The 72,089-nt window shown below is 34.0% G+C and overlaps 2 protein-coding genes across 4 annotated transcripts; both read right to left on the bottom strand.

Moving 5' to 3' along the window:
* Positions 1–53,762: 53,762 nt before the first annotated feature.
* Positions 53,763–64,524, bottom strand: LOC120091267 (WD repeat-containing protein 55). Of its 3 annotated transcripts, XM_039049221.1 has the most exons (17): positions 64,349–64,524; positions 64,138–64,159; positions 63,847–63,984; positions 63,730–63,762; positions 63,461–63,525; positions 63,256–63,343; positions 63,086–63,158; positions 60,641–60,747; positions 59,807–59,849; positions 59,560–59,616; positions 58,349–58,425; positions 58,130–58,178; positions 57,989–58,035; positions 57,804–57,877; positions 57,590–57,645; positions 55,152–55,246; positions 53,763–54,104 (listed from the first exon to the last, which is right to left on the bottom strand). In XM_039049221.1, exons 3-17 carry the CDS (start codon positions 63,939–63,941, stop codon positions 54,098–54,100), a joined length of 966 nt encoding a protein of 321 aa, XP_038905149.1. In that variant the 5' UTR covers positions 63,942–63,984; positions 64,138–64,159; positions 64,349–64,524; the 3' UTR covers positions 53,763–54,097. The 3 variants fall into 3 exon arrangements, with proteins under 3 accessions (XP_038905149.1, XP_038905148.1, XP_038905147.1); XM_039049220.1 differs by lacking the exon at positions 64,138–64,159; XM_039049219.1 differs by lacking the exon at positions 64,138–64,159 and having other exon boundaries at positions 63,847–64,093; positions 64,349–64,522.
* A 4,144-nt stretch (positions 64,525–68,668) lies between these two features.
* On the bottom strand, positions 68,669–72,009 carry LOC120090429 (tubulin alpha-5 chain-like). Its single transcript, XM_039048089.1, has 5 exons — positions 71,718–72,009; positions 70,725–70,939; positions 70,431–70,630; positions 69,671–70,179; positions 68,669–69,318 (listed from the first exon to the last, which is right to left on the bottom strand). The coding sequence occupies exons 1-5, from the start codon at positions 71,828–71,830 to the stop codon at positions 69,006–69,008; spliced, it is 1,350 nt and encodes a 449-aa protein (XP_038904017.1). The 5' UTR covers positions 71,831–72,009; the 3' UTR covers positions 68,669–69,005.
* Between the last annotated feature and the right edge of the window lie 80 nt (positions 72,010–72,089).

The raw sequence follows: 72,089 nt of genomic DNA, 5'->3' as shown, positions 1-72,089 counted from the left end.
GTTATTTTAGTTTATTATGTGAAATTAATTACCACATTTATTCTTGAAATCAATTGCTTATATTTGTTTATTTTGATGGATAGTTTTTAACTTCTACATACATTACCAATCTTGTTATGAAAATTAAATTGGGTACTTAAAAATATTATTTTTAATTTCTTGATTATTTTGAAGTAAATTTATTTGCATGAAATTTTTATTTAAATCTCTTCTTAGCAAAAGTGTATTGATTTATTTAATTGGGCCCACATTAGGAAAAAAATTTCATTAGTTTTAATAAACTTTATTTAACCCTCTAGAGTTGTCAATACTACAAGAGACCGCTTGAAAGGAAGAGTGTAAAAAATAGAGAATTTCTTCAACTTCCTTAAAATACAACAAAACATATTTAAAAGGTAGAGGGAGTTGTAACTCCCTCTCCTCCACTCCCCTACTCCCATTAATTAAGAGGGTGTTTTAATTTAATTTAATCTAAATTAAATTAAAATAAATAAATAAATAATTAATTATCTTATATTTAATTAAAAATTTTGAGTCATATTCAAATATAATTTTAATATGAATCTCACTTATATTAACTTTTAACATATAGTCTTAAGACGAATATCATTCATATCAATTTAATATTTGAATCATATTCAAATATCAAATCTCTCATATTATATTGTTTAATATAAAATTAACTATATATTATAATGTATCTATTGGGATTTGTATCATAAACCTCTTAGGTTCTCATAGTTTGTAAAGTTGTAAATATACATTATTTATTCAATAAAATAATAAGTTATTTTATTCGACCTTTTGTTTGCATTAACTCAATACAATAAACTAAGATTCATGGTTATTTTATATAAATTTGAACACGCATGTGGTTAGCATATAAGGTTGGGTCATGTTTGAGTAATAACCAAAAAGGTCTATAAATAATGTTGGGTGTTTTATCCTGCTGACATTATGAATACGACCTTCCTTGTAATTATCACAAAATTTGTAAAGTGTTATACATGATGTGTATAGATGTCCATTTAACCCGCATGGTCCTGTGGACCCCATTCCGAATGGGATGGGGAATCCCCGACTAGACAGGGAATGGGGGAGGGAGCGGGGAGAAAATCTTTCTCGTTGGCTAAATGGGAACGAGGACGGGGAATATCTGCCCCACCCCGATTATACATGCCTAATATATATATTTTCATATAAAGTAACATATATAAAACTCACTGTTCACAATGAGTTTTAAATATAAAAGAGCTATATATATATATAAACTATTTTTATAATAATGTATATATGTAATTATATATAAAGTTAATTAATTATATATATTTTTTTACTTCATATACATATGTCTTATTAAGTGGAGATTAGGATATGTTGTTGTAATATTTAAATTTTAATTTTTAGAAATAATAAAATTAAACATTTTAATCATATATTTTTCACATATGAGTGAGATATTTAACTATTTAAGTAAACAATTCTGATATAAGGATTTAAGTTAATTATTATTTTTCTTTTTTGTATAAAAATTTGAATGGGAAAAAATTCCCCATGGGGAATTCCCACCCTGATCCCTACGGAGAATTTCACGAGGATAGGGAATGAAATGGGTAGCAGGGATGGGGGACGGGGAAGCCATCCTCATCCCTGTCCCGCCTCGTGGACATCTCTAATGATGTGATTCTAATTGTTCATGTGGAGACATGTGAGTAGGATTCCTATGCAAAGAGTTTGTATAAGACTGAACCGCGAGATGTTTAATTTCTCTTTATAACGCCGTTAATTAAAGAAATTAACATTTCATAGGATGACTATAGGTGACATAACCTTAATCCTGAGTGAGTTGTGAACTCCTGTCTATAAGAACAATTGTAAATCCTAGAACTTGAGTTCCTAAGCATCTTTAATTTGAAGTTAACTTTGATGCTTGAATGTCTTAATATACTTAGTAAATTTAACAATTGTTGTGTAGGTGTAAAAAGTTTAGTAAAGTAAAGAAATAAGAAGGAACTTTCTAAGTATTGAGCTTGAAAAGCCTAAGTGAAACTAAGATACTCTCGAAGATTAAATGTTTAAAACCTTTAGTGAAGTTTTAAGAATGATTTGAAGAAAAAGAGCTAGGCGTGGAACTTGATAGGAGTAGGGGAAGGTGTAGCATAAGTATGAGACTAGATGATGGTTATAAGATCATGTGAGAGGGATGAGTATGGCTAGAAGAAGTAGGCGAGAAAGCCATGGGAGTCTTTGGACGAGAGGCTAGATGAGCTAGTAGGAGGAAATGAGGCACTAGGTGATGAGAAAGTGAGAATGAGGTGATAAAGTGTGATTAACCTTGGGCGGTGATAAGGGTCCTATGGCCAAGAGAGGCATATAAGTGAAGGCCATTTTCCTTATGTTTTATTTGAGAGAAAATTAGTAACATAATTTCTTAACTATAACTGGTGGGCTAAGTGACATAATTTAAGAATTAAGATAATGGTTAATGGCATGAGGTTTCACATTATTATGCAAAGAAAGCATGCAAGGGGTAGTATAAATAAGGGTTGTGAAGAGGAAGTCAGTTTAGCCATTTTACTCCTGTAAAGAAGGAGATTTTGCAGCTATCTTGAAGCTTGATTGGAGAAGAAGAATATTAAGGGCTGATGTGGAGGAATTCAACAGCATTGATGCTGAAAACTTAAAAAATTTGAGGTTGGTCAAAATTCTGGACTTAGCCGAGCAATCTATGAAATTTGGTGAATTTTGAGCCAACTAGGATGAATTAGAAGCTCCAATTTTGAGGTAAGTAAGGAGGTTTATGGGAAGAAAATTTGAATTAGAATGGCTGAAATTGGTGTTGTGAGTACTATAAGCAAGGTCTGGAAATCAGGTGTTGAAGAAACAAGCAGATGGCCGAAGGTTGAAGAAGGCACACAAGGAGTTGGGTTGTCGGTGAGGTGTCTTTTGTGCACCGATCGCACGTAACACCCCTATTGTGTAGGCAACAATGACCAACTAGGCGACGAAGGTTGCACTTGCTCACCCACGCTCAACATCCAATTACTCGGCCGCTCATCCCCCAGCCATCCAGCACATGTTCATCACCCTATTAGTGCACCCTGGACGCCTTGCATGCGAGTGCTAATGTTGTTCAGCTGCTTACCAGGGCACCAGTGAGTGTGGTTTGCCACTCACGAGAGGTTTTCTGTGATGGAATACAAAAACAGGCAACGGAAGAAAACAAAATCATTAAACATTCTAATTCCTTCATTTTGACATCAATATAAGCATATTCATAAGGTATTAAGATGGTTTCAAGAAACACATACCTTTAAAGAATTCCTCCAATCCAAGCTGCTCCTCACGAATTCTTAGCTCCAAATCTTCAATGAACCATCAAGAGACCTTCTCTACTGTTCTTAACCTTAAATTTGAGTGGTGGGACTAAAGATTGAAGTGAATTTGTGAAGGGAATAGATGGGTTTTTAGGTGAAGAGGAAATTTTTAGCAGAAACAAATTTCCAACAATTTCAGCACCTCTATTATGCCAAATTGTAGTGTTTTTATTCTTCAACTACATGCAAACATGATTGAATTTAGTCAAAGATACCTCCAACTTGAAGATTGAGTGGGATAGATGTGTGAGTTGTAGAGTTCCACCTACTTAGTTGGTGAATCATTGGATTTTTTCCTCAAGTGAAAAATTTCAATTTTCAAATACAAATTAAAAATTAATTTAAATTAAAATTTCATAATTAAATTTCTCAAATTGAATTAGATTTTAAAATTAATTTGATTTTAATAATTAAACAAATTTAATTAATTTAATATCAAATATTAAATTAATCACACACCTAATTTTAAACATGAATCCTATTCATGTAATTAATATTTAAATCAATATTTAAATATTATAAACTCTCCATTTTTTTTAATTTCGATAAATTAAACGTTAATTAATTATATCAAATATAATTATACAAACGAGTTCAAATTCAAACCCTAAATTCAATATGAACATTTCAAATTGAAATTCAATTTGAACACTTCAAACTGATATCATTCCAAATTCATTCAATTTACTAATCCAAGGTGTTCATGTTTTACAAGCTAGTAGAGGAACCTTATGGACCTACAGATCATGAGCTCCAACGATTTGAGATTAATTGGCTAAAACTCTTTGGATCGAATTAATCAATATTCGTTAACTATCGAGTCACACCACTATAGCTCGATAGTTGCACTCTCCTCACTATAGATATATTTGTGTCCACTTGATTCAACCATAATCAGTAATTCGACCCTTCACAGGTCACGTAATAAGGCTGGATCAAATGCTGTTTTATATCGAAATTACGTCTTGCTTCTTAAGTTCCACTGATCATTGATGACATGTAGAAATGCATGTTATCTTATGCCTTTTACTTAGAATTATGAAGGTTGTTAAGCGGAATATGCGGCAATTGTGCTAGGAATCCATGAGAAAAGTGAGCTTGCATCGTTCAACATGATGAATCTAGGCTAACCCATTATTATGCGTTATTATGCGCTCAATGTTCTATTTTTGTAGCTAATACAGGAAGTGGACGCAAACGCGAAAATCGGACCACTGCATATACGACCACATGCGGAGAAACACTCCATCACAAAGGCGAATGTGTTCGATCAACGCATGGATGTTGCAATAATTAGCCGCATGCGTCCATCACATGGGAGTTGTGCTCGTCAAGCGATTACGATCATCGTGTAGAGTTGCGGTNCGCATGCGTCCATCACATGGGAGTTGTGCTCGTCAAGCGATTACGATCATCGTGTAGAGTTGCGGTATTAAGTGAATGCGGACACTGAATGATTGCGGCTACACGATAACACATGGTAAAGGGATCAACGCAGGGTTGGTGGAATGAACGCATCAACGCATCTACCTTGGGAAAATTAAAAGATGATGTTGACATTTCACCTATCACGCCGTTAGCTGTAGAGGTTTAAAAAAGGACTAACGCACCGAATTTCAAAATCAGAACAGTCCATTAATGTTGTCGGCAATCCAAGCTCTATATATAGAAGCCAATGAGTAGAATTCCAACTTATCCGGGGACTACCCCTGCAACCCAAGGTTTTCCCTGCAATCTAGACAAATGCGTGAGAAGACGCTTGAGAGTTCTTCACCTCTATCATCCATTTCGAGTGACGATCGGACTTAGATCTCGGGAGAGTCAGCTCTACCGCCCATCCATAGCAGCACCGGCAGCCTTGACGCACATCCACTGGAAGCAAGTCTTTGCTTCCAGCCGGTCATTTCATTTTCCTTTCTTTTTTTATATTGTATTGTATGACATTTTGTGATTAAGAAATTAATACAATTTGTTTTCAATGCATTTCTCTGTTTCCTTTGACTCCATCTCCATCTTCTTTGCTTAGCATCTTTAGTTTCATTGCAACACTTAGTGAGATTGCTTGGGTATCGCATACTCAGTCATGTGGATTAGGGATATGAAGCATGTAGCATCCCACCGAGAGGTGTGCATTGTGTGAGTCTATAAGTAACCTTATTTGCTTAGTGTGAAGCTGCGACAACGCCTGTCTATATGCTAACATAATGCTTATCTATGAGTAAAGTCAGCAACAACCAACTGCCCAGGAGGGTAAGTGGTTGGTCGCATTAAGCAATGTATGCATTGTTCACTAGAGATAGGAACAATCTTAGGTCAGCAGAGTTCATGCGGTTACCTTGTCCTATGAGCGCTTCATTCATCATTTAGGCATACTTGGGAGAGTAGTCTAAAATCCAAATCTAAGACTCGAGAGAGCGGATTGGAACACATAGGCAAGAATGGGGAACTTAGGGATAAGCTCCGTTTGCTATCACACAGCGTATGCGCCCTACAGATAGGATATTGCATGAGTCTAGGAAGTAGGATAAGGTGGTATGCGGCACGCTCATGTGGCGAGAGCTAGTGAGCGGGTTATGGAGGTCTAGGCAGGCATAGGCTTCTCGGCATTATCCTAGATCCACCGCATACGTCCTAGAGTTAGGTTCACGTGTGTGTGGCATGATTACATGGCTTGTGTTGACTAGGGTTGCCCTTGCGATCACTCTTAAGGGTTGCAATGAAGATATCTCCGCATTTTATCGTATTTCCCATTCATTGTTTTCATGTCAAGATTTGCATGTCTCTACTCGTCTCAGCACTATTCTCAATTGCATTTGTTGTTAGCTGAGGAGTGGGAGTAGGATAGCGATAGTTTAGGCAAACCCTCCAACATTTTTTATTAACGCCGCATGCACCATTCCACATTCAAGTCAGCTACAAGTCCTCGTGTTCGACCTTTGGATCACCCGAGAAACTTGCGTTCGCGTTATACTTGGTGTGAGAACAAGAAATTTGTGAAGATGCATGGTCCATCACATACGTTTATTAACACATATTCATTCCAACAACATGACCATCGACGCATGACTATCAACGCATACACTTAGAACAAGCATTGCATATTGTGTCCAAAGATTTTAGTTGTTGAGTAATTTGACATCTAATTTCCCCGTCATCAATCATCTAATAAACAATTGGTTTGTGATTCAATTCTAAACCAGATCCCTCTTGAGCCAATGAGAGGATGGGCCCTTGTTCAAGACCTAGATTCAAGCACTTAAGAGAACAATGCTTTCTCTTATCCCTTAAATCGGGTAGGTGTGAGTTCCATCTTGCAGAATTATGTCCTCAGCTATCTATCCGATTTTTATCCCCAAATATGGGGAGGCTTATTGAGCAGTGATGTTGGACTACTCTCACATATATAGTCCAAAGGATAATTCCCGAATAAACAGGAGTTCATAGTTTCGCTTAGAATTAAGATCAAGTTACCTAGGTCATCTAGCGAAATAGTCAGTCTTAACAGTAAACGGACATCTATAAAAAGTAAAAGTGACTTGTTTCTTGGTCCGATCTTATGAAAACTCATTGCATAGGACGCCCCCACTCCTCATGTCAATACATGAACGAATCAGGATCACTTCGTTTGTAACACCTTACAACAAATTGTAATACCTACAAAGTAGGACGCATCCGATAGTGTTACCAAAATAATGCACCAAACCTTATTTACTCGAACCTAATCAACTTTTATGTCTCCACATAAAATTCAAGTATTAATATAATAACTATGGTTCTTTGTTTATTAGATTTAGTCTTTACAAGTGCAATTTACAAATTCAATAACAATTTTATTGAAGAAATGTTAAATAATATCTTTATTAATAATAGAAAATGTTTAACTCTACAAACTGCGAGTTTTAGGACATACAACTCAACAGTCTGTGACTTATATGCACGCCTAATAGTGAACTTAGTTGCCTTGAGCGTGACATTGGCCTAATTTTTAGAACTTGAAGTTGGTGAGCAATTGTTAAGTCCTTTAAGAAGTGTTATGGGTTTTAAGCTATAAAGATACTTAAAAGTGTTAAGGTTAATACCCTAAATCTCATGGGTCATGTAGTTTTTAGCCCACAAAATCAATAAACAAATATTCAAGGTTATCTTTTGTACCTTAAACATTTATGTGGAGTGGATCATGTTTAAGTGATAACCTGAACGTCTATAGTAGATGAATAAGACTGGGTACCTTTTCCTTTTGACATTACGAATATGACCACTTTGTAGATGTTATAATTATTGTAAATTTCTACAAATGATCTGATCCTGATCATTCATGTGGAGATATATGAGCGGAGGTGTTCTATATAAAAAGGCTTGTATAAGACCAGACTATGAAATGAATAGTCCCACTATATAACACTGTTAAGAGTAGATACTTACATTCACCAAGTGACCATAGGTGACATGACCTAAATTCTGAGTGAGTTGTGAACTTTTGCCCATGAAGACAGTGCTTTGATCTGCATGGTTTAGAGTAGCCAGTTCGTTGACTCAATATGTCTACCATTTTGGGGATTCGTCTGATTGGGGAGTTGAGAATACAACTATACAAGAAGGAATTCACTCATTCCTTTACGTTGAGGAAAGTAGATAAATTGCTCCTTTAAGGGCTGATTCCGAGGTTTGAACAATGTGGCACCACACCCTCTCTTGTCCCGAGAGCGGTTTGGTCATAATTGGACTATGACTTATTGTTCATTAGAGAGATCAGTGGTACTTAAGGGTTTAGATGTAACTATAGGGGCAAAATAGTCATTTTGGCCCAGCTGTACTTACAAGCAATTTGTGAAGGGTCATCGCGCTGTTGACTAGTTATATCCAATGGACACAAAAATATATATGTAGTGCGAAGAACGCAACTGCTAGTCTTTAGTGGAGTGATCGACAGTTAATGGATGTTGTGTAATTTAATTGAAGGTGTTTAATTAATTAATCAAGTACCATTGGAGCTTCAATCTATAGGTCCATAAACCCCCTCGGTAGCTTAGCTGGGATTATTGAGAATCAGATTGATTTTGAATTCATTTGAACTGTTCAAATTAATTGAGGGAATTAATTATATATGATATAATTATTATAATGTATTTGATACATTATAATATAAAGTTTATTTGAGAGGTAATAAATATTTGTATATGATTCAAATATTAATTATATGAATTGGATTCATATAATTATATTTAATATAAATTAGATTGTTGAGAGAATTACAAACTATAGGTCATATTATATTAGATATAACATAAACTATATGTAATGCGTTTTATTTGATATAACATGTAGTGATATATAATATGATTAATTAGTTATTATTATTATTATTTAAATTAAAATTTATTTTAAATTAAAAGGGTGGGAGTTATTAAAATAAATTCCTTCCCCAATATCTCTCTAATTTTGATCGTGGGATCAGGGTGGTTGCAGAGGAAGTGATCGCCTTATTCTTTCCAAAAATGCAGATAGTTTGTGTGAATCGATAGGTCTTATTAGTGCTAATTCCCTTAGTTATACTTCAATTATTTGCTTAAAATGTCTATTTTGATAGGTAAATTCCAATAAACTTGAAGAATTTGGAGCTAAATCGAGTCAAACGATACCAAAGAATCATTTAAGAAGAAGAGCCAATACAAACTACCACATTGCCCCTCAAAAGGAACAAGTCAACATACTTTAGCAATGCTTGCAGTGTTGCAACGCTCCCAACAACACCAAGTCTGACTCTAGCTTGACGCTTAAAGACAGAATTCACCCATTTGCTGCAAAACAGGGCAACGTCATGATGCTTTACGCAGCGTTGCAACGCTCCAGAAATTGACGGAAAAATAAAAACGCATGCGCCTGCGCAACGCAGAGTTGAACTTCTTTAGGGTAGTGTTGCAACGCTGCGACCTTCTTCAGAACGAAAAGTGCTTCAATTCATACTTCAAAGAAAGGAGAAAATTCATTTTTTTTTAGTTGATAGAGAAAGCTTAGATCGAAATTAGAGAGAAAACTGCACAGTTTTATGTTTGTATTGAGAGATTTCTTGCAATTTTGACAATTCCCTAGTGAATTGCTTTATGGATTTCATCATATTTTCAAGGATTTCTTCAAGACTACTCAAACTCTATGACTAGATAATTCTATTTCTTGGGAAATCTTAATTCTAGATCTAATTTCTTGAGTTCTTTTGTATATTGCTTTGAATTGCCAGCATTCTTGAATGTTCTTGGGCAAAATTTGAATAGAAGTTAATGGAGGATAATTGGCGCTTTGATTATATTAAATTCTTGTATGTAATTCTTGCTTGACACAATTGCGTAATGGTGAGATAGGTTACAAAATTAAGTTTTCTTGTGTTAATTAGGACTTTTTTCGAATTTAACACTTGAATTTCTTAATTAGAACATTCATTCAACCATTCTTGAAATCTACTCTAATGTGTTTCTTGAATGTCATAATCATGATAAAGTCGTGCCTTTAAAGCAATCTAGGAAAAGAACATGATAAATGCTATAAGAAAGTGTTTTTGACTTTGACTAAGGCTAATTGATGTGATTCATGTTAATTGGATATATGGCTCTTTAAGGGTTTTTCCTTATTGGATTATGGGATGTCGAGTTTTCAAGTAATTGTTCAAGAACAATAACAGGATTAAACCTAGTAACAAGATTTCCCAAGAATCTTTTTCTATCAATTCTCTTCTAAGAAAAATAATAAGATTAAATTATGAATTTGCCTTTATCTTTATTTTAGTTAGCTTTTTAGTTTCTTTACAAACCCCTCCCCCCTCCCCCCAATTACTATCTTTTTGAATTTAAAGGTTATTTTGGGCCAATTAATAGAGGTTCCCATGGGATTGACCTCCTACTTCTCTTTTTAATTACATGTTAGTTTTAGTAGTTGTTGAGCATTATAAATTTCATTTGCTTGAGTAAGATAGAATTAATGACACCTATTTTGCACCGATCATGAATCAATAACGCTCTTCCAAGTTCTTTCTTGTAAAATATATATATATATTATTCTCTCAAATTTTCTGACTCTCCCTCTTCCCAAAATTATCATAGAGCCCTACACACTCCTGTGATTCTCAAACCCTAAGGAGAATATTGAGGTCTCACTTTTGCTGGCATTCCAAATTGGAAATGGATTTGGATTTTGAAGTTGATTCATAGGAGGAAGATTTGTTCGTGACCGATCAAGAGGAAATTCGTGAAGAATTATTGGGCTTCAAAGATAAGTGTGACTAATCTTAAATTTTTTCTCTTTACTACATATTGAAAAAGTATGCTGTAAATTCTTTCTAGAATGCATATTTAGGTCTTTGTAATTTTAATTTTTGTAAAAATTGAAAATTGGGACCGATCCTTGCTTCCACATTGGACCTTATAGTCCTTCAAAAAGTGGACTCTAAGAAGAATGTGAAAACTAAGTAAAGTTAAGACAAAGGACATAAAAGGTTAGGTTTATTTGAAGCTAATAAAATCAAGAGTTAGATAGAAAATTAACCAAAGGTTACCAATCTATTTTACAGGCAAAATATAGGTTGGAAGAGCCTATAAATCCTTGGAAGCTAACCAATAATAGTGAGTGACACATGATTTAAGATGTTTTCCTTAAATATTTTCAATGCAGAATTTTATTTCAAATAAGTTAACTCTTTGAAAAATGTGATTGTTAGCCATATGTTCTAATGTTTTAAAGTACGTAAGCATGAATTTCTATTATATGAGTTATGTGCTTCAAAGTTTCTAATGTTATGTTAAGGCAAGAATTTCTTTTAAATGAGCTTTAAATGATAGTTTTCCCATGATATGTTTTAAGCATGATTTTAATGATGATAAGCATTCCTAATATGTTTCTTAAGACATCATGTTTATGGTTACCTATTTAAAACACAACTCTGTATGGAATGTTAAATAAATGAGCTTTAAATGATAGTTTTCCCATGATATGTTTTAAGATGGGTTTTAATGATGACAAGCATTCCTCATATGTTTCTTAAGACATCATGTTTATAGTTACCTATTTAAAACACAACTCTGTATGGAATGTTAAATAAATCATATTCAAGCATGATTTGTAAAGGAATGTTTCCTGTACCATAATTCCCAATATTCAAGGAGATGAAGGTATTCGGGACCTTGATACTCAAGGAGATGAAGGTATTCAGTGAGCTCATTATTTATATACATATGAAGATCTTTGGGGCCCGCTTTAGCACACACATAAGCTTTGTGCAGTGTGCTAAGGTGTTTATCCTTTTGGGGGCATTTCTACATGCACATGTGAGAGTTCTTGACGTTCAAATTATTGAGCATGCCCTATCTCAACTAAGGTGTAAGGGTACAATTTATAAATTGAAAACTTGATGGGGTTTGAATAAGCTATACTATGTTTTTAGGGATTTCTGATACATTTATGAAATGATTTTCTCTTACTAATGTTATTCATTTTAAGCATGACTATAACTCTGAAAATTTGAAAGTCTACATGATTTAAAATAAAGTTTCTCCTATACTTAAAGTACGTTTAATTATTTAAATAGTACTTGTTGGGCTTCTCAGCTCACGTTTTAAAATGCTTTCATTTCCCAAGTAGCGATTGAGTTCCGCATGCCTAACTTACAAACACCAGTCTGCCACACAGCTTCTAGAAGATCCCTGTTAATCCAAGAAGCTTCCTAAGTCTATATCAAGTTTTGATTGTTTTGTAATCATGTACATACTAGTTGAGAAAGGGTAGAAACCAAGTCTGTAATTATGTCTGTGTATCCTGTTATGTGAAACTTGGTCTGTAAATATGTATGTAAAGTCTGTTATATGATAAACCTAGTTATATAATTATCTTATGTCTTGTTGCCTCAAAGGTTTAAGTTTGAGAGGTCTAAGTATATATATATATATATATATACTCACTTATCAAGTTGCAGAAAGACGATGAGACAGGTTAAAGGTACTAGATAGATAGTGGCCGTCATAAGTGGGTTGACATCTGTTGTCTTCACACCTCTTTCAACGTTAAGAGGGTAACCTGGGAGGGGTTGTGACAACAAACCTTTGACTTGTATGAGTGAGAATGGCCAGATCGCTATCTCAATAAGCCTACCATTTTGTGGGTTTATCTAAGTAAAGAGCTGGGAATATATCTTCACAAGATGAAATTCACTTATTTGCATCTTAAGGGTAAGTAAATAAATTGCTCCCTTAAAGGTTGATTCTAGGTCTTGAACAATGAGGCCTCACCTTCTCACTGGCCCGAGAGGGGTTCATTTATAGTTGGATTATAAATTGTTTTGTTCATTAGAAGGATCAATGGTACTTAAGGAGTTAGATGTAACTATAGGAGTAAAACGGTAATTTGATTCAGCTATAGTTAAGGACAATTGTAAAGGATCGACTTACTGTTGATTGGTCATATTTATGGACACATAAATATATCTACAGTGAGAAGAGTGCAACTGAGGGTCTTTAGTTGAGTAACTTGCAGTTAATGAATATTGATTAATTTAATTAAAGAGTTTAATTAATTAACCTCATATCATTGAAGTTTCTAATTTGTTGGTCCACAAAGTCCCATTGCTAGCTCATTAAAGGTTAAATAAGAATCAGTTAATTTTGGATTAATTTCAATTGTTCAAATTAAATAAAGGAATTAATTGTATATGATACAATTGATTTAATGTATATAGATACATTATAAAGTTAATTTTGAATAAGATTGAAAACATACGTTGCTTGGACATGGTTCAGTCGATGATGAGCTACACATCCTTACCGAACTCATTTTGAGGTTTTACAATGGAGACTGCAGTGTATATACTCAACTGTGTTCCTTCCAAGAGTATTGCGAGAACAATTTGGAGTTGTGGAACGGCCGTAAAGCTAGTTTGCATCACTTCTGCATATGGGGTTGCCCAACACATGTACTTAAGGTTAATCCAAAGAAATTGGAACCACGGTCGAGGTTGTGCCTCTTCGTAGGCTACCCTAAAGGTACACGAGGGGGTTACTTTTATGATCCTATGGAAAACAGTGTTTGTGTCTATGAACACTACCTTCCTTGAGGAGGATCATATTAGGGAGCACAGTCCACGTAGTAAGATCTGTTACGTGACCTTTCCAACGAAACTACTAAAACTTCAACAAGAGTTGTTGAAGGGTCTACTTCATTAGTAAGAGTTGTTGATGATAGTTCATCTGATAGGTCAGTTCCACCTCAAGAGTTGAGGAAACCTCGACGTAGTGAGAGGGTTGTGAACCCACTTGTTCACTATCTGGGTTTCATGGAAATCCTGGCTATGGTAGATCAAAAAGTTGAGGATCCGTTGTCTTATCATAAGGCAATGGAGGATGTTGACCGGGATAAATAGGTCAAAGCCATAGATCTCGAGATGGAGTCGTTGTACTTCAACTCAGTGCGGGAGCTTGTAGATCAGCCTGATGGGGTGAGACCTATAGGTTGCAAATGGATCTACAAGAGGAAACGGGGTGCTGATGGGAAGTCTATCTGCATCCTTCTGTCCATTGTCGCTTATTATAACTATGAGATATGGCAAATGGACGTCAAGACTGCCTTTCTGAATGGTAATCTTGAGGAAACCATTTATATGGTGCAGCCTGAGGGATTCATAGATCAAGGTCAAGAGCAAAAAGTTTGCAAACGGAATCAGTCCATTTATGGGCTAAAACAGGCGTCTCGACTTGGAACATTCGGTTTGATATTGTGATCAAATCGTACGACTTTGGCCAAAACGTTGATGAGCCTTGTGTCTACAAGCAAATCATCAACAGTTCAGTGGTTTTCCTAGTGTCGTATGTAGACGATATCCTACTCATTGGGAATAATGTAGGACTACTGACTGCAATTAAGAACTGGCTAGCAATCCAATTCCAAATGAAAGATTTAAGAGAGGCTCAGTTTGTTTTTGGTATACAAATCTTTCGGGATTGGAAGAACAAAGTGCTAGTGCTATCTCAGGCATCGTATATTGACAAGATGTTGCTCAAGTACTCGATGCAAAACTTCAAAAAGGGCCTACTACCTTTCAAGCATGGAGTTACTTTGTCTAAGGAAATGTGTCCTAAGACGCCTCAAGAAGTTGAGGAGATGAGACAGGTCCCATATGCATCTGTCATTGGCAGTTTGATGTAAGCGATGCTCTATACTAAGCCAGACATCTGTTATGCATTGGGAGTAATCAGTAGTGCATTGCCGACTCCACGATGAAGGCCGAGTATGTAGCGGCTTGTGAAGCTGCTAAGGAGGCCGTTTAGCTCAGAAAGTTCCTGACATATCTGGNATATGCATCTGTCATTGGCAGTTTGATGTAAGCGATGCTCTATACTAAGCCAGACATCTGTTATGCATTGGGAGTAATCAGTAGGTATCAGTCTAATCCAGGACAAGGTCACTAGACCGTAGTCAAGAACATCCTCAAGTATCTTCGGAGAACGAGGGACTATATGCTCGTGTATGGAACTAAGGATTTGATCTGTATTGGATACATGGATTCTGACTTTCAGACTATTAAGGATTCTCAAAAATCCACTTCAGGGTCAGTTTTCACTCTTAACGGAGGAGCAGTAGTTTGGCGAAGCACTAAGCAGGGGTGCATTGCCGACTCCACGATGAAGGCCGAGTATGTAGCGGCTTGTGAAGCTGCTAAGGAGGCCGTTTAGCTCAGAAAGTTCCTGACATATCTGGAAGTTGTTCCAGACATGTCTAAGCCCATCACCCTCTATTGTGACAATAGTGGTGCTACAGTGAAATTCAGGGAGCTCAGGAGTCACAAGCGCACAAACATATAGACCAGAAGTATCATCTGTCACACCCCCGTCCCAAACTACTATCTGAGCCTAGGAAAGGACATGACTACAACAGTTATCAACCCTTTTGTTGACACTTACTGCCTAATAACTCTTGCGAAAATAACTCTGATACCAATGTACAAATTCATATACAGCAGATGCCTCTTAGGCCAAAATTTATTAATTCAAAAAACACAACATATTTAGAGTGATTACATTACTAGTTTCACAAGTCCCGATGCCCAAAACCTTAGTCCCTAAATGAACAACTGTAACATGTGTACAATATTTATAGTAACCACCTAATAGACGGGTTACAATATCTTTGTCCTTTAGTGGCAGAGTAGATGCAGAGCTATCTTCTAAGGATTTGACTGCCACTCGGGGGAAAGGAAAACATTCTAAAACGAGGTGAGCTTGCTAGCCCAGTGAGTGACTTAAAAAAGAAAACCGATTCTCATGCAAAAATCTCAATAAGGAGATTAAACTGAAATATAAACTTCTACAGTAACCTTGTACTGCAACATAAATATTTTCCAAGCATATAAAGCTGTTTTTATCAGAAAATATAACACTATTCCTTAGTTGAGAATAACCCTGATGTGGTTAAATCCCAACGTCAACTGCTAGTCAAGATAGAACTTTTTTGCTCCATCTCTGATTGCTAGTCAAGAGAGAACCCTTTTGCTCAATCTCTGACTTTACCTACCTACATGCACGTGGCCATACTAAGTACCATCATATCCTAGGTACTTCTACTCAGATACCTTCACTAAACTTGTCCTTCAGTATTGAGCTGCTCGGATACCTTCTCAACTGTCCTTCGGTATCACGTTTCAAATAGAACTAGTCATAAATTACTTTCTCTTTAAAGTATGTAAAGCAAAAAACATCTTTAAAGGAACTAACGCATGCTTGGTGTATTTAAACACACATAAATAGTTTTCAATAAACCTTCATACATGGCATGCATTTGAAACATAACTCATGGTTTGCTTGGAAATTACTTTGTAAAACTAGCTAGCATGAGAAGAATGTTTCTTTAAAACACGGTTTCTTTAAAACATTGTAAATATTTAGTCAAATATTTTAGTCACCCACCTTGATCGTTTAGGAATCTTTCTCTCTAGAAGTTCCTTGTTTACCTCGGGCTCCCTTTTGAACCCTAATATCAAGATTAAATTTAAAGCTCAGATTACTTATAGTTCTATGACTTATCTTGTGATACTTTCTTCTATAAACATGCTCTAAAATGTCTTCGGAAGCTTACCTTAAAATCTTAGCTCAGAACTTCTTGTGTTTTGGTCAGAATCATAAAATATTCAAGACTGGCCCAAGCTTACCTAACAGCTTGACCCTTCTACCTTTTTCTCAGTTTCCAGCCCGATCCCTTGGAGCTTCTTCTTCTTCAGAAGCACTACCCTGAAAACTAGACTCGCGGAGATTTCAGGTGACTTTAGAATCACTCTAAATGCACGAGTATACTGGGAGAACTCCTCGTCCCAAGTTGATGCTATTTCCAGACCTTCCTGTCCGATAGCATCTACCCTTCTTGGAACTTCTTGACCAACGCATGCGTTCCTTCATCAACGCATAGTTCCTCCTACTCGACCCTCGTACACTCTTCCTAATGTCCTTTGAAGAGAATTTGAGTTATCTTTTGAAGTCCTTGGCCCTATTTATAGGCGTCCAGAATCTCTCCAAGGTCGACACCTCCTACTTGGTCGCATGTCCAAGTGTCCTTCCCTTACACTATTACCGCAATCTAAGGTGTCTTCTTCCCCTTTTACCAACACATAGCCCTCAAGTTTGCATGTCTTCTTGTGCATCCACCTCATTTACTTAAGGCCTAAGATTTCTCCTCAACAAGCCACATGTCTGGATGATGACCTTGAATGCGTTCAACCAACATCCTATGCGTCCATCTAACTTCATATGCGTTCATCCAACCTTACCTTGTGCATCCCATTGACGCAACTTGGTCGTATATGCTAGATAATCGCAAGGCTCCTCCTTGGCCGCATGCCCTCTAATGCATGGCTTACCCTTGCCCTATTCACTCAACTAGGATTATGACCAACCCTTTTCCACTGCATACCATTTGCTCAAGCATTGTCCTATGCGCCCACATGCCCTCGGATGTCCTTGGCACATAGCACATCACCAGCGTATAACAACCTTTGGGTCAACCTAGTTCTCAACTTAACACCTCATGGTATAGCTTACCATCGCCTAGGCTCTTGCTAACGCATCCCTTATGACCAACGCATATATGTCCTTGTTGCTTGTCAACGTCCATAGTCTCTCGCTCAAGACCAAAGCAACTAACCTCATAAACCTTATTACCGCAAGCCTTAGCAACGCAAAGACAGTTCACCATGCGTCCACCATAGCTTGTTTCATCGCCTAGCTCATCCCTTAGCAAGGCCGCCGCATAGCACCATCGCATAGTGTCGTCGCATACCATCACATAGCATCGCCGCATCCATCGTATAGCATCGCCGCATCCATCGTGTTAGCATCGCCGCAATACACGATCCAACCCCACGCACGCATCTCCAGCGCCTTGCGTCTATGTACGCACAAATTGAGGCTACCGCATGCTCTACTAATCTCTCAAACATAGGCTATCGCATGCTTGTCCCCGCATAGCCTTTCCTCTCGGCCATACTTCAGCTTCTTTCAATACCCAAATAACTTCTCAAATTCTAATGGCCAACGCATTACACAACACCAACGCTTAGCGCAAGGCCAACGCATAGTTCTTTTTGAATTCATACTTAACCAAATTTTTACTAGTTAAGGCTTATCCCAAAGCTACTAAACAATCTTATTTAAACACTTAGAATTCCTTCTCTTTAACATAGGCCACTTAGTTAATTCCTTAATCACCTGCTTAAGTAGGAAAATGGAAATCTGGGTTTCATATCATCTCATCTGCGAGATAGTGCATCGAGTGGACGTGATAGTCACAAAGATCACTTCAAAGCACAACGTTGCTGACCCGTTTACGAAGGCTCTCACGACTACAGTTTTTTAGGGTCACCTTCAGAGCATAGGTCTACGGGACAACTCGCGGCTGGACTTGGCAAGTGGGAGATTTTTGTACTGGGCCTTAGTGCCTTAGTTTATTGTTTTGTACTTGTTGTATTGTACACTCCACTCGCTTTAGGACAAGTAAGAGATTGTTGGGGTTGATGCCCTAAACTCTCGTTGGGTCCTGTAGTTTGTAAACACTATTTTGAACAAATGCTTGTGATGTAATAATATATGATATTTTCTGTTGGGTTTTATGTCCTAAAACTCGTGGTATGTAAACAATGGAATTTATTCTTAAAATTCAATAAAGGTGTTATTAAATAGATTTATTTGTTTGATAGAATTCCAATAAACCTGAAAGTCCCTTGACAATTGGAGGAGTACTTGAACTTTATGTGGAGACATAAAGGTGGATCAAATTCGAGTAAATAGTCAAAATGATCTATAGTATATGAATAAGATTAGGTACCTTATTCTGGTAACACGGATGCGACCCACTCTGTAGTTGTTACAAGGAGTTGTAAAGTGCTACAAACGAAGTAATCCTAATTCGTTCATGTTGGACATGAGAAGTAGGGGTGTCTTTGTGTAAAAGGGTTTGTACAAGATCGGACCACGAAATGAGTCACTCTTACTTTATAACGTTGTTTACTGTTTAAGACTGACTATTTCAAAGTGATGACCTAGATAACTTGACCTTAAACCTGAGCTAACTATGAACTCCTGTTTATTCGGGATTACGCTTAGATATGCATAGGTGAGGGTTGGCTTAACAGCGCCGGCTCAATAAGACTCCCATTTCAAGGGTAAGATCGAATAGATAGCTGGGGACTTAGGGTGCAAGAGGGAATTCATTCCTACTTGCTTTAGGGATAGTAGAGAGGTTGTTCCCTTAAGTGCTGATTATAGGTCTTGAACAAGGGTTCCCGCCCTCTTATTTGACATGAGAGGGACTCGATTTTGTGATTGGATCACAAAATAATTGTTCATTAGGGGATCAGTGGGGACTTAAGGAACAAGAGTTAATTTCGGGGGTAAAATAGAGATTGGACCCAGCCGTTATTGCAAACAACCTGTGAAGGGTTAACTTACTAATCATGGTTATATCAAGTGGACATAGTATATCTACAGTGAGGGGAGTTTCAACTATGGGCTTTAGTAGATTGACCCATTAGTTAATGAATGGGGGTTAGATCGGTCTAATGAGTTTAACCAATTAATCTCGGATCGTTGGAGCCCATGAACTGTAGGTCCACAAGGTCCCTACCTAGCTAAAAAATGGATTAGCTCTAGAGTAACGTGATAAGTTAATTTGAAAACGTTCAAATTAAAATCAAACGGAATTGGATAATATATATTTAAATATGATTTAAATATATGAAGATGTTGTATAAAAATTAATTTATTTTGATATTAAATTAATTAGAATTATTTAAATTGTTTAAATAATTATTTATTATTTTTATTAGAAAATTAATTTATGAAATTAATTCGTAAAATTAATAAATTTTGATTTTAGAAATAAAATATGATTTTAAAATCAAAATGGATTTTGGAAATAGAAATTACACAAAAAAGGAAAAAATAGATTTTTCCATCTTCTTCTTCAACTTGCTCACAATGAAACCCACCTCTTCCTTGATTTACTCCAAGCATGAGCTGCATACCATGGAACAAATCTCTTTGCATGATAGTCTGCAATATATTGAAGAGATTGGAGTGAAATTGAGGTTGAGCAACCGATAGAATCTTAGCTGAAAATTATTGAGAAGAAGGTATTCTTCAATGGGTTGATGCAATGAGCTTTCTCCAAATTCCCTTTGATTCCAGCTTATTTTGAGTCCCACAACTCAATCTAGAGCACCAAGAGAATAGTAGGGAAGATCTTGTGGTGGTCTACACAAAGATTTGGAGGATTTAGCAGCTGAAAATAGAGATTTCAACGGTTCGGCCAAGATATGTTATTGAAACCCATTAAACTCTGTTTAGCATGTTTCTTTTCTGCCAAAATTAATGAATTAGAGTATTTATGGATCCTAATGTCTTCCACTGCGTGCTAGTATCGATCCAACATTTTCTTCACTGTTGTCTATTTAATATGGGATGTTTTATTTGCTTTACAACAAACCAATAAACTAAGATCCTTGGTTGTCGTTGTAACTTAAGCATGTATGTGGAGACATACAGGTCAATCATGCCTTAAGTGATAACCAAAATGATTTGTAGTATATAGATATAGGAGGAAAACCTTATCCTAGTGACGCTACAGATGTGGCCCACTTTGTAGAATAGTTACAAGTGTTGTGACTTGCTACAGATGGTCTGATCCTGATCATTCATATAGAGACATGTGAGCGGTGGCGTCTATACAAAGGAGTTTGTATAAGACCGGCCACGAAGTGTTATAGTCTCATTATATAACGTTGTTCATGACAGAGACTTCACTTCACTGGGATGATCATAGGTAACATGACTTTAATCCTGAGTGAGTTGGGAACTCCTGCCTTTGAAGGTGGTCCTTAGATTTGAATGGGTGCGAGTAGCCAGATTTCCGACTCAAACCTACCACTTTGGGGATTCATCTGATTTGGGAGTTGATAACTCAACTACATAAGATGGAATTCACTCATTCCCCGAAGTAGGAGTAAGTAGATACATTACTCCCTTAAGGGCTGATTCTAGGGTTGATTCTACACAAGATGGACTATGTTGTATTGTTCATTAGAGGGATTAGTGGTACTTAAGAAGTTAAATGTAACTAAAGGGGAAAAACAGTAAATTGGTCCAACTGTACTTACGAGCATCTGTGAAGGGTTATCGTACTGTTGATTGGTTATATCCGATAATCATAGAAATATATCTATGGTGAGAAGAGTGCAGCTATCGGTCTTTAATGGAATGCCTGGCAGTTAACAGATAGTCGATCTTGTGGCTAAAGAGTTTAGTCAGCTATTCACGTACCGTTGAAGCTTCAAGCCACAGGTCCATAAGGTCCATAAGGTCCCCTTTGTTGCTCAATGGATTCAAGTTGAGAATCAGTTTTTGAGTTAGTTTAAAGTGTTCAAATTGACAAGAGGGAGTTTGATTATATATGATAAGATTAAACTGGTCGATTATATATGATATAGTTGACATAATTTATGAGATACATTAATTGGAGGAAAATGATATAAATATGATTTATATCTAGTAGAGGAGAAAAAGGCTATGGTTTATATGTTGCATATGATGTGATATTAAACTATAGGTTATAGATATAATGTGATTATATTTATTTTTAATTAAACAATTATGAGATATTATGGTGGTTTTTCTCCATAATCGAAGGAGATAGTGGGAGGTTACATTTAGTTTTCTTAACTGAAGGATAAAATGAAAATAGTTTTCATTTTGCAAAGAGATCGGATAATTGCTTCACGATTAGTACACTGCCCATCGTCTAGTAAACGAGAGCATACATAATAGCTCAAGTTGTCCTAAACGATCGTATACACACGCGACTTACCTAAACGATCGCATAGTCTTTTATATATGATCGCGTGCGCGAGCAATTTACCTAAACGATCATCTAAACAATCAGTCCCAATTTACTAAATAATCGTGCACCTTTTTCTAAACGATCAAGCACCCGTCTACACGATAGACACTAAATCTCTCCCACTTGCTTGGTCGTTGTAAACAATCATAATTTCCTCCTCTCCTCTACCAAATCCAACAGAGCCCACATCTTCTGGATTCTCACTCCGAGAATACTGAGGTTATTGAGTGGTAGTGTTCTCCTTGCTGCCTATTCGTGTAGAAGACGGTTCTGTGGTGAGCGACAACAAGATTTGGAGGATGACTGACTTGACGATCTCAGCGACAGCGAGAGTTGCTGTTCCGTGACAAGAGCAAGATTTAAAAAGAAGAAGAGTTCTTCAAGAGGTATGTCTCTCACTCCTTTGTTGTTTAAGTTTGAAAAGCATGTTGTAATTCATTATTAGATGCATAACTTGTTGTTTGTTTGCGAATGCGGTGCTTCTATCGCAATGAATTTGGAATGATCTTGCTTCTACTCATAGGTACTATTTGATAAGAGTTCCTTCACCACTAACATTTTCTTAAATGATGCATAAGTCATGCCTTCATGCGATAAACTCTTAACGTAATAACTTCACCTTTCGGTGTTTCGAGCCATAATTTCCTATCACTAGGATGCATGGGATGAGTTTTGGTTGTGATAGGTAAGTTTTATCTCTAAAGTTACTTCTATCTTTGTTTAACGAGTTCTACAATCTCTTACTCTTTCAAATAACAGATTGTTTCTTACACAGACCAATCGCAAACCTTTTTGCACACGTTAAACAAGATGAACACCTACTTATGAACAATTTAATGAAAATGTTTGTTTATCTTTCTCAACCTATGAAGAATTTAGTTACTCATGCTTATGAAAATAGTCATAGATGGATAAAATATGGAAATAATTGCGTTCATATTAAGAAAATGAGGATTTGTTCAATCTCTAAAAACTCAATACAAAAGAGGATGACAAGAAGAATGTAAAACAAAATTAAAATAGGAAGTGTCAAGTCGCCGATCACAATATCTTGCTCCCTTTTGGCTCCAATGGTGGTTGCTTCACTTTGGTTGTAATGGTGTGAAGGTCTCTCTCCTTTTTCAAAGAAGAACTCTAAGCTCTCACTTAGAATTCTTCAAAAATAAGCTCAAAGAAGTGGTGGTTATGGCGGATTTGGGACGGAAGTTTGACAGAGTTTGAGCATCTTTGATGGTGACAATCTCCAAACCTTGTCGATTCTTCAAAAGGCTATTTATAGGCATCGATAAGAAGATTCCTCGCCTCTTTCCAATGATTATGCTGACACCTCGCATTAAATTCCATGCCCTACTGCACTGCCTGTTTTGCGTCAGAGATCCATTGGCCTACAACGTCTCACATTAGCTACCAACTTTACAATGCAAAGTAACACGCGATGGGATGAAACACGACAAATAGAAAATGACAAACACATATAATTGCAAGATATGATTATTTACATGAATTCCTTTTCAAGTTAATGAGGTTTCCTCTAAATTTTCCTAATTGTTCTCAATCAAAAAAAGTAAAATAACTTGTATTTATACAAGTTATCAATTACAAAAGAAGATTAATGATTTCACGGTCCAGTTGTATAAAAATCTTTGTATAGGCTATCTCCACTCGCATATCTCCACATGAACTATTTGAATCACATCGTTGTAGCACTTACAAAGTGAGTTGTGTCCATAGTGTCACCAAGATAAAGCACCTAACCTTATCCATATATTATAGTACGTTTGGGTTATTACTTGAACATGATCTACCTGTATGTCAACTACATACTGTTCAAGTTTCATGTAATAACGTTGGATTTTTACTGCTAAATTAAATAGTATATTAAATAATTAATTATCTATAGGGCTTTAGGACAAAAATTTCAAAAATTGAAACACTTTTGGTATAGAAACACATTTGAGAAAAATTTGCCTAAAACATGAGCCTTTTTTTTATTATTTTTTATTTTATTTTATCAAAAATGTTTAAATGAAAATGAATTTTTGGAACATATTTTTTCCCAAGTCAATCAACATAAGCCATTAGACGTTAGATAACAATTGTCATTTTGTAAATGTTAGGAGTCAAACAAAGTTTCACATTTGCTAAAGAAATGAGAGATCTATAGTATATTAATGAAGAATTTTATTTCCATTAGTATATTTAAGTTAAATAAAAAATAAAGTCCTAACGTTTATGCTTAAAATGAACAATATTATACTATTGTTGAGATCATGTTGTCATTATCAAATGGTAGCATAGCTTGTATCAAAGAAAAAATAGCAACATGTTTTGGTTAAAAAAAGGCTCTAAATTGATTCACTGAAAGATTGGGGTTCAAATTATATAATAATTAGTTTGGAATATTATTTGATACAATTACTAAAATTTAGGAGTAAACATATATCAAATACATGAAAACATATTCAAATACATGGAAATCAACCATATGGAAAGAATGAAAGGGTGTCATATATTGGGTTGTATGTTCTAAAACTCGCAGTTTATAATCTTTAAACTTATTCTATTTACAACGAAGTTGTTATTGAAATTTATTCAATAAAGTTGTTATTGAACATGTAAATTGCACTCGTAAAGCCTAAATCCAATAAACTAATGAACCCCTGGCCATAGCATGAATACTTAAACTTCATATAGAGACATAAAAGAGGATCAAGTAAGAGTATATAACCAAAACAGTCTATAAGTACAAGGATAAGGTTGGGTACCTTATCCCAAGGTCACTATGGATGCGACCCGCTTTGTATTTGATACAAATGATGTGATCCCAAAATCATTCATGTGGAGACATGCGAGTAGGGCATCCTATGCAAAAAAATGTTTGCATAACACTTGACTACGAAATAGTCACTTTTTCTTTATAACACCGTTTACTATTAAAACTAACTATTTCAACTCAATGACCTAAGGTAACTCGATCTCAATCCTAAGCTAACTATGAACTCTTTTTTATTCGAAATTATCCTTTAATCTGTATTGGTGAGAATGGCTCAACATCGCTGCTCAATAAGCCTCCCATTTTAGGGGTAAGACTGGGTAGATAGTTGAGAACATAGTCCTACAAGATGGAACTCACTCCTACCCATTTTAGGATTAGCACATAGATTGCTCCCTTAAGTACTGATTCCTAGTTTTGAACAAAGGGTCACACCCTCTCTATGACTGAGAGGGACTCGATTTATTGGTTGGACTATAAATCAATCGTTAATTAGTGGTTCAGTGGGGACTTACGAAGCAACATGTATTAATTTTGACCCAGCTGTTAATACAAACAACCTGTGAAGGTTTGACTTACTGATCATGGTTAAATCAAGTGGACAAAAATATATCTATAATGAGAAGAGTGCAACTATTGGGCTTTAGTGAAGTGACTCGGTAGTTAAGGAATATTGGTGAATTTGGTTAAAAGGGTTTAGCCAATTAATCTCAGATCGTTGGAGCTCATGATCGAAAGAAAATCAGACATGAGGATTTCTATGAGTAGCAGAATGATCGTTCCAAATTCCATTCGAAATTGAACACTGACAATTACAGTTAAAAAACGGAAACTTACAGGTCATGTACAATACGAAATTACAGCATGCTTTACAATGAGATCAAGGGGTAAAGTATACATACCTTTGAAGACTCATTCTTCAAACTCCCTCGATCACGAACTCCAAGCATCCAAGATAGCAATACACAAATGCTCGAACACAACGATCGCAACACAGCACGATCAACAGCGAACACCATACGAGCAATGCGAACACACGACGAACGGCCTCCAAAACTTCAAACTCAATCGAGTTGAGTGAGGACACCACCACAATGGTTACCCTGGTATTCTTAGTGTGAGAATCCAGAAGTGTGGGATTTGTATGGACTTGGTTAGAGGCAGAGACCGGAAGAATAACAATCGTGTAGACGATTGAGCAAGTGGGAGATGAGAAGTGTCTATCGTATAAACAAATGCTCAATTGTGTAGAAGAAGGCAGCCTATCGTATAGATAATGCCCTGTGATCGTTTAGCTACGACCAGCTGAGTGATCTCATAGTAACACACCACGATCGTTTAGTCTCTCTGTGAGCTATCGTTTAGTGAAACTATTTCACTTGATAGTCTTTCCATAAGTTCCTTTTCGAATTAAGCAACTCTTCTAAATTTAGGAAAACATTTTTCCTTTTATCTCACGGTTATCATAAAACCACCAATAACCTCCCACTTAATTGGTTTTAGAGAAAAAGAGATAATTATCTAATAATTAATATTATTATAAATATATATGTGATTACCAACTTACCATATTATATTTATAACCTATAGTTTTAATATTTCATCTCATGAAACATATGAAACCATAGTTTTTTTTCTCTATTTTATGGTACTTAATGTAAATCATATTTACATTAATCCTCCACTTGATGTATCTCATAAATCAACCGATTATATCATATATAATCAAATTTCCTCTTGTCAATTTGAATATTTCAAATCAACCCGAAGAACTGATTCTCAACTTGAATCCATTGAGCTACCAAGGGGACCTTATGGACCTATAGCTCGAAGCTTCAACGGTATGTGAATAATTGACTAAACTCTTTAGTCACGGGATCCACCATTCGTTAACTGTCAGACACTCCACTAAAGATCGATAGTTGCACTCTCCTTACTACAGATATATTTTGTGTCCATGTCAACCAATCAACAATGCGATAACCCTTCACTGATCGCTCGTAAGTATAGTTGGACCAATTTACCGTTATGCCCTTATAGTTACATCTAACTCTTTAAGTACCACTGATCCCTCTAATGAACATAAATCATAGTCCTACAATGACTGAGTCCTCTCTTCCAAAGAGAAGCTATGGCCACTATGTTCAAGACTCAGAATCAACCCTTAAGGGAGTAATCTATTTACTTACCCTTGCTTTGGGAAAGAAGTGAATTCCATCTTGTGTAACTGAGTTCCCAGCTTCCAAATTAGACAAATCCCTAAAAAGGTAGGCAAGGCAATATGGCCACTCTCACCCATACTAATCAAAGGACTGCCCTCAAAGGCAGGAGTTCTCAAAACACTCAGGATAAAGGTCATGTCACCTATGGTCATTTAGGTGAAATGTAAGCCCCATGTATCAATGACGTTATATAAAGAGACTAGTCATTGTTTGGATTGGTATCCTAATTCTCCCGGAGTCTCGTTGTTTTGTAAAGATACACATTGTTTGATGAATAAAATAAATATTATTTAATTCTGACATTTACTCATATCCAATAAACAAAGCTCCTTGGTTATCTTATGTGAACTTAAGCATGTATATGTGATATACAAGTGGATCATGCCTTAAGTGATAACCTAAATAGGTCTGTAATATAAGGATTAAGGTGAGATACCTGATCCTGGTGACAATATGGATACAGCCCACTTTGTAGAGGTTTGCAAGTATTATAAACTACTACAAATGGTAGATCCTGGCCATTCATGTGGAGACGTGCGAGCGGGGGTGTCATATACAAAGAGTTTGTATAAGACCAAACCACGAGATGATTAGACTCTGTATATAACGCGTTGATACTAGAGACTTACATCTCACCTAAACGATCATAGGTGACATGACCTCAATCCTGAGTGTTTTAGGAACTCCTATCTTTGATTAGTATGGGTGAGAGTGGCCAAATTGCCAACTCAATATGCCTACCTTTTTGGGGACTTGTCTGATCTGGGAGCTAGGAACTCAATCCATAAAATGGAATTCATTCTTTTCCTGAAGCATAGATAAGTAGAGAGATTGCTCCCTTAAAGGTTGATTCTGAGACTTGAACATAGTGGTCACAACTTCTCTTTGGAGGAGAGAACTCAATCATAGTAAGACTATGACTTACGTTGATTAGAGGGATCAGTGGTACTTAACGAGTTAGATGTAACTATAGGGGCATAACGGTTATTGGCCTAGCTGTACCTACGAGCAATCTGTGAAGGGTTTTCGCACTTTTGATTGGTTGAAATGGACACATAATATATATATGGTAAGGATAGTTCAGCTGTCGGTCTTTAGTGGAGTGCCTGGCAGTTAACGGATGGTGGATCCCGTGACTAAAGAGTTTAATCAGTTATTCACATACCGTTGGAGCTTTGAGCTACAGGTTTATAAGGTCCCCTTGGTAGCTCAATGAATTCAGTTGAGGATCAGTTCTTGGTGTTGATTTGAAATGTTCAAATTGACAAGAGATAATTCAATTATATATGATATGATCGGTATGATGTATGAGATACATTTAGTGGAGGATTAATGTAAATGAGATTTACATTAAGTGCTATGGAATAGAAAAAGAGCTATGGTTTTTATGTTTCATGAGATAAAATATTAAAATTATAGGTTATAAATATAATATGATAAGTTGGTTATCATTTATATTTATAATAATATTAATGATTGGATAATTAAATCTTTTTCTCTAATAACCAATTCAGTGGGAGGTTATTAGTGGTTCATGGTAACCGTGAGATAAAAGGAAAATTGTTTTCCTAATTTTTTGTAAGTTTTGAAAAAATTGTTTTTTGAGATTTTCTCCCGCGCAAAAAGAATCTCACGGAAGTTGTCAAGTAAACACGGATTTACTAAGCGACAACTTGACAAAGATAAACGATCGTGTAGAGTTTTGTACACGACAGACACGAAACTAAATGATGAGTTAAACGATCGCTTAGCTTTTTCTAGATGATTGCTTAGCTTTTGCTAAATGATTGGGCATCGACCTATACGATAGGTTCAGCCTTTTCCCACTTGCCCAATCGTGTACACAATTATTGTTTCCTCCATCTTCTGCCTCAATCCAAGTCCACACAGAGCCCACCCTCTGAATTCTCACACCAAGAATACCAAGGTAGCCTTTTTGGTGATGTCATACTCAACTCGACGCCGTTAAGGTGCTGTGGAGACCATTCGTGTTGTTGGAGAGTTCGAGACCGAGGTGATCGCATAGGACAAGTGCGCGGTGTTCGTGTTGTGTAGCAGTCGTGTTGTTCGAGCGTTCAAGGTTGTTGTGTTCGAGCGTTCGTGTGCAAGGAGCATAGAGACGAGTCTACAAATGTTCGTAGCATTCTCCTTATTTATTTGTACTTTCATGGTGTAATTTCTGCATTGAATGCATAACCTTTTGGTTCTGTGTACGACTGTAATTTGTAATGTTCATATATGATTGTAATTTGGAATGATCTATTCCGCTGCTCATGGAAATCCTCGTGTTCGATTTCCTTCAGTCATCTCATGGTCCGATCTTATACAACTCTTTGTATAGGACACCGCCGCTCACATGTCTCCACATGAATGGTCAAGATCTACCATCTGTAGTAGTTCACAATACTTGTAAACATCTACAAAGCTGGCCATATCTATAATGTCACCAGGATCAGGTATCCCTCCTTAGTCTTTATACTACAGACCTTTTTAGGTTATCACTTAAGGCATGATCTACTTGTATATCTCATATACATGCTTAAGTTTACATACAATAACCATGGAGATTTGGTTTATTGGATATGAGTAAATGCAAAATAAAATCACTCTTATTTTATTCATAACAATGTGTACAGTTTACAAACTACAAGACTCCGGACAATTAGGACACCAATCCCAGCAATATCCAACTAAACCTTAGAATAGTATGATGAGAGAATCTGAAACGTTCAAATTCGAATTAAGGAAATGATTAATTATATATATATATAATTAAAGGTTTAATTATTAAATTAAATGAATTGGAGAGTTGAAAAATATTTAAATATGATTTAATATTATATAAATGAATAAGGATTCATGTTTAGAATTAGTGTTCAATTAATTTAATATTTAATATTAATTTAATTTATTAATTATTTAATTATTTAATATTAATTATTAGAATTAATTTTGCTTAGAATTAATTATTTTAATTTAAAATATTAATTATTGAATTAATATTTAATAAATGAAACCTTCATTTTAAATTTGAAAAATGGGTTTTTCAAATTAAATTTGATTTTTATAGAAAAATCAAATTAAAATGGAAAAATTCGAAGTGAGTGGATTATTCTCACTTCTTCCTCAATATTACACCTATTTTCCGCTCAAATAGGGAGAGGTTTGATGTCATCTCCTCTTGTTTTTCATTTTGCATGAATTGAGATGATAAAATGAAGAAAAATACAATAGAAATTGATCATGCTTTTTGCTGAATTGATGAAGAAATGGTTCTTCGTCTTTTGACACCGAAACCTCACCAATTTCTCAAATTTCCTTGAATTTTCTTCTCATTCTGGATCCCACAATTCAATCTAAGGCCAGAGGATAGTAGGGAAGACACTTGTGATGGTCTACAACTTGTTGGAGAAGAGAATTCAACTGAAGATTGGAGCAATTTGGAGGTTCTACAAAGGTATACATTGAATCCCTAAATTTTGGAATGGTTATGAACTTGCATGTTAGATCTCTAAAATTAATATAGTTAAAGTGCTTAGGATCCTTATTACTTCTGCATGTTGAATGTCACCACCATCAATATATTCATTTATATGTATTTAAATTATGCTTGTGAGTAATTTTGAAAATGTTAAAATCAGTACTTTTAGCATGTTCAAAATCACTATGAAATACACTTTTAATTATTCAAAATTAATTTAAAGAGTGAATTGGCATTTTTATTATATCATGAAACAATGGTTGAAACACAAGAAACAAAGCAACAAAACATCTCTTATGTGAATAATATAAACAAATAACATTTTGACCCATTAATAAGTGTAAAATATTTATTTGTTAATTTAAATATTTTTTTTTCATGTTTTTATAGTTTTTCCAAAAATTATCCGTTGACATAAAAAAAATTCAATATTTTCATCGACATTTCGTAAAATTGTGAGTCCAACATTTTCATCTATGTCAAAATTGTAAACTTGAGATAGATTGACAAAAATGTGACTTTATGAATAATTGCATATATACATTTTCTAAGCGCTCATAGTCTCATACCCTTTTGATAACTGTTTAATTTTTTGTCGTTCTTTGATGAATCTTTGAATTTTTAGCCAAATTCAAAAGATACAAACAAGTTTTTAAAAACTATTTTTTTAGATCTCAAAACTTAACACGAATTTTGAAAGTACTCTTATAAAGTAGACAATATAACAAATAAATCAATAGGTTAAAAAGTAGCATTAATAAGTCTATTTTTCAAAAACTAAAACCAAAAATCCTTAATCGAAATTATTGTTAAACGAGCCTAATCAATCCCCCTGGTATTTTGATACTATGAAAGTACTAAAAAAGGTATATCTAAAATATTATTACAAATATGACCGTAATTAGTTAAGGATGACTTAACTATCAATAGAGGGAGTGGCCAATGAGAGTTTTTGAGCCCTCTCCCAAGTCTATTAGGGTCATTTGTTTTTAAAAAATGTAGATAACAGGAATCTTTAAATTTCCAAAGTTATAAATGCCAAAATTACTTTTTTTTTGTAAGAATATATATATATTAATAATAAAAGGGTAAAAAAGAAAAAGTGAATTAGTATGAGAATATGGAAAACACATGTCTCAAGAGAACATCCAAAACTCTCGATACACCCACTGTAAAGCATCCTAGAATGTTCGAAGATCTCTATGTTATATCATCTTACAAACTCTAGAAAAGACTCCATATTTCCGTTTATCTCTGTTAATACTATACAACCTATTCTTTTTTTTAAGTACCAAAGTGGAAATTCAAACCCCCAATCTTTAAGATAATAATTGATACATATGTTTCAAGCTATACTCAAATTGTGTCGCTATAGACTCTTTGAATCATACCTTTTGAGGCAAGAAACAATTGCAAAAATCATCGATCAACACAATTTGGATTATAAAGACTCACTTTACTTTCTATTTCTTACGATAATATTGCTATATAATTGGTAGGCATCTTAAGCCTAATCCTTGTTTGGGACAAGGACTTAGGAAGCCAATGCTTCCTACACTCTTTCCCATAGGTTTGAATAGTAAACAATATTTAAACCAATGAGTTGCACTTTTTTTTTCTAATTTAATTTAGGAAGTTGTTGGATTGTATGTCCTAAAACTCGCAATTTGTAAAATTAAACATATTCTAGTAGTAATAAAGATGTTATTGAGGTTTATTCAATAAAACTGTTATTGAATATGTAAATTGCACTTGTAAAAGTTAAATCCAATAAACTAACGAACCCCTAGCTATAATATGAATACTTGAATCTTATGTAGAGACAAAAGAAGATCAAGTTTGGGTATATAGCCAAAACGGTCTATAAGTATAAGGATAAGGTTGGGTACCTTATCCTGGGAACACTATGGATGCGGCCTGTTTTGTATTTGATACAAACGATGTGATCCCGAAATCGTTTATATGGAGACATGCGAGTGGGGGCATCATATGCAAAATATGTTTACATAAGACCAGACCACCAAGTAGTCACTTTTTCTTTATAACTATTGTTTACTATTAAAACTGACTATTTCAACTTGATGATCTAAGGTAACTCAATCTCAATCCTGTGCTAACTACGAACTCTTGTTTATTCAAGATTATCCTTTAATCTACATGGCTGAGAGTGCCTCAACAACGTTGCTCAACAAGCCTCCCATTTTAGGGATAAGACTAGGTAGATAGCTGGGGACATAGTCTTATAAGATGGAATTCACTTATACCCGCTTTAGGGTTAATAGATAGGTTGCTCCCTTAAGTACTAACTCCTAGTCTTGAACAAAGGGGACCCACCCTCTCTATGATTGAGAGGGACTCAGTTATTGGTATGACCATAAACCAATAGTTCATTAATGGATCGGTGGAGACTTAAGGAGCAAGATGTATTATAGGGGTAAAATGGTAATTTTGACCCAACTGTTAATACGAACAACCTGAGAAGGATCAACTTACTGATCATGGTTAGTTTAAGTGGACAAAAATATATCTATAGTGAGGAGAGTGCAGCTACTGGACTTTAGTGGATTGACTCAGTAGTTAACAAATGTTGATTATTTCAATTTAAAGAGTTTATCCAATTAATCTCGGATCATTGGAGCTTATGATCTGTAGGTCCATTAGGTCCCCATAATAGCTCACAAACGAACTAAACATTAGAATAGCATGATGAGAAAATTTGAAACGTTCGAAATTGAATTAAGGAAATTATAAATTATATACGATATAATTAATAATTTAATTATTGAATTAAAATGGAACTAGAGTGTCAGAAAATATTTAAATATTTTATATATGAATAAGAATTCATATTAGAAATTGGGGAATTGCAAATATTTGAATATGATTTAAGTATTTGGAATTAGTAGTATGATATTAAATTATTTAATTAATTAAAATTAATTTTATTTAGAATTAATTAATTGAGCTAATTTTATTTAAAATTAAGATTTTATTTTTTTAGAAATTCAAAATTCAAAAATAATTTTTATTTAAAATTTGAGAAATTTGATTTTAAAAATGAATTTTGAAGAGTTAGTGGATTTATCCAATTTTCTCTACTAACCCTTCCACTTTGATATCACCCCATTGCTCCTTTATGGGTGTCAATTGCTTAGGCAATTTGAATTTCGTGCTGATTTTGAATAAAATGACTTTCAATCAGCCAAGATATGTTGATACATTACTAATTTCAGAGAATTAAACTGAAGAAGGGTTCTTCATTACATTGAAACCAAAAAACCAGAAAAACTCTCTTCAAAATTCTCTTAATTCATTCTCATTTTGAATCCCAAAATCCAATCTAAGGCCATAGAGAAGTTTTGAAGCCAAAGAAGAGGACATTCAACAGCAATTGTTGCTATTTTGAAGAGTTCTTCAAAGGTATGTTTCAGAAACTCTATTCTTTGATACAAACATGCTTGTTTGATGACTAAAATTGATGGAATTTGAGTGCTTAAGATCCAAATTGCTTCCTCTTGTTGATTGTCAACACCAACAACTGGTCTCAGAGCAAACTTTCAGCACTCAATTCATGTTCATTTTAGCTTGGTGGATGTTTTTCATAAGTTGTATGAAAGTGGGTGCTAATATGAATAATTTCAGTTTTGGCATTAGATTTCTCTTCAATTATGTGATAATTGTTGTAATTGGCTCTTTGTTTATGGGTTTTAATATGTGACTAAGAGCCTGTAAATTTGTTAGAGTCAATAGAGTTGCAATTAGGTTGTAATTGAAGAAAAAATGAAGCAAGTTTAGCAGCAGATTTAGAGATCTGAAGCTTCTGTAAAGTGGCGTTGCAACGTTGCGCTTACAGCATTGCAACGCTGTTGTTCAGACAATCCGACAGAAGGATCTAACTCCTCGAAGCGTTGCAATGTTATTTTGAAGCATTGCAACATTGTGCTTCAGCCAACTCAGAACGTGCATGCCAACCAGCGGTCCAGGCAGTTCGATTGGACCGGTTTAACTCCTTTTGGTCCGGTTCAGCAGGGGTTTGACCAGTTCAGGCCAATTTCAAGCTTTGGAGGTCCAACTCGGGTGATCTGGAGTCGGTTCAAGCTGGTTGGACGATCCTGTGGAGGTTCAAGGCTATTTTTTTTTTTATTATTATTGTAATAATTTAGGTTGTTTACTTGCTTTGGATTCTAAAACTAGTCTATATCAATGTGTGTTCGATTATTTATGCATTATGAATGTATGTGATAATTAAATAAATCTTGTATGTGCATATCATATGCCATGTAGATTTAAAATCCCACCATAGGAAGCATGAAACATGCATTGAAAGTATGTTATAGCTGGTTATAATATATAGTATGCATGTATTGGGGTTTCATGTTTTAATATAAAGTGTTATATTAAATTGTGAAATGCTTGATGTATGTGATGGATGAAAAGCATGTCTACAGTTTTATAATTTGTTATAAAAATGGATTAGAAATTTAAAATCCATAACAAAGTAAGATGCATGCTCACCTAGGGTTAACAAATAACAACTTGTTTTAAGTAGTTAAAATAGGCCATTATCTTGTAAAACTTTGGTTACAAACTCACCCGGGCTAAAATCTTGTCTAAGTTTGAGGTACTTAAGTTGATGGTTTACGGAACACCTGCTACCTGGGGATTTTAGCTGATTCTTAAGCGTTGTCAACCAGTTTTATGAGCGTGTGTGAGCAATGTGAGGTAATAAAATTGTTTATCACTTTGACATCGTAGGTTAAATCCAAATATAAATGTTATACTTGGATAATCACCTAGACTTAGGTTGTTTATTAGCCAGAATACACCTAAGTAAACATTTACCCAAAACAAATAGAACACTTCAGTGGGAGATTAATAATATATATGATATATTGTTTTTAGCACTCAATCTCAAAGAGTTCACATCGTGAGATTCATGCTCAGCTTCATGTCACCCTGGGAGTGACCTCCATTCAAAAAGTATTTGCATGGGTCAATAGCAAGGTGAATAGGGGAAGTAGTTCATCATAAGTGGGTGAAGGAATGTATCAACAAATCCTGCGATCTCTTCCATTAGTTTGGACCGTGAGATTCCTATGTTGCACCTGTTTTTCATTTTCAGGTTGAAAGAACCGTGAGGTCCGTAGAAAAAGCGGGATCGGTCCAAAATTTTACTTTTAAAGAAATCAAAATTTATAGTGCATAAATTATGCATTAAAACAAAAATTTACAGCAAACGATTTAGTAAAACAGAGAGAAGGGAGAAGGGTTTGGATCATGATTTACCCTTGAAGAACAACTTCTTCGCGTAAATCCCTCCCCATTGATCCGGTCATAAACAACTCGAAATTGAACACTCAACTAGGACACCACCAAACAGAGCCTTTTGTATTCTTTGTAGGGAATGAGAATCACAGGAGGTGTGGGTTCTATGTTTTTTTGGAAGAGTAAGGGAATTTTAGAGAGGGGAAGGAACTTTTCCGTTTGTTCTTGTGGAATCCAGAATGCCTGTAATCTTTTTCTTTGAAGATGATGAAGACCACACAAAAGCAAAACCACCCACACTACACGTCTTCCACCAGAGAGAAAAGAGGGGGACGAAGTTACAACTCCCTTCCCAAGTTATTTAAAAAATAATTTAATATAAATAAATAAAATTGTTAAATAAATTATTTAATATATATATATATATATATAACATATATATATAAATAACCACCTTATCATATAGTATACAAACTATATGTTATATCTAATATAACATATAACCTATAGTTTTAATATTGTATCAAATACAATATAACCTATAGTTTGTGTTTCTCTCAATAATTATATGAATCCAATTCACATAATTAATATTTAAATCATATTCAAATATTTATTTCCTCTCAAATAAACTTTATGTTATAATGTATTAAATACATTATATTAATTATATCACATATAATTAATTTTCTCAATTAATTTGAACAATTCAAATCAATCGAAAATTAATTCTCAATAATCCATGTTGAGCTACAGAGGGGACCTTATGGACCTGTAGATTGAAGCTCAATGGTACTTGGATAATTAATTAAACTCCTTTAATTAAATTATTCAACATCAATTAACTGTCGGTCACTCTATTAAAGACCGATAGTTGCAATCTTTGCACTATAGATATATTTCTGTGTTAATTGGATATAACCAGTTAACAGTGCAATGACCCTTCACAAATTGCTTGTAAGTACAGGTAGGCCAAAATTACCATTTTGCCCCTGTAGATACATCTTCTTAAATACCACCGATCCCTCTAATAAATAATAAGTCATAGTCTAATTATGACTAAATCCCTCTCGAGCCAAGAGAGAGTGTCACGCCACATTGTTCAAGCCCCAAAATCAGCCCTTAAGGGAGTAATTTATGTACTTACCCCAACATCAAGGAAGGAGTGAATTTCGTCTGGTGTAACTGTGTTTTCAGCTCCCCAATCAGACGAATCTCTAAAATGATAGGATTATTGAGTTGGGGATTGTTGCCTTTAAAATATGTGATGAATTCTGAACTATACTACAATTGATATGCATTATTAATTATACACGTCGCAGTGTAATGAGCATGCGTCAATCACAAGTTTTCTCAGTCACAGGCCAAGTGAAACCTGATTGCGAGTGTCTTAGGATGACCTAAGGTCGAACATAGGGATTTGCAACAACTGCGTTAAATAAATGTGATCTATACGGTGAAGCTTTTTTTTTTTTTTTTTGTGCTTTGAACATTTGATGAACTAAATTTTAGGTTATAAAAAAACGTTCTAAGTGCCTCGAATGAGAGAATAAAGGAAGCAGCAAACTGAATGTGGAGAAAATGTATGGAGAAGATAAGGTTTGGGAGAAGGTCGTTATTGAATCACTAAGCTCCGTCGAAGGAATTTATCCCAGCTCATAACTTCTAGTTATTGTACACCTCTCGGTGGCTCGCCATACTTGTCATATCTCTATGATGCGTGAATGGGTGTACTTGAGAGCACAAGGTTGTTTCTATCTCTAGAAATATATCTTACTTTGCTTAATGAGTTCCACAACTGCCTCTCTCTCAAGAAGTTAGTTATAGCTACTTGTCTCTATGATTAATCATAGGCAAGTTTTGAAATAACTGTTCATAAGTGAATATGATAACTAACTTAAACCCTTCTTAGTTCACGATAATGACCTTCTTCCGTACCTTGTTAAGTTTAGTGACTCATGGCGAAAATAAAAGCGAGAGAACAGATGGAGAAAGTGATGAAAAGAGACATGATGATATTAAGAAAGCAATATAGTCGATGAATGCAAAATGAATAATGTCTCAAACAAACATGTACTACAACAACGATAATAGTAGAGAAGTGAGTGAATAATCAGTTGATAGCAATTTCTTGCGCTCAATAGATGGTTTCCAAGATTGCTAGTGTAGTTAGGGTCGAACGAAAAGAGAAAGTCCTCTCAGACTATTGCTCCGACGATACTCTGTTGTTTGGTCAAGTGGAAAGTGAAGGTGGATTGTTCTCTCAAAACTCTTAGAGTTTTTCTGGATTGTCGAAAGTTCTCCTTTCTTCATGGTGTCAGTAGAATCGTGCACAGTTCTTTTTTGGGATTCCAACTCTGATCGGTCGTCGTCATCTGGCGTGGTAGGTAAGAATGTCAATACTGCACTCATGGTCAACGTTCTGGAAGTTTGCCAGAAGATTCGCGGGGACAATTTCAAAGATCCCAAGGCATGTGATCTTTTTCTTATTCCTTGAAAGATTAACGCATATCAACTTCTTGCTGTAATCTGCAAAATAAACACTTTTGGTGCAATCTTCTCATGAAATGCGGTCAGCGGTTACTTTTTAAGTACTTTGGCGTAAACTTGATGTTTAGCATGAATTCTAAGCATGATTGACGCCTAATCTTCTTTCCTACCTTCATTATTCTAAACGAAAAGGCTACAATAACTTGTATTTTTATAAGTTATCAGGGATCTGACCACTCTCACCCATACAAATCAAAGGACCGCCTTCATAGCAGGAGTTCACAACTCATTCAGAATTCATTATTAGATATTTTATATATGAATAATCATTCATATTAGAATTGGGGAATTGCAAATATTTAAATATGATTTAAGTATTTGAAATTGGTAGGATGATAATTTTGTTGGGGTTGATGCCCTAAATCTCATAGGGTCTTGTAGTTTGTAAACACCTGTATGAACAAACAGCTTTGTGATACATAATATGAGATATTTTAATCACTTCAATCTATAAAATATGAGATATTTTAGTTGCATTAACCACAAACCAATAAGCTAAGATCCCTGGTTATCGTTGTAACTTAAGCATATATGTGGAGATATAAAAGTGGATCGTGCTTTAAGTGATAACCTAAATGATCTGTAGTATATGGAGAAAGGAGGGAAACCTTATCCTGGTGACACTACGAGTGTGGCCCGCTTTGTAGGTGTTACAAATGTTATAAAGTGTTACAAATGGTCTGATCCTGATCATTCGTATATTAGACATGCGAGCGAGGATACTCTATACAAGGAAGTTTGTATAAGACGGACCACGAAATGTTTAGTCTCGTTATATAATGTCGTTCATGACAGAGACTTTTATTTCACTAGGATGACCATAGGTAACATGACCTTAATCCTGAGTGAGTTGTGAACTCCTGCCTATGAAGGTGGTCATTTGATTTGCATGGGTGCGAGTGACCAGATCGCTGATTCAAACCTACCACTTTAAGGATTCGTCTGACTGGGGAGCTGGGAACTTAGCTACATAAGACGGAATTCACTTCTTCCTCGAAGTAGGGGTAAGTAGATAAATTGATCCCTTAAGGACTGTTTCCGGGGCTTGAACAATGTGGTGCTACACCTTCTCTTGGCCCGAGAATGGTTTAGTTATAGTGGGACTATGATGGATTGTTCATTAGAGGAATCAATGGTACTTAAGGAGTTAGATGTAACTACAAGGGAAAAACGGTAAATTGGTCCATCTGTACTTACGTGCGATTTGCGATTTGTGAAGAGACATCGTACTGTTGATTGGTTATATCTGATGGATACAAAAATATATTTATAGTGTGAATAGTGCAACTGTCGATTTTTAGTGGAGTGTCTAGCAGTTAAAGGATGGTAGATATCGTGATTAAAGAGTTTAGTCAGTTATTCACGTACTGTTGGAGCTTCAAGCTACAAGTCCATAAGGTCTTCTTGATAGCTCAATGGATTCATGTTGAAAATCGGTTTTTGGGTTATTTGAAGTGTTCAAATTAATAAGAGGAAATTTGATTATATATGATATAATTAAATTAATTCAATTATATGTGATATAATTGATATAATGTATTTGATACATTATTTGATTGGAGGAATTAATATAAATATGATTTATATTAAATGCCATAAAAGAGAAAAAGAACTATGGTTGATATGTTACATATGATGTTATATTAAAACTATAGGTTATAAATATAATATGATAAATTAGTTATTATATTTATTTATAACAAATTAATTATGAGATAATTGGTTTTAGTTTTTTCTCTAAATAACCACCTTAGTCGGAGGTTTTAATCGGTTTATGGCTAACTGATGGATAAAATGAAAATCGTTTTTATTTTTCATTCCATGCGAAAAAGGATCAAGTAATCGGATTACTATTTGAGAGAGAAATCGATAAGAGCGTCAAGTATTCTATACGATAGTTACTCGCTTGCTAAACGATCGAGTACACAAGTCTATACGATAGGCTTATTCCTTCTCCCACTTACTCGATCGTCTACTCAATTCTCCATATCTCTACCCAAATCCATACAGAGCCCACACCTCCTGGATTTTCATACTGAGAATATCAAGGTAACCGAGTGGCGGTGTCGAGTTTCGTTTGAGGGTCAAGGATCGAGTTTTACTCGATTGTGATCGAGGATTTACCAGTTCGTGCTGTTTGTCGAGTTTGCTCGTTGCGTTCGTACTGTTGGACGCATTTGATGTTTGATCGAGGAAATACTAGAAGAAAGAGTTCTTCAAAGGTTTGTTTACTTGATCCTATGTTTTTTTAATTTTGAAGCATGTTGTAATTTATTATGCATAACTTATTTTGTTTGATTGTAAATGTTCTTATTTTTTTCATAATGGGGTTTGGAACGATCTACTTCCGTTCACTGGTCTCTAGGTTTAGAGTTCCTTCAAATTTAATATTTGATATTAAATTATTAATTATTAATTTTAATTAAAAATAACTAATTGAGTTAATTTTATTTAAAATTAAGATTTTTTTCATTTTTATTTAAAATTTGAGAAATTTGATTTTAAAAATGATTTTTGAAGAGTTGGATTTATCCAATTTTCTCCACTAACCTTTCCACTTTGATACCATCCCATTGCTCCTTTATGAGTGACAATTTCTTAGGCAATTTGAATTGCATGCTAGTTTTGAATAAAATGAATTTCAATCAGTTGAGATATGTTGATGCATTGTTGAATTTTAGAGAATTACAATGAAGAAGGGTTCTTCATTAATTGAGACCAAAAAACCAGAAAAAATCTCTTCAAAATTCCCTTACTTCATTCTCATTTTGGATCCCACAATCCTATCTAAGATCATAGAGAATAGTAGGGAAGACCAAGTGGTAGTCTTGAAGCTAAAGAAGAGGACAATTAACAGCAATTGTTACTATTTTGAAAAGTTCTTCAAAGATATGTTTCAGAAACCCTATCTCTATGATAGGAACATGCTTGTTTGATGACTAAAATTGATGGAATTAGAGTGCTTAAGATCCAAATTGTTTCCGCTTGTTGATTGTATACACCAACAGAAGTTTGCCGACTAACTTCGAGACACCAACTCTAGCAACCACCGGTCAACTCCGACGAACGTCACCAGCCACCTCCGATCTCAATTTTTGGTGACCCCACTGATGAACTTTCGACCACCGACTCTAGCCAAACTTCGACCCCCGACGGCCAACTTCGACCGCCACCACCGACTACCATTGCTAGCCAACTTCGACCGTCATCTCCTGTGACCACCGACAGCCACCTCTGGTAGACATTTCCGACAACCCTATCGGCGAACTTCCAAACACCGACTGGTCATACTTCGACTGCCACTGACCAACTTTGAAAAATATTAACTAAAACACTTTTAATACATAACAAAATAAACAAACTTGTATATAAAAATGCTTTTAAGAAAGAGTTGCCAAACAGACTTGTGTTTTTATTTTAAGAAGTTTTTTTAATAAAAAATGTTTAAATAAAAAAGAATTTTTTTAAAAACAATTTGTTCTAAGTCATTCCAAACAGACTCTTAGTCTAATTACAATAATATTTTTTAAAATACATTTTCTCCTCTTCTAATTCTTTTTTCATTTGGAGTTTTAAATTTTAATTGTTATTATTCATTAGAGTATCTTTTTTAATTCTCTCTCTTCTCTTCTTTGTTTATATGTTTCATTAATTTTAGGAGATTTCATTTACTTTCTTCTATTTCTCCTGGTTGTAAATCGATCACTACAAGAAATATCCCTTATATGTTTCTTTTCATATTATTATTACTATTATTATTATTATTATTATTACTACTACTACTACTACTATTATTATTATTATTATATAGACGTATTTTAATAAAAAAAAATGAATAGTAAGGAGAGTTAAAAAGTAAATTGGACTAGATTGTTGTGTAAAATAATAGCTCGTTCGGTTGCAATTGTGTAATTAAATTATTTATTTAAGTTATATGTGTAGAAAACTCTAATTTAAATTAGTTAAAGTGACAAAAGTTTGTATAACATCTTATTTCAAAACCTAGTAAAATCAAATTATCAAATTATTAAAGCAATAAATTAAATAGAAATATAGTTTTAGTCAAATCTCTATTTCAAATTTTTTTTTAGAAAAAAACAATTATCTTCTAATTTATTTAGATTATTCAAACTTAACTATATTAAAATAATTAAGATGATAAATTTAAACTTATATAAAATTCAACCACTGATTATATATAAGAAAATATTTCACAAACTTAAGATTTATAAATTTGCACTTCATTCTCAGGCTTTCTAAGCCTGCTCTCCAAACAATCTATCTACTAATCCCAAAACCGAGTAGGAGTGAATTTCATCTTACAGGATTATGTCTCCAGCTATCTGCCTGGTTTTACCCCTAAAATTGGAGGCTTATTCAGCAGCGATGTTGAGCCACTTTCACACATGCAGATTAAAGGATAATCTAAATAAATAGGAGTTCATGGTTAGCTTAGGATTAAGATCGAGTTACCTTAGGTCATCGAAATGAACCAATCAGTTTTACAGGAAACAACGTTATAAAAAAAGTGACTATTTCATGGTCAGTCTCATGCAAACATCTGTTGCATAGGATACCCCCACTGCATGTCTCTACATGAATAATTCAGGATCACATTGTTTGTCTTAAGTACAAAGTGGGCTGCATTCATAGTGTTTCTAGGATAAAGTACCCAACTCTATCCCTATATTTATAGACCATTTTGGCTATATACTCAAACTTGATCCACTTTTATGTCTCCACATAAAGTTCAAGTATTCATACTATAGTGAAGGCTTCATTAGTTTATTGGATTTAGGCTTTAACAAGTGTAATTTACATATTCAACAACAACTTTACTGAATATACCTCAGTAATATCTTTATTGCAAAATAGTATATTTTAATGTTTACAAATTGCGATTTTAAGACGTACAATCCAACAAACTCCCATTTGGACTAAAACTCTAGTAGGCTTACATATATACAATATTGAGTATGAGAGAATAAAATACAAATACAATAAACTAGGGCATCAGATACCCATGAATTCTCCCATTTGTCCTAAATTTATGAGTCTCGTAGTCCTAGTCTGACTAAGTGGCCCTCGAACACTTTAGTCGTGAGGGTCTTCGTAAATGGATCAGCTAGATTGTCTTTTGAGGCGATCTACATGACTATCATGTCTCCTCGGTGTACGATCTCCCTGATGTGATGGTACTTTCACTCAATGTGCTTTTTGCGCTTATGGCTTCTCGATTATTTTGAATTTTCAAACTACTCCACTATTATCACAATAGAGTGTGATAGGCATATACATATTTGAAACTACTTCCAAATCAGTTAAGAATTTTCTAAGCTATACCGCTTCTTTTACTGCTTCACATGCAGCTACATTCTTCGCTTCTATGGTGGAGTCAGCAATACAACTTTGCTTTATACTCCTCCATACTATAGCTTCTCCATTTAGAGTGAATATTGATCCCGAAGTTGATTTCCTCAAATCAATATCATTCTGGAAATTTGAGTCATTGTATCCTCTAAGAATCAGATCCTTAGCACCATACACAAACATATAGTCCCTCGTTCATTCCTCTGGCATTACGACCTTTACCACAACGATGCTCCCAAGATACTTGAGGTTATTCTTAAGTCTAATGATCATATCCAAGATTGGACTGAAACTTCTTGACTATTCCAACTTCATAGCATATGTCTGTGCGTGTACACAACATGACATACATCAAACTCTCAACTACTGATGCATAAGGAATTCATTTCATAACTTCAACTTTTTTAGGTGTCTTAGGACACTGTTCCTTAGACAGATGAATTCCGTGTCCGAAAGGTAACAAATCTCTCTTGAAATTTTGCATCTTATATCTAGACAACATTTTGTCTATATAAGATGCATGAGATAAGGCTAGTACACTAGACATCTTTTAGTGTTAGTAAGGAATCCTATCTCATTCCCAATAAGTAGATATCATCAACATATAATATCAGCAAAGCTATAGTCTTGTTGACAATTTTCTTATAAACACAAGGTTCGTCAACATTCTGTTCAAAGTCAAAAGATTTTATCGCAATGTCAAATCTTATATTCCAGGATTAGATGTTTATTTCAATCCATAAATGGATCATTTGAGCTTGCAAACCTTTTGCTCCTGATCATGTTCGATGAATCCCTCTCGCTGAGATATATAGATAATCTCTTCAAGATACCATTCAGAAAGGTTGTCTTGACATCCATTTTCCATATTTCATAATCATAAAAGGCAGCAATGGACAAGAGTATTCTAATTGACTTAATCAAGGCAACCAAAGAGAATGTTTCTTCATAGTCCACTTTCTCTCTTTGGGTAAACCCTTTTGCCACGAGCTTACCAGCTTGGTCTCATTTCTTTTTATAGATCCATTTGCAACCAATATGTTTTATCCCATCTGGTTGATCTATAAGTTCCTAAACTGAATTCAAGTACATAGACTCCATTTTGAAGTCCATGGCTTTTGTCCACTAGTCTCGATCCACATCTTCCATCTCCTGAAAGGTCAATGGCAAGCCATCATCAGGTATGACGACCTGAGTTTTGGTTAAACCCATATAACGGTTAGACTGTTGAACAATCCTCATCAGGTATGACGACCTGAGTTTTTGTTAAACCCATATAACGGTTAGACTGTTGAACAATCCTCACACTATGTCGAGGCACTCTCAACTCTTGAGAATGATGTGACTGATTAGATATACCAGTTTCATCAACAACTCTTGTTGGAGGACCAGCCTGATCCACAACCCTTATTGATCTAGATGTAGCCTTTGTAGAATTTTCATTCAATACTAGCTTACTATAAGGATGATAATTTCTTATGTGGTCCTCCTCTGAGAATGTAACATTTTTCGATACAAATAATTTGTCATCTTGATGATCATAAAATAAATCACCTCTTGTTTCTTTGGGGTATCCTACAAATAGGCATACTTTTGAACGACGTTCAACTTCTTTGGGTTCTATGCCAATACATGTGTCGGGCATCCCCAAATTCTGAAGTGACGTAAACTACCTTTACATCCTCTCCATAACTCATAAGGTGTTTCAAAAACACTTTTTGAGGAAACCATGTTCAAAACATAAACAACAGTCTCTACTGCATGTCCTAAAATGAATTAGGCAATAGAGCATAATTCATCGTCGAACGAACCATGTCTAACAGGGTTTTATTTCTCTTCTCCACTACACCATTCTTTTGAGGTATACTTGGTACTATGAATTGAGACTAAATTCCGTGTTCTATCAAATAGTCCTGGAATCTCAAGTCCATATACTATCCACCTCGATCTAATCGAAGTATTTTAATCTTTTTATATAACTGGCTCTCAACCTCTGCCTTATACTCCTTAAACTTTTCATGGGTTTCAAACCTATGATGCATTAGGTAAATATAGTCATATCTAGAATAATCATCAATAAAATTGATGAAATAAATATACCCTCCTCGTGCCTTGACATTCATCAGACCACAAAGGTTTGAATGTATGAGCTCTAAGGGTTCTTTGGCTCTAAGACCTTTTCCTATAAAAGATCTTTTGGTCATCTTAGCCTCAAGACAAGACTCACACGAAGGTAAAAAATTGTCTTCTAATTGATTTAGAAGTCCATTATTAACCAATCTCCCAATCCTACTGAGATTTATGTGGCCAAGTCTTAAGTGCCAAACATAGGCATTAGGAGAAATTTGTTGCCTCTTATTTTGAGTTTCAGCTGTTTTAAACATCTCTATGTTCAAAACAATTTTTGCCTCAGTTAGTTTTAACACATATAAGTTGTTTCTAGTTTCGCAGAACATATTTGAATACCTTTTGAAATAATGAACATTTCATTAACTTCAAAATAAATATTGTACTTTTATTCTAGCAAACATGAGATAGATATTAAATTCCTCCTCATAGCAGAAACATAAAATATATTTTTAAGTAAAATGAATCTATCTTCAATAAATAACTTCATATCTCCCACTTCTTTAACTGAGACAACCTCTCCGGTCTCAACCTTAAAGGTTGTCTCACCTTCTGTAAGTTGTCTCCAGGAACTGATTTCCTGAGGGAAAGCGCAAATGTGATTAGTAGCCTCTGAATCTAATATCCAGGTTAATTTATCATTTTACACTAAACATGTTTCAACAACGAGTAAATCATATTTACTTGTGTTTTCTCAACTTTCTTATCTATGATAGTATTGTTTACTTTCAACATATCTAGAACATATTTTCTAACAGAGCTTCTATCCTTTATGTTATATAAACATTATCGAGAATATCGTTCCTGAAAGATTAACCCAACAACGTTTGTAACGAATCCATGATCTCTTCAACGGAAACCATGTTCTCGAATTTCTTAGCTAGTATATCAGATATGCTTGCTAAGATATGGATTCGGGTCTTATCATTTTCCTTAATCCATTTGTCATAAGCATTCCAAAAATTTTGGTTTACATATGAGATGGGAGTTAGAGGACATTCCTCTGTTAAAGCAAACTTTAAAACATTGTTTTCTAGTATTACGTTTATATTCTATTTTCATGTTGAATAATTATGACCGTTAAACTTATCAGAAGTGAGAATTTGTATAGAAGAGTTCGACATGCTGAAAATATAAACAATTTTTATTAGTAAATTGCTTTTAAACCTAATCAAAATTTTAGCAAAAGTAATAATATACCCAAATTTCATTTTTTATTTGCAACAATACTTTAGTGAGTCAAAATAGATGCTATCGAGGGGTAGTCAAAAACTCTTTCATTGAAGCAAGACAATCTTGACTAAATACTAGTACTAAAATAACTCTTTATTCCTATAGTCATTTAGTTACCGTTTTCGGTCAAGAACTTACTAACACTTAGTAACTCTTGTAAGTATAACCCTTCATTTTCAAATCTAAGAGATCAGTATCAATAAGCTCCCGAATTGGAAGACAATTGTCGATAATAGACCTAAGAGATCCTATTCATTTTTAAAGTTTGCGGTGTTCTGATCCCCATGAAACAACCCTCTGAATGAGTGATTGCTCCCAGGGTGACTCACAGGCAGAACATGAGAATCTCACAGTGCAACCTAATGGAAGAGTCTGTAGGATACATTTGATACACATTCTTCACCCATGAACTACTTCCCCTATTCACCTTGCTATTGACCCATGCAAATACTTTCTGAATGGAGATCACCCTAAGGTAACTCGAAACCGAGCCTGAATCTCATGGTATGAACTCTTAGGGACGTGAGAGCTAAAAATAATATATCGCATATATTATTAATCTCCCACTAATGTGTTCTATTTTTTTGGGTAAAAATTCACTTAGGTATATTCTGGCTAATAAATACAACTTAAGTCTAGGTGTTTATCCAAATATAACATTTATATTTGGATTTAACCTATGATGTCTAAGTGATAAACTAATTTATTACCTCACAATGCTCACGCATGCTCATAAAACCAGGTTAACAACACTCACCGACTAAAATCCCCAGGTAGCAGGTGCTCCGTAAACCATCAATTTAAGTACCTTCAGACTTAGATATGATTTAGTCTGGGTTTGTTTGTAGCCAAAGTATTACAAGATAACATCCTATCTTAACTATTTAAAACAAGTTACCAGTTGTTAACTAGGTGAGCATGCATGTTATCTTTGTTATAGATTTTTAAATGACTAGTTGATTTTATAACTTTTATAACTTAGACATTCATCCATAACATACATCATGAATTTTATAATTTAATATAACAAATTATATTAAAACTCATGAAATTCTAAGCATGCAAATTATATTATAACACTTATAAGATACAACATACGTTTCATATATTTATATAACAATTTATATGAATACTCATGAAATTCTAAGCATGCAAATTATATTATAAAACTTATAACATACTTTTTAATGCATGCAACATGTTATCCTATGGTGGGGTTTTAAATCTATATGACATACTTTATGACAATCAAGATTAATATAATTAATATATACATTCATAATGCATAATTAATAAAACACACTAAAGTAGACCGATTTTGGCATCCTTGGCAAATAAACAACTAAATTATTACAATAAAAATTCAGAAACAGTTTTGAACCACTTCCAAACACTTCAAACCGGCCAACCAGCTTAAAAACCTTGAATCAGACCTTTAAAGCTTGAAAAGCAGGCTGAACTGGCTAAAAAAATTGAATCAGTCTGCACAGTCCAAAAAAACTGCTTGAAACATAGCTTGTGTCTTGCTCCGATTTCTTCAAATTATAACCCAATATCAACTCTAATGACTCTAGAGAAATTACATACTTTCTTCACACATTAAAACCAGTGATTATAATATTTACAATCAAATCGAAGCTTTAAAAAAATACCAAAATTGTAATATATCCATTTTAGCCACCACACTTTCATCTCATGAAATAACATCCACCAAGTTAAAATTAATGCAAATTGAGTGCCTAAAACATGTTCTGATACAAATTCTAAGAACAAACAACGTGCATGTAGAAACAATTTAGATCTTAAGCACTCTAAATTTCATTAATTTTAAAGATAAAACATGTATGCAAATAACTTTGAAATTAAGGTTTGAGTTACAATCTTTGTAGCTCCAAATTGACCACCAATTTTGCTGAATCCCCTCACAGACTAGCTATGAACCACCACGAGGGTCTTTTCGACTATTCTACGGCCTTAGAACGGGATAGTGGGATCCAGTGAGTGATTAAATTAGGGATGAATTTATAATAGAAATTGAGAGAGAATTGAGGACTTAAATTCTAAAACTCTTTTAAAGCCTCTAGGTTGCCAAGAAGAATTTATTTTTCAACTAACTTGAAAATCACCAAATGGCCAAGAAATTTAATCTTTATCAAAGAATCCTATTTATAGAGCAATTACATACAATTTATGCAAAATTGAGTTAACCAAATTTTGACACTTCAAAATGCACTCAACTTAGTGGGATAAGTGGCATTTTATGGAATCAACACTTTACCAAATGAATTACTCACTAATTCACTAAAAGTTGGATTTTTCCACTAAAAATCATTCTTTGATCTTTCCACTAAGTGAAGTCAACACTTTGACTTTTGATTATTTTCAAGTTAACATTTGACTTAATCAAATTTTAATTAAATACAGTTTTATTGAAATTTTTCACTTAGTGAAATCAACTTTTGACCTTTGACCTTCAAAACTTAGTGAAATCAACATTTGACTTTGACCAACTTTGATTAATTTCATTTAATTCAAAATTAATTTTAAATTAAATTAATAGTAAATAATTCATTAAATAATTTAATTAATTTAATTTAATTTAATATTCAATTATTAAATCCAGCACTAATTCCGATGAATTCTTATTCATAGTTTTGATATTTAAAAATCTTATTTAAATATCTCAAACTCTCTCTTCATCATTCAATTCCCAATTGAATGATGTGTTGTTAAATATATGCATATATTTAACACTTATTCCCTTAAGTATTTACATTTGGGTCAAAATTACCATTTTACCCCTCTAGTACATCTTGCTTCTTAAGTCTCCATTTATCTACTAATGAACAATTGGCTTATGGTCCTACCAATAAACCGAGTCATTCTCAGTCATAGAGAGGGTGGGACCCCTTGTTTAAGACTAGGAATCAGTACTTAAGGGAACAACCTATCTACTAACCCTAAAATTGAGTAGGAGTGAACTCCATACTGCAGGACTATGTCTCCAGCTATCTACCCGATCTTATCCTTAAAATGGGAGGATTATTGAGTGACAATGTTGAGCCACTCCCACCCATGCAGATTAAAGGATAATCCGAATAAACAGGAGTTCATGGTTAGCTCAAGATTAAGATTGAGTTACCTTAGGTTATCGAAATGAAATAGTCAGTTTTAACAGTAAACGGCGTTATAAGAAAAGTGACTATTTAATGGTATGGTCTCATAGAAACATCTTTTGCATAGGATGTCCCACTCGCATGTCTCTACATAAACAAAGGATCACATCGTTTGTCTTAAATATAAAGTGGGTCGAATCCATAGTATTTTCAGAATAAGGTACCCAACCCTATCCCTATACTTATAGACCGTTTTGGCTATATACTCAAACTTGATCCACTTTTATGTCTCTACATAAAGTTCAATTATCCATGTTATAACCAAGGGCTCGTTAGTTTATTGGATTTAGGCTTAGCAAGTGCAATTTACATATTCAATAACAATTTTACTAAATATATCTCAATAATACATTTATTGCAAAATAAAATATGTTTAATGTTTACAAACTGCGAGTTTTAGGACATACAACCCAACAGGATCAGGGTTTAGATTATACAATAATAAGTTTGGAATATTAATTGATACAACTACTAAAGTTTGGGAGTAAAAATATATCAAATACGTGAAAATCATCCATACGGGAAGGATGAGAGGGTGACATATGCATTTATATCTATTTCAATTAATGTTTGAAAGTAATTTTTAATCTATTAAAATCACTTTTGGCATGTTCAAAATCACTTTAAAATATATTTTTTAATTAGTCAAAATTAATTTAAAGAGTAAATTGATATTTTCATTATATCATAAAACAATGGTTGAAACATAAGAAACAAAGCAGCAAAACATCTCTCATGTGAATCATATAACCAACAAAAAAATTTACCTATTAATAAGTGTAAAATATTTATTTGTTAATTTAAATATATCTTTTATGGTATTATAATTTTTTTTCAAAATTATCCATCACATCAAAAAGTTTCAATATTTCCATCATTTTCATAAAATCGTGATTCCAACATTTTCATCCACGTCGAAATTTTAAACTTGAGATAGATTGACAAAAATGTTGACTTTAAGAATAATTGCAAATATACATTCTCTAAGAGATCATAGCCTCATACCCTTTTAATAACCGTCAACTTTTCATCGTTTTTAGATGAATCTTTAAATTTTTAGCTAAATTCAAAAAATACAAATAAATTTTAAAAGATTTTAATTCTCAAAGTTTAGTACGAATTCTTAGAACATTCTTATGGAAAGAAAAATTCTTATAAATAGAAAAATCTTTAAAATATTTACACTTTATAACAAAAAGTTCAAAAAATAAAGTACTTTTGGAACATTATAAATCGATAGGTTTAAAAGTAGCATTTATAAATCTATTTTTCAAAAATTAAAAGTAAAGATCCTTAAAACGAAATGGTGTTAAACGAGCCTTATCAATCCCCTTGGTATTTTGACAATATGAAAATACTAATAAAGGTATATCTAAAATATTATAGTAACTACATAAGGATCACTTGACTATAGAGGGAGTGAGTTTTTGAGCTCTCCTAGGTCCTACTATTAGAGTAGTTTGTTTTTTAAAAATATAGATAATTAGAATCTTTAAATTTCTAAAATTATATACGCCAAAATTTTGTCTTTATTTTGTAAGAATATATATAGAACATACGTAATATATACTTATAAAAAGAGTAAAAAAAAATAATCAAATAAATATGAGAATTTGGAAAATAAGTCTCAAGAGGACATCCTAAACTCTCGATATACCTACGGTAAAGTATTCTAGGATGTCCAAAAATCTCTATGTTATGACATCTTACAGACCGTAGAAAAAACTCTTTATTTCCTTTTATCTCTATTAATACTATACATCCTACGTTTTTTTTTTTAGGTACCAAAGTGGAAATTCAAACCCTCAATCTTAGATGATGCTTCAAGCTATACTCAAATTAGACTCTTTGAATCATACCTTTCGAGGCAAGAAACGATTGCAAAAATCACTGATCAACACAATTTGAATGATAAAGACTTGCTTTTCTTTCTATTTCTTACAATAATATTGTCCTTAATTTTTGTTGGCTCAAAAGCGCATTATTATTTGTTTAGAGCAAGAATTAAAAAAAAATGCAATTTGGGGAAGTTAAAAAAGTAACAAAGTCATACTTTTTAGGGATTGTTTGGGGCCCAACATAAGATAGTATAACATGGGCTGGTATATCATCTCAGTATTTGGGGGCTCATTATCCTATCTCACCGATTTGAATTTTTTGTGGGCCCATTTTCCTTCCGTGTTTAGTATTTCACGGTTTCATTTTCCTCCACGTATCGTATGTGTTTCATTTTCCTTCTACTTCACACTTGAACATACTCGATCATGTTTGATCATACTCGGTCATACTCGATCATATTTGTTCATACTCGATCATGCTTGAACATACTCGATCATTTAAACTCGATCGTGTTTGAACATACTTGATCTTACTCGATCATTCATACTCGATCATGCTTGAACATACTTGATCATACTCGATCGTATTTGTTCATACTCGATCATGCTTGAACATACTCGATCATACTTGATCGTTTATACTCGATCATGATTGAACATACTCAATCTCGATCGTTCATGCTTGATCATATTCGATCATAGCATAATTGAACTCGATGCTTTTTATTCCTCGATGAAGATATATTTATATATCATATAATAATGTAAAAAGACCAGAAAGGGTATAACAGAAACTTCAATAACATAATGGTATCACTAATATCTAACTAATCAGTTTTATATCTAATACCAACTATGTTTTTTTCTAAATATGCAACATATTGATGAGACTATTTTGTTTCTTGTTTCATTGTTAATATTGTGTCTTGTTTTGTGTCTTACTCTTCAAATTTTCAATTTCATTTTTAATCCTACCATATTTTAATTTTCCAGTCATGTTTAATTTCAAATTTTCGTTTTCAATTTCATGCCTTGTTTTGATTTTCCAACCATGTTTAATTTCAAATTTTTCTAAACATGAGACCTATTGTTTCATTCTTAATATTGAATATTGAATTGTGTTAATCCTATTTATTAATTTTTTTTTTTTGCACGTTTTCAATATTATACATTATTAATTACTTCATTTATTAAACTATCAACCAACTTTAGTAATAACTGTTCTAATTGTTTGCTGATTTTATTGACTGTTCTAATTGTTTACTGATTTTATTCCACTTGCGTATTTTCACAACCCATTCAACCACCTCAACCAATTATTAATTGGATTTGAGTTCATTTACCTATGATGGATGCAAATTTTTCTAAGCAAGTTATAAAATGATCATGTATAAGGCCATCAAATTATGTAAAAAAAATTTAGGAGACTGAATTTAATGAATTTCATATCCATTCTAAATTGACACTATTTGTAAAACCATTTGACTTTCTTTAATAAGAAGTTTGGAATGATTAATATAAAATTGAACTATATATCATATCCTGATATTAGGAAGAATAAAAAAATGCAATCAATATTTTATTCCAAATAGGATGAATACAAGAATTGAATTATAAGATTTATAAAAAAAAAAAAAAAAACTATAGTATTCATACAGACAAATTATTACATAGTACAAAAACTTAACTAGATAGCACTGACATATGAATCACACCCAAACCCAGACATAACTCTGCACACTCAAACATGTATATCAACTCAAACATAACAATTTTACACACCTAAACACAGACATTTCAACTCAGACATAACAACTCTGCACACTCAAACACAGACATAATAACTCTACACACCCAAACACATACATCAGAACTTCCCAAACATCAGAATACTCCAAATATCAGAACTCTTCACATCCTATATCATCTCAACGCCCCATAAAAAAATGCTTCCGGCTGTCTAAGTTTGAACTAAACAATAGTAATACCAAATCCAAATAAAACACAACTTGCATATCTTTTAACAGATTCTAGGAGAAAATCAACAATCACTTGTTGGCACCATATCAAAAAAAGAGCAGCATAATAACAAATTATGTCCACTTTTTCAGATCATATAAATTGATACTATCCTAAATGAGAATAAGAATGGGGGCAAAAATTTTGTAATGAAGTCTTCAGAGTTTAACATGTGAAGAGGGTAAAGCCAATATACAAAATGACAATTTGTTCTCGAACTATTTGTTCGGTTTTTTGCCTTGGATCTTCTTTCTCCTAGTCCCTGCAAAGAGTAGAAGATTGAAGTTAAAAACATAAGAGAACACAAAAAGTACAAATAACAGCAGACAACATTACACACACATATATAGAAAATATCAATTTACACTCCCAAACCACAGAGGTTGTATGAAAAGTACAAATAACAGCAGACTGTAACATTACACACATATATAGAAAATATCAATTTACACCCCCAAACCACGAGAGTTTCAATTTAAATTCTAAACTTTATATCAATTTAAACCTTAAACTTTCGAAAGTGTATAATTTTGTTTGACAAATATCATGTGAAACTTAAAGTTTGTGTCTAATAAACTCCTAAATTTATAAGTGAATCAATTTAAACTATTCGTTATTATTACCTTTAAAAACTGTCCATGCAACAATTCTCACACGTATAGCCTTCTTCAAATGTCAATTTTCTAAAATGGACAATTGGACTTGATGCGTGAATAGTTCTTAAAGAAAATTAGAGTCTAAATCGATTCACTTAAAAGTTTAGGGGTTTAATTGATATAACTATAAGTACCACGTAATGTTTTTCCCAATAACATTAAGGAGGGAGTTAATTGATGCATTTACAAAAGTTCAGATTTAAATTGATACAATTATTAGTAAAGAATTTTAATCGATACAATTTTCAAAGTTTACGGGTCCGATATGTGTCCTATAAGATCATTTTAGATGTAACAGAATCAGGAAGCCAACAATTCATCACCCATCAATTTTTTCTAGTTGAGGAGAGAACCCCAATTTGTGGCTTCACCATATCATTAATTATATCACCTAGTTTGAACTTCAAACAAGGATAGTTTCAGAAAATCCTCTTTCTCTCTCTTAATAGGAGGGAGGAAGGAAGGAGGGGAAGAAAAAAAAAAAAAAAAAAAAAGGAGAGGAAACGCAACCATCAGTTTAATTGGTTCATTTCATAAGAATTAAGCCTTCATTTATTCTATTAGCAAATTGAAGCTACCACCTAAACCAAGCAAAATCTTTTAAAGCCAAACTGTTGTTTCAATTTAAATCCAAATCCAAATGTGGGGCTTACGTGAAAGTAAATATGTTGTCACTGGCTCTTGCATCAACCGTGGCCCGACCATTTAAAGCGTTTCCAGAACTTTGCAACAAATCCATATCCCACAGCTGCGCAAACAATAAGACAAAGATAGAAGTCTTATAAGTCATAAAAATTAAAGCGGAAAAATACCGTTACAATCGAGGTTTGAAGACATGTGAATCCATATGTACCTCAAAGTAGACAACAAGATTATGGAAGAACCATTCCAACATATTTCTTAGGCCTCCCAATTACTGGAAATTTTATATATNCCCCGTCAACCGACCTTGTTCAAAATCTGCGATGGCTGGAGCTGCACTCTTCAAGTCTTCGGCCCGCTCCCAACTGATCTCTTCGTCGGGGAGATCCTTCCATTTCACTAAGAACTCTGTCAGTTCTCGTCTGGGTCTTCCAAGACGGCGCGTACGTTTATCCAGGATTTGTGCAACTTCTTTCTCAGCAGAACTCTTCATCGTGACCGGTGGGCGCCTTAGCATGTTTCCCTGTTCATCCTCGGGATCGGGATGATAGGGCTTCAGGATACTCACATGGATGACAGGATGAATCTTCATCCATGAGGGTAACTGAACCCTATATGAGGTTCTCCCGACCTTCTCAATTACCTCCACTGGACCTTCATATTTCCTTACTAGCCGTTGGTCTCTCTAGCCTCGGAAACGAAACTGTTCCGGTCGTAGCTTGATCAGGACCTTGTCCCCAGCTTGAAACTCAAGGGCCCTCCGCTTCTTATCAGCCCACTTCTTCATCCTCTTCGATGCTCTTTCTAGGTAGGCGCGAGCGATCTCAGAGGTTTTGCTCCACTCTTTAGTGAAGTTATGTGCCTGAGGACTTTTGCCTGCATAAGGGTGGTTTTCTTTTCTTTTTCTTAAGGGTGGTTACACACCGCCCCCTTCAAAAGGTTTTATTTTTATTAGTTTTTTTTTTTAAAGAAAACTAGACTAGTATAATATGTTTTCTTTTCTTTTTCTTTATTTTTTTTTTCTAAACAACACAACTCCACAATATAAAATATTTGGTAGGTTAGACTTATTATGTTAGAATTTGAAATGAAGAAATTTGAGATAGAAAAAAAAAATTAAAATAGGACAATATATTTTTTTATAAAAAGAAATATATAGATAACTCTTTGTCGTGGTTGTAGTAATAGAAGAACTTTGCAAAGTTATTTAGCTTTCATAATTGAAGGTGAATGATAAATTTTATTTTGAAGTTTTATAAAATAATAGCACAAAACTTTCTATATTTTAATTTTTTTATAATTTAAAAGCCATCAATAAAGATGATCAAGACATAATATGACATTTATTTTCTAGAATAATTTGAGATTTTTTGTATTCAAATTTATAAATATATCTAAATGGTCGGTTTTAACTTCTTTAAGGATATATTTTTTTTAAAATTTTTTTAACTTTTGAAATTATGTACACATGCACAAACAATATTATTTTAAATTTTATGAATACATTTGATGATATATATTCAAAGAAAGTGCATTTCTAGGTATATTTAAATTTTAAAAAAAATAAATAGACAATATATTAATATTGATATTCTCTTTTAAGTTTTTTTCTTACTCTCAATTTCTCAATTTAATTATTTTTTCCTGGAAATTTTATATATATATATATATATATATATATATATCTGCCATTGTTTAGAAGTGTAAAAGTAAAAGAATTCATAAACTCTTACTTTACCCCTTGTTGGGAAGGTAGGACCAAAATGATGCCTAATTCATTTCATCATCACTAACTATTAAAGATTCATGTCATTTTTAAATATAACTTTTTAACTAGAGAGCAATGTGATGTTTCTATAGGCAGCCTTAGCCGACACCATGTACTTATGGATTTCGACTTCTTACAATACTAACAAGGGAGAAGACCTTTTTAATGAGAAACAAAGGATATCATAAAAACCAGCCCATGGTCAACAATAATAATTGTAAACATAGATGGTTGGACCAACTTACACGTCTTGAATGATATTTTATTTGACAATAGAATCCGGATAGGGATAATTATGATGGGCCTTACCCACAATTTATTTATACTCAATTAGCAAGCAAGCTCACCCCTCCCAATTCTCCTAAGAGAACTCTCTCAACAGAAATCAGCCAAAAAAAGATAACCCTCACACAACTTCTTCAGCCATATATTTTAGCCTCCCTGCCACTTTTTCAAAATTCCTTTGTGACCCCCACTACACGTCTTGTTTATTTGTTTATCATTCTTTCTTCCTTTATATGAGAAACCATACTTTCATTCAAATTAATTGAAAAACGCCAACAAAAATTTCGGTCTGGTCAGTATTTCCATTCAGCCAAGTACTGATAGTTCAATTGGGATCGAGCATAAAATCACCGTACCAAAACAGTTGGGGAGAGAGGGAGAGAGAGAGAGGCTTACCTTTACCATGTAATCATGTGAAATACTGCCGAGAAACTTCCTGTCATGGGAGAAAGCTACAAGACAAGACAAAATTGTTAAAAAAAACATGAATAGAAAAACAAAAAAGAGAAGCAGCTTATTGAGCGCTGCAGACCCAAAAAAGGCTCAAATGATATGCTGAATTAACAGTCAAAACGAAAAAAATTATCAGCCAAAACGGAAAATGTCTTACCAAGCCGCTCCACAGGGTAGTCGGAGTGTTCTGCAATTGGTTGAATTACTCTATTGGGCAATATGCCTACCAGACTAATGAAAATATCACATGAATAAGTGAACTATTTAAAGGAAAGATAGAAATACACGCTCTTCTGATATCTGGATCAAAATAGGATTGCATCTATTTATCAAAGTTCTCACCTGATGAGTCCACTCTCAGATGCAGCAATAACCCGGTCTTCATCAAGCTAAAAGGAAGGAAAGAAACAGCCGCTGTAATTGAAAGATTCCTTGAAGATATTAAAAAATGACAATACTACTAGATGTTACACAAGTTCTTACCTTCAGCAATGCATTCACAGGATTTTGAGAGGCATCAACAAAGCGATCACTGAAGAAGAATGAAGTTAAAACAAAAGAAATGAGGAACGAATCAATAAAGAAAAAGGAGATTGGGAGCATTATAATTAATACATCGAATCACAAGAATGAATTCCTGGTTTCATTAAAACGATCAGACCAATGCATCATACATATTCAAGAAAAACCATATATGTACACCTGCAGTCCTGGAAGCAACCCCATGAATATAGTAATAGAGTTCCAGTTTGCGATCCACAGATGACTTTACGTCCATTCTGACCACAGGAAAAAAAAAAACCACAAGAAATAAGAAAAAGTGAGAGAGTTAAAATTACATGTTATTTATGAACTGGAGAATGAATGTTTATTTGCACTCAGTTAGCAAATTCTTTGTGGTGGTTCAGATGCTTTCACAACAGAAGTTTAAAAAAAAATTCTAAAATTCACTTCTTCCCTCGCCATAATCTCCTAGGCGAAAATCAATGTTTTTTAAAGCTCAAGGAGCAATAAAGTGCAATAGACTCCTGGGCTTAACCGCAAGACATTGAGGGAGGGGGGAAAAAATGCATGCCTTTTTTTTGTGAAGCGCACTATATATAAAAGTAATACTTAAAGAAAAGAGGGCATAGTTGAAGTAGAAATATGAAAAAAAGACCCCTAAACACAAGAAGTTTTGCATTTAGGCTTAGTAAATTTGATATTTTTTAGTTAATAAAGAAGAAAAAACCTTAATTATTGCTATATTTTAAAAATAATGAAAAATCCCTAAGGCCCAAGGCGGGTTTCACAAAAGGCACACACTTGAGGCGTGCCTTATTTTGTGAGTCTCGCATTTTCAAGGCGAGGTGCCAAACCTGCGTCTTAAGCCTAGGTGTGCACCCGAGAAGGCTTTTTAAAACAATAGGGAAAATGTGGAGGGGCAGTGAGGAAATGAGAAAATGAAAACTTCAAATTATGAGAGATAAAAATTAATGATAAAGTATATTTTGAGCAAGAATGTTCTGCTTGCTTTTTGAATCTTTACATTAGAGAAATAAAATTGCCTAATGATTGAGGCCTATAAAAGATTTTGAAAAAAATAATAAAGGATACTCTTAACAGATTGGTTTGTCAGATTTCAATCATTGAGGTAGAAAAAGTTCTAAAAAATTTACAAAAGATGGGGTGAGAAATAAGATATCTACAAGCCCCAATGACTTCTTTTTTCTTTTTCTTTGTTTTTTTATAAGAAACAATTTATCAAATTACATATACAAAAGACTTCTCCAATTGAACAAAAGAGAACCGAAGCTATAGGAAGAAAAAAACTTGAACAATTTACATCGTCACAATGAAATAACAGCTTTCAGAAGCAAATATGTAAATGCATGTCTAGAATATGATTGATAGTCCATTATATGTAAGTCTACCTTCATGATAACAACAGATAGCAGCTCTACTTCTGAAAACTCAGATCGAGCATGGATCTGCATTCAAATAGGGCCAATCAACGTGAGAAGCAAAAGAGATTGTTTTAGTCAACTTCCAAAATGTCCAAGCAAGCTTAAATCCACATCAAAACAGCACATACGATGAAAATTTAAAATAGTAAAAGATATGGTTAACACTTAACACATTATAGTCACACAAATTACTTCATAACTTGGGATGGCTAACCTTGTTTCTTCTGAGATTGCATACAGATAGAGACCCATCTCCACTTCAAAAACCAAAAAAGAGAGGAAAAAACGTTAAAAAAGACAATAAAATCAAAGAAGAAAGTTTTGACAACATTATTGACCTAATTTTATAGTCCATGATGTAGTCAATTTCTCATTTAAATTCTTCAAATGGAAAAGAGGGTAGAATCAAGAAGATGACAAATAGGAATTCATGAAGTTGTTTCTTGAATCTGCATAAAGTTACTTTATAAGAACTTTGTAGATAAGAAACAACATTTTTATTCCTAACTTTAAGTGATCTCAAACCTACATAAATTACAAAGTTGAAATTTGAGAAAGAGAATACAAAATCATTGTCATACCCAGAAGTTTTTAAACTTAGAGGTGCACTAAACCACAACAGCCCCCCAAAGCCTAAGTCTGAGCACTAAAAAAACATGACTTATGGGCACACAATAGAAAATGTAAATATTTTTTTATATATATGAAGAAAAATAGTATTATGAATAAATGATATGAAAAGTTTAAAGAGTAGAGCTCTAATTCCAGATGGTAAGGAAAAGTGAATATTTTTTTTAAAGAACATTCATGACTTTCTCAGGTGCCAAGGACTACGCCTCAAGCACGCTTCGGCTTCATTAAGGGAATCTAGCTTTGAAGCAAGGCACAAGGAAAGAGCCTAGGCGTGTGCCTCAACACTAACCATACTTCAGTCTACGGTCTACCAAAAAAATAATCATATGGTTCAAGTTCAACAAACTTCAGAAATCTTCCTAGAACTCTTAAGATAATAAAACTGAAGTGAAATAATAGTTACGGCAAGGATTACCTTGTTGCCAAAAGCTTCATGGAATCAGATGAATAGGTCATATCTGAAATATAATCTTTATGAGCTTTGAAAGAACTGCAGCAAGAACGTTGTCTGGTATCCCATACCTTGAAAGATACATCAGTCCAGTAAAAAATTATTGGAATGCCAAAAAACACACAAAAGATGACATGGGAAAAGTATAAAATAAATAAGTATCAGCGTGAGAAGACTCATCATCGGATATCAAAGTGAGTAACTGTTATTGAGTTTCCTAATTCCTATCCAACAAAAAACTGTATTATCTTTAGCCTACCTCAACAGAAAAACACCGTAGTAGGGCTACCTGCTCACATGTTGAGTTAAATAATTTATGTTTGCAACCAATTAATTTGAATGAAGGTTAACAGTAGTGTGCTAGTATAATCTGTCATCTAAGAAACACAAACACGGATACAAATATGATAGGACACGTCAATGGGACAATTTTTAAGACAACGATACGATGTCCATTTTTCACTTTACTAGAGTCCATTTTTGTTTCAGTTTGGCCCCTTTTAATGCAAGTTGGTTTTATGTAACCTCTTGTATTCTTTCATTTCTTCTCAATGAAAGTTCAACAATTCATCCCAATTAAAAAAAAATGATGAACCTTCACAAATTTTAACCTTCTATAAATATAAGTCAAGGACATAGTTGCATAACATATAATAGTTGTATAGCATATAAAACAAATCATGTTCAAGTAAGGTCACTACTGCAATTTTTATAATATGAGAAATGGTTGGTGCTGTACCATGTGTTATCCTTGCATATGAAGCATTCCTTACGCTAAAAATATGCTCAATTAGTTTTCCCGTATCTTTTAGGGAGGCCAATCAGGCGTTAGTGAACAATATTGAGATATTTAAGTTCTCTTGCTCAGCATTGCATATTCCATCACCAGCACTTATTTTTTGATAAAAATAACCAGTTTCATTGAGAAAAAATGAAAGAATACAAGCACGGGCATACAGAAAAACTAGGCACAAAAAAAGAAGCCCAACTACAAGAAGGGCCTCCAACTATGCAAAAGAATACCTATAGAGTAGTTACAAAAGGTCTTCGAAATTCAAGCCCACATAGACACATGATAGCAAATGAGAGACCAAATCTCACTAGGATCCCCTACCTTCCCTCTAAAAGTTGTATTATTCCGCCTCCCAACAAGATCCATAAAATTGCACACGCCCCTGCAAGCCAAAGAAAGCGACCCTTCTCCCCCGCGGCGGATTGAGGAGGAACTCCTTGAACATACTCCTAGTGACCCTCTACCAAGCCACAAAAAAGTCAAATGTCTGGAAAACACTCACGATGCCAAAGGATATGATCTAGATCTTCCTCTACCTTCAGATAAAAAAGACAACAGAACGACCCAATAAGCAAGGGCAACTTCCTCGTCAACCAGTCCATCGTATTAGCACGACCGTGAAGAACTTGCCTGGTAAAAGTCCTTACTTTCCTAGGAATCTTAATCCCCCAAAGAACTGAGAAGACCGAGACACCAATAGGGAATGATCACCCAAACTATGAAGGAAAGATTTACCCGAGAACCCCTCCAAAGGACTGGACCTCTAGACTCTCACGTCCCTTCTCCCAATTATAAATAAGTGACCTTCAAGTAAAACAAGAAGAGAGGCCACATTCGACGTTTCCCTATTGGAAAGAGAACGACGGAAACTGAACAAAGAAGAACACGAGCTCCCAGACCACAAGAAAATCAGCAATAAAGTGGTTTTTAAGAAAAGATAAATGATATAGTCTTGGAATAAAGCACAAAGAGGACTCTCCCCCACCCAATGGTCTTCCCAAAAATAAGACGATTAATCCTAATTGTCACAAGTTCATTAACACTAACTATGTGTCCTTTGTTCTATAACCATTTATGACAAGAACCATGCTGTAAATGTTCAGTGCTTCTCTTCAAAGGATGGGCAATCTAGTATACTACATACAACAATGCAAGTTCATTGATTGTCAATCCATAATTCACTCCTACATTAAGCACGTGAAGTTGGACTAACTGTCTCTTTCATGCATTTATTACTTCTAACTATCACCTCAGTCCAAATCAAAGGGTTGATGCTAGTGAGGTATCATATCTTAGCCTGCATCAAAAATTAAGTCACTTTGGCAATCCTCGTTACTAACTAATTTAAGGAAATCATTTGTAGTTCTATCTAACTTTGGCACTTTCCTAATACCAAGTCAACAGTAGTAGTTTGTTAAAGTGGTTCATTTCTCAATGCCACTTCAATAGGCAATAATAAATTTCTGTTGTTTAGTATCTCCTCCAAAAGAAATTCAGTTCCTCATCGAGCTGAAATGCTCTCTTTAATTTTTTCGCTTTTCCATATCAGTTATATCTTCAAAGCATAGAGGAAACATAAAATTAGAAAATAGAGAAGATAACGACAAGAAAAGGACCTTGATGCGCCCATTGTCATCTCCTGAAGCAATGGTTTCTGGGGTTATGTTGATCAATTTACTGACTGCTTCACTGTAGAAAAAAGTGAACTACCATATTACTCAATCTTATATTTCATTGGATATGCATGAAGATAGACAAACGGAAAACAGAAGGAAAGAAACTTCACTCATGTGCATCTTCAAGACGAGCAATAACAGAACCAGTCTCCACGTCCGTAGAGAGAATGGAATGGTCTGATGAACCTGTCAAAATTGCTGATATACAGACAATAAACCGATCATTTAAAGGTCGAAAACACCAACAATTTTTGCCAAAGGAAGTAAAAATAAAAAGGAAAATAAAAGCAAGCAAAAAAGAGAATTAAGCAATACCACGTCCGTCATTGATGAATCTAACAGCTCTGCAAGATTCGACATGCGCACGAACTTTAAAGAGCCTAAGGTAGACAGAAAAGTTTAAACGAGCATGAATATACCACTTATACTGTAGGTTAAAGGATTTCATATAAATTTGTGCAAGATGAAGAGTTCTATCTCTTGTTCAAAAAAAATAAATATACTACTCATACTGTAGGTTACAGGAGTCCAAATAAATTTGTGCAAAGTGCATATAGGGGGAAGAAGACCAACGGTTATCCTACCTTTGGGGTAAAGCATTTGCATCATAACGGTACCTGCAAAGACGAACTTAGAATTTAATAAGTGATTGAAGAAAATTAAAATGGAAAATAAAATAGAAAACATGAAAGAGAAAGTACAAGTGGAGATTGCCCCCGATCACACCAGCTGCAACCAACTGGTCGGATGGATGGAAGTCCAAGTCGAAAGGAATGTCTGCAAGGTTTATTTCCATGCCTGTATTTCTAACACTCTGGTCGTATCAACGCAATGGGAGTCTGTAATAAGAGAGAGAGAGTCCCCGTTCGGAACCTCTAAAGTTCAAAGGCAAGCGACACTGCTGTGGCTATGAGAGGCGGATATAGAGTATAATTCGACAAAGAAAATCTGACATGAAAAATCACAACAACAGTTGTACAAAACGAACTCACAGTGAGAAGATATAGAGAATTCCTGAAAAAGAAAGCGACAAACTATGGATGGAACGAATTGTTTGAATTCAGCGATGTGCAATCAATTTAAAAGCTCATGAAAACCAACTATAATGTCCAAATCAAAACTTCCACTTTCTTTCGTCAAAGAAACTGTAGTTTGAGTCATTCAGGAGAGAAAAGAAAATCTAAACGGAGAATGAGAAAATACCAGTATGAAGCGAGTTGAAAACCAGGGCAAACCACCAGCAGGGAGGCGGCGACGGCGGCGACACTGAGCTGCTAAAAAGGGGAGGGAAGTCGGGTGGAGCACGTGAGATGGATTGGAAGAAGAAACAGTGCTGCCGTATAACGTAGGGTTTTTGCCTTCGTTTTCTTTTTTCTTTTTTTCTTTTCTTTTCTCTTTTTTTTTTTTTTTTTTTTGGAAATAAAACAATTTTAACTTATAAATTTGTGAAAGTTTCACTTTGATCCATTTAATCCTTTAACTATTAAAAACAAAATAACAATAATAATAATAATAACAACAACAACTTAGCTATTAATATTTTAAAATATCTTTTTTTTTTTTGTGGTCATTACTTTTGAGTCGACAATTTGTTAGTTACTAGTTTGTATGGGTTGCATGTATTTTGTAAATTCAAAATAGAAGTTTTAAGATATGATTTACGTATAAAAGTTTTTAAATTAAATTGATTGAAGAAAATAATTTTGGATTAAATTTAAATTTATAAGTAATTAACTAATTATATGTATCTATTTATACTTCTATATCTATATATTTATTATTTGGATATATCTATCTATTTATTATTTAGAGATGTTGGAGAGAAATTTTTTATTTTTCTTTTCCGTTTAATTAATGAATATAGTGATATCTTAGATTTAAAGAAAAAAATTGAAAAAATAAAATAAAATGTTGTCTCTAATTAACGTTAAGAAAAAAAAAGGGTTCTAAATTAATCTCATGTTATCCAAAGAAAAAAAAATGCATGTATGGATTTTAGATTTTATTATTTTTATCTAAAATTTGCATTAAAAGAGAGAACAATTTTTAAAAATCGCATGGTATCTAAAAACATAGCCTTCATATTAAATGATATTTATCATAAATCAACTGCTTTTGTTTACAGAAATTTAATGAATTGAGAAGAAAAGATAATTTTTGTTTTTGTCTTCATAAGTTTAATTTAAAAGTTTTGATTGGTTAAGACACTTTTGTAACCATTTTATTTTATTTTTTTAAAAAAAAAATTAAACTTGTTTTATCTCCATTTTGTTACCATGATTGGTATCTTTAAGTATAATAATTGAATTATTAGTCAAATTCTAAAAAATAACTTTTTCAAATTTACCTTTTTTTAGTTCGGTTTTTTAAACCACCATTAAAAGTAAATAACAAAAGAATAAATATAGAGGTAAAAATAGTGTCTGTAAGTTTAATTTTCAAAAAACAGGAGAAAAAAAATAATTACCCAACACACCTAAGTTTTTAGCTTGATTTGGTTATACACTAAATTACAAACTTTAATTTAAACTACATTTTTTTTATATATTTGTTAAAAGTCTTGGAAATTATCTATTAAATTAAAATTGATTATTTCTATTTTGATTTGAATGATAGCCTACGTATTAAATTACAAATTATAATTTAAAATTTAAATACGTATTTAATTACAAATTATGATTTAAAATTTAAACACGCATTTAATTACAATTATAATTTAAAATTAAAACACTTTTAAAAATTACATTTTCATACATTTTCTCTCTAAAACTCCTTTAAATACTGTGAATTTGTTTACATCTTTTCAGGTAGTTTTAATTTTAATCACAAGTTAGTTTGTTTTACGAATGTGTTTGAAATAAAAGAAAAGTTATAATTTAGTTTATATAATTTATAATTAGAATTTAATTTTTATGGTTTGATAAAACTTCATAAACACCGGTTGTAGTTAATAGTAAGAGTAACAGAAAATAGGAAAAAATGCTCGTATATTGCTTCAGGAGATGACAATGGTTTGGTTAAACAACTAGCTAACCGATATGTGGTAGGAACATAACGAACTTTCGAATTTCCTTTAAGTACTTGATCGCGAATGAAGTGCACATCAATCTCAATATGCTTGGTTCTAGCATGAAAAATTTGATTTGCAGCAAGGGCATTGGCATTCATATTATCACACCATAAGATTTGGAGAGCACATCCCCATTTCCTTGAGAAGTTGATGCATCCATATAATTTCATAGGATGCGTGGACAAGTGCTCGATACTCAAACTCTATACTGGAGCGAGCAATAGTTGTTTGCTTTTTAGATGACCACGAGATTAAGTTGTTTCCTACAAACACAGTAAGCAGCTATAGACTTTTTGTCATCGAGGTTTGATGCCCAGTTAGCATTTGAAAAAGCAGAGATTTGAAGATCTCTGGCTTGGTTGAAATAGAAGACCAAGATTCCTAGTGCCGCTGACATACCGAAGAAGTCATTTCACTACTTGCCAATGACTGTCCGTGGGTTTTTGAAGGAATTGGCTCAAAGTATTAACACTATATGCGATGTCCGGTCGAGTGTGAGTTAAGTATTGAAGAGTTCCAACAGTGATATGATATAAAAAGGGAGATTCAAGTGGTATTCCTTCATATTTTGAAAGTCTTTGCCTTGAACACTAGGAGATGCAGTAGGTTTGAGAGTGTGCATGTTCAATTTGCGAAGGAGGTCATTTATATATGTTGGTTGATCGAGGACAATTCCCAGGAAATAGTGTAGTCGGCCCAAGTCTTTTAAAGCAGAGGTGATTGAATAGAGCAAGCTCGAGTCATGAGGAGATTGCAGTGGGAATGACCTTAGCCTTGGAAGCTCTATACCAAGTTAATAGTAAGAGTAACACATAATAGGAAGGAATGCTCGTATATTCCTCGCACTATACAGAGGGCAAAATTCAGCCCTATTTATGAACATATGTTGTCCTTGATGTGGGCAAGAAAGGAATACAAAGAATATATAACAAAATTGAGAAAGAGGGAAAAGGAAACAACCCATCAGAATGAAAGGAAAATAACAACTTCAACAAATCAGATTATTTGGAATATATTTTTCTAATGTGACTTGGCGAATTGGCAGACCGCGTGAATTCTCATCCTTTATCCTCTTGACTTCTTCCAACTGTGAATTCTCTTGTGATAGGAACTATATATGAAAGTTTTATCAAACCATAAGAATAATATTTATGATATTATACCAAAACATAAAAATTAATTATAACTCTTAAGATCATAGGGACTAAATTCTAACTTTTTTTTTTCTTTTTTTAAATTATATAGACCAAATTTGTAATTAAACCTTACACATAGGTCAATATATCAAAAAAAAAAAAAAAAAAAAAGAAGAAGATGAGAAACAATAAATTTAAGGACAATTTTGTAATTTTTTGTTTAGAAACATCTTTCTAGTCACTTTAGACTAATTATTAACCAATCGAATTATTTCAAATGTGATATTTTTTTTGTTGTACGTTCAAATTTAAGCATTTTTAATTATTCAAAATCAAATTACGTTCTTAGATTAAAGATAAAAAATCATGATATATCGTCGAAATATCGTTTCTACATTAAAAAATAAATAAATAAAAATAAAAGTCGGTGATATTTTGTTTATCGTCGATATTTCGTCGATATTTAAAAAAAAAAAAAAAAAAAAAAATTCTGGGGCGCTTATATAATATATATTTTGCTTCTGATATTCCACTCAAATCACTGTATTTGCCAGGTTAGTGGAAGATAGGTCGCGAGTTCGATGCATGCATCTTTTTCCCGTTTTTTGTTTCATTACCGTCTCCCTCTTCATTCTTTCTTTTTTCTTTTTCCCTTTTCATATTCCAGTTATTTTTATTATACATATACGTGTGTTTCTCTCTCTCACATTCACGATAATCATTTCTCATTTTATCTATTTTTATTTATAATTCCCTCACTATATACTTCTTCTATTTTCGAATATTATATATAATTTATATTTTATTGTTATTTTTATATCTGTAGTTCATAATCTCAATCCCCTCTTTATCTCTTACTTATTTTTTTCTTTATGTTTTCAATTTTTTAAATTTAATTTTACTTCTTATAATATATTAAAAATACACATTTTTAATAAAAAATATTGTTTATAAACCGATTTTACTCTTGAACTAAATGGATCGTGCTAGATATTATTTTTATAATACTTTTTTGATTTTTCACTATTATCTATTATTTCATTACCAATTATATTTGACTTGTAATTATTGAAAAATTTCACAATATTTTTATAAATAATTTTTTTTAATAAATGAAATATTCCACAGTATTTTTGTAATTTTTCGTGATATGCATGATTTTACTCAAAATATTTATCAATATTTAAAAATATATAGATATATCCATAAATCTGATTACAATATATCATTGTCTTGGATAAGCAACTCTAATGTATTTCTTCAAGAATAAATAATTAAATCAGAAGTACATATATTTATCTAAAATTACTTAGAAGCTACACCAAAAGCATTTGGCCTTGCAATATGATTGTGATTTACTTAGGTGAAAATCCGAGAAAGAGCTACAATTCCTTCCATCACCAAACGGTTCAAAGGGAACCGACTCCTCGGAAAGATCTTTACAGAAACCTCAGCTCCTTATAATAAAATTTGCAAGTAGTTTCTAAACACTGTAAATTTCGAAATCAATAGAATGACAGAGACCCAGAATCATACAAAACAGAAACCACACCTTCAAGATCACCCATGTATGAAACATTGCACAACTGACTTAACAAGAAACAAACACGAAAACAATGGAAAAAAGATACACAGGGTATTATTATTCATGGGATTAATAATCTTCCCCTTCTTCCTCTTCATCGACATCTTCGGCCCCGACTTCCTCGTAGTCCTTTTCTAGAGCAGCAAGATCCTCACGGGCTTCAGAGAATTCACCTTCCTCCATACCCTCCCCCACGTACCAATGGACAAATGCGCGCTTAGCGTACATAAGATCGAATTTGTGGTCAATTCTTGAAAAGACTTCGGCCACGGCTGTGCTGTTGCTTATCATACAGACAGCTCGCTGCACCTTGGCGAGATCACCCCCAGGAACAACGCTTGGGGGTTGATAGTTAATACCGCATTTGAAGCCAGTAGGACACCTGGACAATTCACATGGCACAACTTTAATTCAGAGCATAACATTTAGAAAATTATGTATTCCTATGATCTCTAAGAACCTTTTCTAAAGTAAACCAATTAAACTAACATCCTTTGGGGAAGTTCACTTCAGGATGTATGATACTTTCCAGCTTGATCTCAATCATATCCTAAACATGAATAAATTTTTTATTTTCTGCAGAGGAATTTCCCATCATGCTACTGTTTATAGTAAGACAAGATAGCAAAATGTGCATCATACATTTAAACAATTTAAGCAATAAGATATGGACCATTGAAAGCACAAATATATAATTGGCTTCATAATCTAACAATACAGAGCAGTTAACTCACCAGTCAACAAATTGAACTGTTCGCTTAGTTTTGATGGTAGCAACAGCAGCATTCACATCCTTGGGTACAACATCTCCTCTATACATCAAACAACATGCCATGTACTTTCCGTGCCTTGGGTCACACTTGACCATCATGCTTGAGGGATCAAATACGGCATTGGTTATCTCAGGGACGGATAACTGTTCATGGTAAGCTTTTGCAGAAGAAATCACAGGAGCATAAGACGAGAGCATGAAATGAATACGTGGATAAGGTACAAGGTTAGTTTGAAACTCGGTTATATCCACGTTGATAGCACCATCAAACCGCAGGGAAGTGGTTAAAGAAGAGATAACTTGGGATATCAAGCGGTTCAAGTTGGTGTAAGTTGGTCTTTCAATATCCAACGATCTCCTACAGATATCGTAAATGGCTTCATTATCCAGAAGAACAGCTACATCCGTGTGTTCTAGCAGAGAATGAGTGGAAAGCACACTGTTGTAGGGTTCTACCACAGCAGTAGATACCTGCACACAGAGAATGTAGCATTTAAGAGTGATATTAGAATGATATAATAATGGAAAGTATGCAGATAAAAATTGTCAATTCAGTATTTCTCAGCAGAAACAGATTCTTTTTCTTTTCCTTTTTTACTGATAAGAAACCAACTTTTAATAGGAAAAACAAAAGATAGGCCTTTTCATAAATGTTTTGTCAACATTATTAATGAAAAAATGTGTGGTCTAAGATACCAAAGTCTTTATCATTTGTGTCTTACCTGTGGGGAAGGATATATGGAAAATCCAAGCTTTGACTTCTTTCCATAATCCACAGACAAGCGTTCCAAAAGTAATGACCCCAATCCAGATCCAGTGCCACCGCCAACAGCATTAAATACTAAGAACCCTTGCAAACCAGTGCAATTGTCGGCTAATTTTCGCACTCGGTCAAGGCATAGATCAACTATTTCCCTACCCACTGGAAAATGATGCAATGAAGTAGGATTAGTAATGAATGACCACAGTGAAAAAGGAAACTTTAAGAAAACTTGAAGGAATGGCAATACACGTACCTGTATAATGTCCTCTGGCAAAATTATTTGCAGCATCTTCTTTACCAGATATGAGCTGTTCCGGATGGAAAAGCTGTCGGTACGTCCCAGTCCTTACTTCATCGATAACAGTTGGTTCCAGATCCACAAATATTGCCCTAGGAACATGCTTGCCCGAACCAGTTTCGCTGAAAAACGTGTTGAAAGCATCATGTGCAACACCGATGGACGTGTCACTGCAGCGTACATAGGTAACAAAACATCATTAGAATAAGAGTTATAATTCATGGCAATTAGCCATGGCAAGAGCTTGAAAGGGAAAATAAAATCGAAGGAAAACTTCTTATGCCACTATCAAAGACACTAAATAAACAAAAGATCCATGCTAAAATTTCACTAAACGCCAATATTAATTAATTAATTCAACGAGAAGGTCCCTCCGATAAGATCCCAACAATTTATTTTCTTGAACCAAGAACCGGATCGAGGGCATCTATTCCCATCTTAACAGCGACATCACCACAAACTATCTAACACTAACAAACACCAAAGATTGGCCATTAGATTCGAAATTCCCAGAGAAAACGATTACCAAATCAATTGAGTTAGCTCGATGCAAATTTTCAATTCCAACGAGCACAGACTTGTTATTCAAATTGGAGAAGGGGATCCATAAAGGAACATCCAATTAAAATGAAAATTAAAACCCATTTCCAGATTCGTCCTTTGATCTCACAACAAGACTCGAATCGATCGATGCATCAAGAGATCAGGAGAAAACACCCAAAATTCAAAGACCTAAACGAAATCCACAATTGCAAAATAGAAAACCCCACAAATTCGATTCAGTCCCACTCCCACCCACCATACAGAGTCACTAAAACAGGGGAAATTGAATCTGACGAGTCAAAAACAAATCGAGGATCAATACTGATACATATGTGACATCAATTGACAAACAAAAGCAAACCCAAATCAAGAAATCAAGTAAGAAAAAGGAAAAAAACTACAAACCTGGGCATCAAACCATCCGGCTGGATGCCATGTTCGAGGCAATAAAGCTCCCAACAAGAATTGCCGACCTGAATTCCAGCTTGACCAATGTGAAGACTGATAATTTCCCTCATCCCGAATCCGAATCCGATCTCTCTCGAAGAAGGGGAGGGGAAGGATCGAGAGAAAACAGAGAGAGAAAAGGGAAAAGAGAGGAAGATGCTGCTGAATGTGATTGCCGGCTCGCAGAGGGCAAATAGAGATAATTGATTGAATAAATATCAATCAATTATTATTATAAACGGGAGATTTAGAAATGAAGAAGTTTGTTAATTGTTCATTGTCTCTATTGTTTTGTATTTTTAGGGTTAAACTTAAACCAAGTGTCGGTTT

This window comes from Benincasa hispida, chromosome 11, assembly GCF_009727055.1.
Source record: "Benincasa hispida cultivar B227 chromosome 11, ASM972705v1, whole genome shotgun sequence".
NCBI lineage: Eukaryota > Viridiplantae > Streptophyta > Magnoliopsida > Cucurbitales > Cucurbitaceae > Benincasa > Benincasa hispida.
Note: the sequence above shows the minus strand (reverse complement) of the source record. Positions and strands in the feature narration are given on the sequence as shown.

Coding starts and splice junctions, on each gene's coding strand:
- LOC120090429 (XM_039048089.1), bottom strand. CDS start 71,830: ATGAGGGAAATTATCAGTCTTCACATTGGTCAAGCTGGAATTCAGGTC. Junction 70,940..71,717: donor CCGGATGGTTTGATGCCCAG/GTTTGTAGTTTT, acceptor TGTACGCTGCAG/TGACACGTCCATCGGTGTTG. Junction 70,631..70,724: donor TGCCAGAGGACATTATACAG/GTACGTGTATTG, acceptor ATCATTTTCCAG/TGGGTAGGGAAATAGTTGAT.
- LOC120091267 (XM_039049221.1), bottom strand. CDS start 63,941: ATGGAAATAAACCTTGCAGACATTCCTTTCGACTTGGACTTCCATCCA. Junction 63,159..63,255: donor CGTCTTGAAGATGCACATGA/GTGAAGTTTCTT, acceptor TTTTTTCTACAG/TGAAGCAGTCAGTAAATTGA. Junction 55,247..57,589: donor CACATGATTACATGGTAAAG/GTAAGCCTCTCT, acceptor TTGTTTGCGCAG/CTGTGGGATATGGATTTGTT.